Genomic DNA, 72,089 nt, shown 5'->3' with positions numbered 1-72,089 from the left:
CTGCAGCTTCTGACAGATCGCATTGCGGCACTGGAGCTGCGCATGGATTCACTCTGGAGCATCCGCGATGCTGAGGATATCGTGAATAGCACATTTAGTGAGTTGGTCACACCGCAGGCAAGGGTTACAAAGGCAGAGAGGGAATGGGTGACCAGCAGGAAGAGCAGTGGAAGGAAGCTAGTACAGGGGTCCCCTGTGGCCAACCCCTGCAAAACAGATACACCGTTTTGGGTACTGTTGCGGGGGATGATTCATCAGGGGAGGACAGCAGCAGACAAGTTCATGGCACCATGAGTGGCTCTGCCGCACAGGACAGCAGCAAAAATAGTGGAAGAGCTATAGTGGTAGGGGATTCTATTGTAAAGGGAATAGATAGGTGTTTCTGCGGTCACAACCGAGACTCCAGGATGGTATGTTGCCTCTCTGGTGCAAGGGTCAAGGATGTCTCGGAGCAGCTGCAGGAAATTTTGGAGGGGGAGGGTCAACAGCCAGTTGTCGTGGTGCATATAGGTACCAACGATATAGGTAAAAAACAGGATGAGGTCCTACAAGCTGAATTTAGGGAGCTAGGAGTTAAATTAAAAAGTAGGAGCTCAAAGGTAGTAATCTCAGGATTGCTACCAGTGCCACGTGTTAGTCAGAGTAGAAATAGCAGGATAGCTAAGATGAATGTGTGTCTTGAGGAGTGGTGCAGGAGGGAGGGATTCAAATTACTGGGACATTGGAACCGGTTCTGGGAGAGGTGGGACCAGTACAAATTGGACGGTCTGTACCTGGGTAGGACCGGAACCAATGTCCTGGGGGGAGTGTTTGCTAGTGCTGTTGGGGAGGGGTTAAACTAATATGGCAGGGGGATGGGAATCTATGCAGGGAGACAGAGGTAAGTAAAATGGGGGCAGAAACAAAAGATAGAAAGAAGAAAAGTAAAAGTGGAGGGCAGAGAAACCCAATGCAAAAATCAAATAGGGCCACATTACAACAAAATTCTAAAGGGACAAAGTGTGTTAAAAAGACAAGCCTGAAGGCTCAGTGCCTTAATGCAAGGAGTATTTGTAATAAGGTGGACGAATTAACTGCGCGGGCAGCTATTAATGAATATGATATAATTGGGATTACGGAGACATGGCTCCAGGGTGACCAAGGCTGGGGACTCAACATCCAGGGGTATTCAACATTCAGGAAGGATAGACAGAAAGGAAACGGAGGTGGGGTAGCGTTGCTGGTTAAAGCAGAAATTAACGCAATAGTAAGGAAGAACATTAGCTTGGATGATGTGGAATCTGTATGGGTAGAGCTGTGGAATACCAATGAGCAGAAAATGATAGTGGGAGTTGTGTACAGACCACCAAACAGTGGTCGTGAAATTGGGGACAGCATCAAACAGCAGTTATCGTGGCCGACTTTAATCTACATATAGATTGGCTAACCAAACTGGTAGCAATACGGTGGAGGAGGAGTTCCTGAAGTGTAATAGGGATGGTTTTCTCGACCAATATGTCGAGGAACCAACTAGAGGGCTGGCCATCCTAGACTGGCTGATGTGTAATGAGAAAGGACTAATTAGCAATCTTGTTGTGCGAGGCCCCTTGGGGAAGAGTGACCATAATATGGTAGAATTCTTTATTAGGATGGAGAGTGACACAGTTAATTCAGAGACTAGGCTCCTGAATTTAAGAAAAGGTAACTTTGATGGTATGAGATATGAATTGGCTAGAATAGACTGGTGAATGATACTTAAAGGTGGATAGGCAATGGTAGACATTTAAATATCACATGGATGAATTCAACAATTGTACATCCCTGTCTGGAGGAAAAATAAAACGGGGAAGGTGGCTCAACCGTGGCTAACAAGGGAAATTAGGGATAGTGTTAGATCCAAGGAAGAGGCATATAAATTGGCCAGAAAAAGCAGCAAACCTGAGGACTGGGAGAAATTTAGAAGTCAGCAGAGGTGGACAAAGTGTTTAATTAGGAGGGGGAAAATAGAATATGAGAGGAAGCTTGCTGGAAACATAAAAACTGACTGCAAAAGCTTGTATAGATATGTGAAGAGAAAGAGATTAGTGAAGACAAACGTAGGTCCCTTGCAGTCAGAATCAGGTGAATTTATAATGGGGAACAGAGAAATGGCAGACCAATTGAACAAATACTTTGGTTCTGTCTTCACTAAGGAAGACACGAGTAACTGTCTGGAAATAGTAGGGGCAGAGGATCTAGCGAGAAGGAAGAACTGAAGGAAATCTTTATTAATCATGAAATTGTGTTGGGGAAATTGATGGGATTGAAGACCGATAAATCTCCAGGGCCTGATAGTCTGCATCCCAGAGTACTTAAGGAAGTGGCCCTAGAAATAGTAGATGCATGGTGATCATTTTCCAAAAGTTTATCCACTCTGGATCAGTTCTTATGGACTGGAGGGTAGCTAATCTAACACCACTTTTTAAAAGAGGAGGGAGAGAGAAAACGGGGAATTATAGACCGGTTAGCCTGACATCGATAGTGGGGAAGATGTTGGAATCAATTATTAAAGATGAAATAGCAGTGCATTTGGAAAGCAGTGACAGGATTGGTCCAAGTCAGCATGGATTTATGAAAGGGAAATCATGCTTGACAAATCTTCTAGAATTTTTTGAGGATGTAACTAGTAGAATGGACAAGGGAGAACCAGTGAATGTGGTGTATTTGGACTTTCAAAAAGCTTTTGACAAGGTCCCACACAAAAGATTGTTGTGCAAAATTAAAGCACATGGTATTGCGGGTAATGTATTGACGTGGATAGAGAACTGGTTGGCAGACAGAAAGCAGAGAGTCGGGATTAGCGGATCCTTTTCAGAATGGCAGGCAGTGACTAGTGGGGTGCTGCAGGGCTCAGTGCTGGAACCCCAGCTATTTACAATACACATCAATGATTTAGATGAAGGAATTGAGTGTAATAGCTCCACGTTTGCAGATGACACTAAACTGGGGGACGGTGTGAGCTGTGAGGAGGATGCTAAGAGGCTGCAGGGTGGCTTGGACAGGTTAGGTGAGTGGGCAAATGCATGGCAGATGCAGTATAATGTGGATAAATGTGAGGTTATCCACTTTGGTAGCAAAAACCTGAAGGCAGAATATTATCTGAATGGCAGCAGATTAGGAAAAGGGGAGGTGCAACGAGACCTAGGTGTCATGGTTCATCAGTCATTGAAAGTTGGCATGCAGATACAGCAGGCGGTGAAGAAGGCAAATGGTATGTTGGCCTTCATAGCTAGGGGATTTGAGTATAGGAGCAGGGAGGTCTTACTGCAGTTGTACAGGGCCTTGGTGAGGCCTCACCTGGAATATTGTGTTCAGTTTTGGTCTCCTAATCTGAGGAAGGTCATTCTTGGTATTGAGGGAGTGCAGCGAAGGTTCACCAGAATGATTCCCGGGATGGCAGGACTGACATATGAGGAGAGACTGGATCGACTGGGCCTGTATTCACTGGAGTTTAGAAGGATGAGAGAGGATCTCATAGAAACATATAAAATTCTGATGGCACTGGACAGGTTAGATGCAGGAAGAAGATGCAGGAAGAATGTTCCTGATGTTGGGGAAATCCAGAACCAGGGGTCACAGTCTAAGGATAAGGGGTAAGCCATTTAGGACTGAGATGAGGAGAAACTTCTTCACTCAGAGAGTTGTTAACCTGTGGAATTCTCTAACGCAGAGAGTTGTTGATGCCAGTTCATTAGATATATTCAAGAGGGAGTTAGATATGGCCCTTATGGCCAAAGGGATCAAGGGGTATGGAGAGAAAGCAGGAAAGGGTTACTGAGGTGAATGATCAGCCATGATCTTATTGAATGGTGGTGCAGGCTCGAAGGGCCGAATGGTCTACTCCTGCACCTATTTTCTATGTTTCTATGTTACAATGATTTTCATGAGGCCATCATGAATTAGATAACACTTTCATCAATCATCTATCATATATTATTGTTTGGACCTGAATGGATGTGGCATCTATTGACTTTACATCACGCAATGTTGTATACTTTACTCACATGGCATCACATCAGGTTGTGCTACTGCTTGTGTGGCCGACCCAAGGGTGGCTCCCCACTAGTGCCAACACCCGCTCATCGATATCTGTCAGCTTGCTGAAGACTGGTGGCCAGCCTCCCGTGCGCCGCTACCCAGCCCGATTCTTTGAAAGCTTCTTCTGCAAAAGGTAATAACAGCACAACATGGCATGAGACCATTGCATAAGATCATTGCTAGGTACTGTCACAGAGACTGATACAACACATAACTGACAGATGTAATCATTATTTTTATGATAATTATCATTATTAACTTAAAGACGTTTCCCGTAAACACAGGTTTTGAGTAAAACATTCCCGGTATAAGTGCAAGACATCACATCTGAATGTAATTCCTGATTACACTTACAATTCAAATTATATAAGTATATAAGTGAATATAAATAAATGTAATACATACTCTAGCAGATCCGACAATTGTCATTCCAGCGCTTGCGGCACTGGTTGCCCTCACGCACCTCGTGCGTCACCGACGAGACCACCTCGTCCCAAACTTTCTGGTAAACCTTTGGGGTAGGCTTCCCACGCCCACCCCAGGTCAATTGATCCCAGCGTGACTCCACCTCCTGCAGGAGGGAGGCATTTGCCTCGTTGGAAAATCTCCGAGCTCGTTTTTGTCCTCCCACTTCGAGTTCCTCTCCTACTTCACTGCTCTCACCAGCATTGTGCTGTCTCCCCTCCTCCATGCCTTCCATGTAAATAATATTTTTTTCCCCAAAATCTCCGTGCAAACTAAGTAATTTGTGCTCTCAATTCTTTTTGCTGCTGCTAAGTCTCTTTCCTACCTCCCACAACAGCTAATCCAGCAGACAACACACCCACACACGCTTTCACTTCCTCTCTGCTCCCTCTCTCTCTCTCTCCTCTTCTGCAGATGTATTGATGACCCCTGACCTCCTGAAACGTGGGAAACGACTGTTGCCATGGCGTTGCTATGGACGCTGACATTTTATGGCAGAAGGGCATAAAAATTATCACTGACGCCCATTTCACATCGTTCCCGGTAATGCCCATTTTATAAAGTGGAAAGTTGGGGTTTTGAAAATGGGCGATACTCCAGTAATTTCAATACCCATAATAAATGCCAACGCTGGAAATAACGCTCATTTTGGGCAATCTGCATAATAATGGAAAGTCTAGCCCTATCGACCTGCACACAATAGATGATCGGGTTGATGCCCTAATCCGAACCTTACAGGGATGAGGATAAGGAAGGTGTACAGGCATAACTGGGTAATGGCGCGGAAAGGGAATTGTTACAAGTGGCCCACACATTGCGAGACCACGCCAGAACCATAAATTTGATAAACAGAGCGGAAAGAAACGTGAGCAGGAGAATAAAACAGAAATAGTTTGCGCAGGGTACTCAGTCATATACAACATAACCTAGAGCAATTTCAAAATGGAAAGGTGCTGGATTGGATAACACTTGATGTATTTATCACCTTGACTTTGGACAAAAACATGACTCATGCATGTGAGGTGCGGAGAAACAGTCATGTTTGGTCCCAAAGATCAGATGTGTAACCGGACATTTAAACATAATACGTTTTGTACTATCAATACCACAGTATGATGTAACAAAGGGAGATTCCCAATACCAAACAGACAATATAGGAAAAATAAGAAATCAAACTTGCGTGCGTTACCAGATAGATGATTAAAGAGAACAACAGTATGAAGAGTTTTAACATAGATGATTGCTATAAAAATAATCAAGTTGTTTTTATGTCGAGATCCACCACGAATGACCAAGGGCGCCTGTAGATATGGCCGAATTGATGGATGCACATTAAGTATCACAACCCTGGCGTGGATTACGAAACAACCGTTATTCCACGAGGAAATGGGGAATGGTGTGTGAACACCATGGCAACTAAAATGACAGTTACGAATAAGAGAGGGGTTACCTCCTGCGCCATCATGAATACTGACTTCTGCTTTACCCCGCTTGATGAATCACATCTAAATGGATGTATCATACACCCTGAAGTGAAAGAAAAAACTATAAAAGGGGCAATGATAGACACTATCCGAGAAGGGCATGAGAAGGCCATCGGGCCGCAAGGAGAACTGATACCCGAACTAAATGAAGAACAAACTCGACTAGAGCAGGATATTCGGAGGCAAAGGCTGAAGTATCTAGTCCTGATGGAAGAAACAGACAAACTGCAAAAGGACACTGAGGAGATGTTGGCTAGTCAGCCTTGGTACATGACGTTTTGGAATGCTAGACTCAATGTGCAAATGCATCCATGGATACGGATAATATCACACATACTAGTTGTGGTACAAGGTGTCATATTGGTAATCTTGCTGTTGTTAGCCTGTCAGAAATGTAACCAACATAAGAGGCAGGCCATAGCACGAGCAATAGTTAAAACACTGAATAAGGGGAATATAGACAGTCCGGTAGAAAGGACTTATCTTGTATAACCTTGATGTCAAAGTCCTGCAGTTCGGGAAGTAGTGCTACCCATGAGAAAGGACAACCGTGGGGGCTCACCCATGAGGAATTAATTGGGAAATGGCCAGTCTTGGGCATATAGCCAAGGGCCCTAAGGGAGGATATTGTAAGGAGGTAAAAGTACACGTGAGTAAAAAGCATACTTAAGTAAAAAGCACACTTAAGTAAAAAGTATACTTAACAACCAAATAAGGCATGCATGAAATCAGATTAAAAGGCATACATGAAATCAGGGTAAAAGGCATAGCTCATGCTTGTGTGTTTATCTTTAAAAATTGCAGACCAAGCTGGAAAAGCCAGAGCAAGGTTAAAACTGTAGAACAGCACATTCCAATAGATTGAGCTTGGCTCCACGTGCTATGGGAGATGGAGAGGTTGCGAAACCACTCAGCAGCCAGTCTGATAAAGGTTAATGAATCAATGTAGCTCCGCTGATAAGCTTTAGGCCAACCGGTGGCCATAGAAGGTTTTGCAGGAGGGTCGCAGACCTTGGAAACTGTATAACTGTGTGTAAAACCATCAATCATAGAAGGTCCGGTCTTGGGCGGCTAGGACTGAGATGCTTCCCCTGCATATGTTTGAATAAAGATCGAAAAAATGAATCCAAGATTTTGTCTGATTAATTCCGTGGTCCTTATTTCAGGGAATCCATCTTGAAGAAGAGAATTCTTCTTTTTACCACAACTCCCCACCTCCCCACGAGGCTGCTGGAATAAGCAACCGGGAGGATCAAATTAATCTAATTTACCAGAGTCCTTCCCAGAGTAGACGGTGCCAGTCCCATCCTGTTTGCCACACTAAGAGGACTCCTGCTGGGAGGGGTCCTGTGTTAGTTTATTTCATGGGAGGGTTCTTTTATTAAGCCGTGGTAACTTAGCATGGCAGGGCTTATTGGATCAGCCAGGGTTTTACTATTTTGCATAATTTATGAGTGTTGTTGTTAATCTTATTCGACACAATATGGTTGAGCCCGAAAAACGTGTGTCCGAGTCTGATCTGTCCATATAATCCCTATCGTCCAGAACTTGTAGTAGGAGGTGCGGTTTCGGTACACTCTAGAAAACCACCTACAGGGCCCACTGGTGCGGCCGCCATGTATTTATTTTTGCCGGCCGACTTCCTGATCGGCCGGCAAGATAGTGCCCACGGATTCAGTTGAGCCACCAACAGCAGCCTGGCTCCACCTCTTGTGTGCCAGGCTGCTGGCCCAGCTGAAACCCTCCCTGGTGGCCCAGTGGCCTTTAACAGAGGGGAGAGGGCGTGGTGATGTGCATGCGCTGTGATGTCACCACTACTCCACTGCTGATTGACAGTGGCGGAGTCCCGGTCCCGACCCAAATTCAGACCCTCAGCCTGCCTTCCTGTTGATCTCATAGGTGCGCCAGCTTTCTTGCGCAAATGAATTTCGGCCCCTTTACCTGCTTTTACCGCAGGAATCCATGATGAGGCTGTATGATTGATTTTCAGGACTTTGAACAGAAGTTGCTCATAGTGGGGGCAGGAAGGGGCAAGAGGGGGTGCCAGGCTGCCCATTGGCGACCCAGCCGAACCCGTGGGCGCTATCTTGCCACCCGATCGGGAAGTCAGCCGGCAAAAATAAATACATGGCGGCCATGGCAGTGGGCCTTCCCCTTGAAAGGCCGCCGTGCTTCCGGCCTGCACACATTCTGGATAAGGTGCACCGACACAGAAAGCTGTCGGGGGCACCGTGTGGCGGGGGAAGAATTTCGGGTGAGGAAAATTGTTCTGATGATGCACTTGCAGCGGTCATCAGCATTGGGGTGGAATCGGGTCCAGGCCGAAAAATCACCGACCTGAATTTGGGTCGGATCTGTCAGTTGACCACAAAGTGGCAGCCATAGGATTCTGACACATGACCGCCGCAAACGGTCAGTAATGGGTCTTTCTGAGACCCTGAATTTTAGCCCCCTTAAATCAGCTCCAAGCTCTGAAAATGTCTTCAGGAACCTGATGCTCTTCTGATGTTAGATGGGAAGTTTAATGAAGGAAAGTAACCACGTACAGACAGGCATCTCAATCAAGCCGTTAAAATACAGCTTGTAAATTGCATCTACACAGTAAATACTATTTGGCATTTAATTGGTAATTTTGTTCAGAGAAGCAACAAGAATGCTAGTGTAGGAAATGCAAGAATTCTACTAATGCCGTTACGGTTGCTCTTCTGAGGTTGAAATTGAGATGTGCTCTTGTGGTAAAACAGAAAGATCTGTATACTATATCAAACATGCTATACTTCATTCGAGAGTCTTTGAGGCTAGAACTTAGTGCCCAAGTTTCCCTTAAGAAAAAAAATGGCACTCATTTACCTGAACGCCTGTTTTTTTCGGGCCCTCAGTGCTGAAAATAAAAATGCAGAATTTTCTCACCACATGCTCACCCTCTGGCACCGTACCTGATCTGAACTCACAGGGCGGAGCCGCCAATGTGCGATGAAACCGCACAGCGCATGCGCTGGAAAAAGAAACAGGCACCAAATCACGCGTGCGCACTGCGCACAAAAAAAATAACCATTTGCACATGTGCAGTGGAAAGTATAAAAAAAACAGCACATGTGGGGTCTGTGTGGATCACCATTGAGAATCCATTGGTGGTAGAAGTGGATTTGCTTCGTTCATGAGATGGCTGCAATGGAAGGCCGCAAAGAAGGCGAAAGGTCCAGGGATGGAGACGGGGAAACCGGAAGGGCGAAGAGATTTCTCGTGGATGAAATTGAGCCCCTGGTAGACTTAATCGAGAATAGATGGGGAATTCTTGAGAACAAGGGGTGCATCGGTAAAAATAAGCTTAAATCATCTGCAATCGCAAAAGTTTGGGACCAGGTCGCAGTCGAATTTACTGGAATGTCCATGACCCCGAGGACCGGTGCGCAGCTGAAAAAGAAGTGTCAGGACCTCAGACAAGCAGTGACTGTAAGTAATATGTAAAACTTACATTTATTTGGGCTTTTAAATATATGTATATTTATGCACTGCAATAACATCTGTAAATGTGATCCATGTGCGTGTGTGTGTTCAGAAGGACCCTCTCTTAAAAAGTCCCATTTTCATCTTTGCAGAAAATGGTGTCAAAGATCAACCGAGAACGGTCACAAACTGGAGGAGGCCCGCCAAGTAGGCTGCAACTAATAGCCCTGGAGCAGAGGATAGCGTCAATGATTAAATGCCACAGGAGAAGACCAGCAATCAATGCGGAAGCTGGGCCCAGTTTTCCATTCGAGGGTAAGCCCTGAAAATTGCAGAGTCTGGGTTGGATAACTGTTACGTACTGCATGTGCTTCCTATGCTTCTCCTTCCTCAATATTGCTAACCAAGCATCTATCTTTTGTTTCGCAGATGTTGAGCATCAGGAGGAGACAAAAGGTGCACCTGAAGTTGAAGGAAAGTGTCATGTATGTAACCTTTATGTAACAACACTGCAATACTGTATATACGTAATAAACGCACACCTTGACCACAGGGGGTGAACTTGTGGGAGACACTCCTCACCTGGTCAAACAGGTATGTAAAGGGAGGTCCCAAGCATGGTCATCACTTCTTGGTCCTGTGAATAAAGGTTCAGGTCATGGAGTGACCTTGTCCATAGAATGTGCCTCGTGTGAATTTGTGATATTATGTAAGGACTTTACATTGGCGACGAGAAACGGGAATCAACAACCCACGAGATGAACGGTACTGTGTTGGTGAGGACTGGGACGATCTCATTGAGAGGTTCCAGCAGAGTTTTGTCATGAAGGACTGGCTGGCAGCGGCCGACAAGCGAAGGGCTCATCTGCTGACCAGCTGTGGACCTAAGACTTACGCGCTCATGAAAGACCTGCTAGCACCCGAGAAGCCAGCAGACAAAACCTTTGAAGAGTTCAGCAAACTAATCGGTGAGCACCTCAAACCGGCGAGCAACATACACATGGCCCGACACAGATTCTATACCCACCGATGTTGGGAAGGACAGAGCATACCGGATTTCATTGCGGACTTCCGGCGCTTGGCCAGCCTCTGTAAGTTCACAGACGCCTGCAGGGGGGAGATGCTAAGGGATTTCTTTATGGGAGGCTTCGGTCATGCTGGGATTTTCAGAAAGCTAATTGAGACCAAGGACTTGACTTTGGAAGCGGCGGCGTTGATGGCTCAGACTTTTATGGCGGGGGAGGAGGAAACCAAGATAATATACGCGCGCAATTCTGCCTCTTACGTGGCGATGGATCAGGGAGTCAATATCATAAACACGACACAGAGCCCCACAGGCAGGCAAGGGCAGTTTGACACACTCCAGGCAGCAATAGACCCAAGAGTAAGTCTCCAACAGAGACAATGGCAGGCTGAACAGACATTTACGCCCCCCCAGTGGACAATGCGGCCCGGGATGGGGCCATTGACACCCACTAATAGGGTGTTCAAGAGCAGTCAAAGGGACAATCAGCGAGGAATGCCTTGTAACAACTCTTTTGTTCACAACAATGGGAATCTCAGTTCATGCTGGAGGTGTGGGGGCAGACATGCTGCCAGGACTTGCAGGTTTCAACAGTTCATCTGCAGAAATTGTAACCTCAGTGGCCATTTAGCCAGAATGTGCAGAAAGCCTGTAACCAGGCTAATATACAAGGCGGATGAATCAGATGAGGGGTCTGCGAGGCAGGATGACGCTTGGGGTAAATCAATGGACGCTGAAGTTCAGCGGGTTCACGTGGCAAACATTCACAGCTCATATATCAAAACGCCACCTGTGATGATGAAAGTTCTATTAAACGGACGGCATCCCTGCATGCATGGAGCTGGACATGGGGGCGAGCCAGTCACTCATGAGTGTTCAACAATTCGAAAAGTGTGGCCACTCAAAGCCAGCAGACCCAAACTGGAACGCATTGAGACGCAATTACGGACGTACACCAAAGAAATCATTCCAGTGCTCGGCAGTGCAATGTTGGCGGTCACACACAATGGATTGGTGAACCGGCTGCTGCTCTGGATTGTCCCAGGCAATGGTCTGGCACTGTTGGGGAGGAGCTGGTTAGCTAAGATGAACTGGAAATGGGGGGATGTGCACGCCATGTTATCTGTGGAGCGAAGTTCATGCTCACAAGTCCTACAGCAATTTGAGTCACTATTTCAACCTGGCGTCGGGACATTCAAAGATACCAAAGTAGTGATACGCATCACGCCGGACGCCAGACCAGTGCACCACAAAGCCAGAGCTGTGCCGTATGTGATGCAGGAGAAAATTGAGAGCAAGTTGGACCGGTTGCTGAGAGAGGGCATCATCTTGCCCGTAGAATTCAGCGAATGGGCGAGCCCCATCGTTCCCGTCCTAAAAACGGATGGCTCGGTCAGGATCTGTGGCGACTACAAGACCACTATCAACCGGTGTCCCTACAAGACCAATACCTGCTCCCGAGAGCGGAGGACCTTTTTGCCATGCTGCCAGGTGGCCAGCTGTTCACCAAGTTGGACCTCACTTCAGCCTACATGACCCAAGAACTGGCCGATGAATCTAAACTACTGACCACCATCACCACACACAAGGGACTGTTTGTTTACAATAGGTGTCCGTTTGGCATTCGGTCAGCAGTCGCGATTTTTCAAAGAAATTTGGAAAGCCTGCTCAAATCCAGTCCCGGAATGATCAAATTTCAGGACGACATCCTCATCACCGGTCGTGACACCGAGGAACACCTCCACAACCTGGAGGAGGTGCTAGGCCGACTGGACCGGGTAGGCCTGCGACTCATGAAGTCTAAGTGTGTGTTTTTGGCCCCCGAGGTCAAGTTTCTGGGCAGGAGGGTTGCTGCAGATGGGATTCGGCCTACCGAATCCAAAATGGAGGCGATTCGACAAGCACCCAGGCCCTGCAACACATCGGAGTTGCGTGCATTTCTGGGACTCTTGAACTATTTCGGGAACTTTCTGCCGAACTTAAGCACATTGTTGGAGCCGCTACACGTGCTCCTGTGTAAGGGTTGCGATTGGTTTTGGGGGGACTGTCAGTAACGGGCTTTCAATCGGGCGCGGAACCTACTTTATTCAAATAAGTTGTTGACCCTGTACGAGCCCCGTAAGAAATTGGTTCTGACATGTGATGCAGCGTCCTATGGGGTTGGGTGCGTGTTGCAGCAGGGTAACGCTGAGGGCCAACTACAACCTGTGGCTTATGCCTCCAGGTCGCTCTCTCAAGCTTAACTGGTATATGGGATGGTTGAGAAGAAAGTGATACGTCCTTACTACACAGTATAAATGCACACGAGGCCCATGCTTGAGAGAAGGTCAGTCTGTGATCTGTCCTTTATTCCATAGCACTCAAGTGATGAAGGTGGGTGGAGCTTCCCCTTTTATACCTGAAGGTCCAGGTTAGGAGTGTCTCCCAAAAGTTCACCACCTAGTGGTCATTGTTCTCACAATGTTGAACTTGTCAGTTTATATATGGGCTACAATGACAGTTGAATACATGACATCACCTCCCCCCACAAAGTCTTATAGGGATCACAGTCTGAGTCTCTCTGGTGGTTTACGCTTTCTTGTAGAGCGCCTGAGTTGGGGCTCCGGTTGTTGGGCACTGGCCTGAGTGTCTGCTGTTTGCAGTGCCTCAGGCCTGTCCGGACTGCCGACAGTGACTGGGCTCTCCTCCCTTTGGTTCGGATGTTCGGTCACCTGTGGTGGAGTGAACTCTATATCATGTTTTTCCTCTGCTTCTTCTATGGGGTTGCTGAACCTCCTTTTTGTTTGATCCACGTGTTTGCGGCAGATTTGTCCATTGGTAAGTTTAACTACCAGAATCCTATTCCCCTCTTTTGCAATCACGGTGCTTGCGAGCCATTTGGGCCCTGCAGCGTAGTTGAGGACAAAGACAGGGTCATTTACATCAATACATCGCGCCCTCACATTCCTGTCATGGTAATGATATTGTGACTGGCGCCTGCTCTCGACAATTTCTTTCATAGTGGGGTGTATAAAGGATAACCTGATTTTGAGCGTCCTTTTCATTAGCAGCTCTGCGGGTGGAACCCCTGTGAGCGAGTGTGGTCGGGATCTATTGGCCAACAGGAGGCGTGATAAGCGGCTTTGTAGGGAACCCCCTTGGATTCTGAGCATCCCCTGTTTGATTATCTGCAATGCTCGTTCCGCCTGGCCGTTTGAGGCCGGCTTGAACGGTGCCATTCTGACATGGTTAATTCCATTGCCTGCCATGAAGTCCTGGAATTCAGTGCTTGTGAAGCACGGGCCATTGTCGCTGACCAAGATATCCGGTCGACCGTGGGCGGCGAACATTGCCCATCGACTTTCTACCGTGGTAGAGGATGTGCTTGAATTTAAAATGGCACACTCAATCCATTTGGAGTAGGCGTCTACTACAACCAAAAACATTTTTTCCATGCGTAGTCCACATGGATGCATGGCCAAGGCTTGGTGGGCCAGGACCAGGGGCTAAGGGGGGCTTCCCTGGGCGCATTGACCAGCTGGGCACACGTGTTGCACCTGCGAACACAAAGTTCCAGATCTGCGTCTATCCCTGGCCACCAAACATGTGACCTGGCAATTGCCTTCATCATGGCAATGCCCGGGTGCTCATTGTGGAGTTCTCTGATGAACACCTCTCTGCCCATCTGGAGCATGACTACGCGGTTTCCCCACAGTAGACAATTGGCTTGAATCGAGAGTTCATCCCTGCGCCCGTGAAATGGTTTAAATTCCTCAGGGCATGCCCTGTAAGTGGCTGCCCAGTCCCCATTCAGGACACATTTCTTGACTAAAGACAATAGCGGGTCTCTATTTGTCCAGACTTTAATCTGATGGGCTGTCACGTGTGAGCCTTCGCTTCCGAAATCTTCAACAGCCATGACCATCTCAGCAGTATGCTCGGTAGCCCCCTCAGTGGTGGCTAGTGGGAACCTGCTGAGTGCATCGGCGCAGTTTTCGGTGCCCGGTCTGTGTCGAATTGTGTAGTCATAGGCGGCTAACGTGAGTGCCCACCTCTGTATGTGGGCCGATGCATTTGCATTTATGGCCTTGTTGTCGACCAAAAGGAACGTTAGGGGTTTGTGATCTGTCTCCAGCTCAAACTTCCTGCCAAACAGGTACTGGTGCATTTTCTTTACAGCATATACACTTGCGAGCGCTTCCTTTTCTACCATCCCGTAGCCCCTTTCTTCCTGGGACAGATTTCTGGAGGCATAACTACCGGCTGTAACTGACCCTTGGCATTGACATGCTGCAACACACACCCGACACCATAGGACGACGCATCGCATGTTAACACAAGTTTCTTACATGGGTCATATAGCGTTACCAGATTGTTGGAACATAACAAATTGCATGCTCTATTAAAAGCCCTTTTCTGGCTGTCCCTCAGACCTATTCATGACCTTTGCGCAAGAGCACGTGTAGTGGCTCTAGCAGCGTGCTCAATTTGGGAAGAAAGTTGCCAAAATAGTTCAGGAGCCCCAGGAACGAACGCAGATCCGTTGTGTTACGGGGTCTGGGTGCTCTCTGGATCGCTTCTGTCTTGGACGCAGTAGGGCTGATCCCGTCTGCTGCTACCCTCATCACCAGGAATTCTACCTCTGGAGCTAGGAAGACGCACTTCGCCTTTCTCAGTCGCAGCCCTACCCGGTCCAGTCTGCGTAGCACCTCCTCCAGGTTGTGGAGGTGTTCTTCAGTATCGCAACCTGTGATGAGGATGTCGTCTTGAAAAACCACCGTCCTTGGAATCGACTTGAGGAGGCATACCATATTTCGTTGGAAGATCGCGGCGGAGCGAATCCCGAACGGACATCTGTTGTACTCAAACAACCCCTTGTGTGTCGTGATGGTGGTCAGTTTCTTTGACTCACTTGCCAGCTCCTGGGTCATGTAAGTTGAGGTCAGGTCCAATTTTGAAAAAAGTTTGCCACCGGATAAAGTCGCAACGAGGCCCTCCGCTCTCGGTAGCGGGTACTGGTCTTGGAGTGACATCCGATCGATGGTGGCCTTGTAATCACCACATATCTTGACCAACCCATCTGCCTTGAGCACCAGCACAATCGGGCTCGCCCAGTCACTGAATTCGACTGGCGAGCTGATGCCTTCCCTCAGCAGGCGGTCCAATTCGCCTTCTATCTTTTCCCGCATCACGTACGGCACCACTCTGGCCTTGTGGTGTACTGGCCTGGCATCTGGGTTTATGTGAATCACTACCTTGGCCCCCATGAAAGTGCCAATACCAGGTTGAAACAGTGAGTTAAATTTGTCCAGGATCTGTGGGCATGATACTCGCTCCACAGAGGAAATTGCATTGACATCGCCCCATTTCCAGTTCATGACAGCAAGCCAACTCCTCTCCAGTAGTGCGGGACCGTGCCCCGGGACAATTCAGAGTGGCAACCTGTTCTCCGATCCTTTGTGGGTCATGACTACTGTGGCACTGCCTAGCACCGGAATGATCTCCTTTGTGTAAGTCCGTAGCTGTGCGTCAATCGGCAATAATTTTGGCCTCCTGGCCTTGGACGCCCACAACTTTTCGAACTGTTTGATACTCATCAGGGACTGGCTGGCCCCCGTATCTAGTTCCATTGATACTGGGATGCCATTGAGGAGCACTTTCATCATTATCAGTGGCATCCTGGTGTATGAAATGTATACGTGCTCCACATGAACTCGCTGAACTTCAGCTTCCAGCGATTTCCCCCAGCGTTCATTTCTGCAATTTCTGCAGGTATTTTGCTCACCTCTGCAAACTCTGGCTGAGTGTGTGCCTCCACATCTCCAACATGAGCTGTTGTTGGTAACAAAAGGCCCCTTGCCATTCGATCGTCTCTGACTGCCTCTGTGACTGTCCTTAAGTGCGCCATTAACAGGTGTTGATGGCCCCGTTACTGGCCGCATTGTCACTTGCAATGGCATGAATCGCCGTTCGGCTAGCCGTTGTCTCTGTCAAACTCCCCCTCTGGGCTCGACCACATGTTGGGGCATGTCCAATTGCCCTTGTCTGCCTGGAGAACTGCGTGCTGCTTTAACAATGTTCATTCTCTGTCCCACCCATTCCTTAACACAGTACCTCTCATCTGTTCTGCTAGTGGCCACGCTCGTGTGGTTTAAATCCCAGTTTCTCGTCGCCATTGATACATCCTTACTACACAGTATAAATGCACACGAGGCCCATGCTTGAGAGAAGGTCAGTCTGTGACCTGTCCTTTATTCCATAGCACTCAAGTGATGAAGGTGGGTGGAGCTTCCCCTTTTATACCTGAAGGTCCAGGTTAGGAGTGTCTCCCAAAAGTTCACCACCTAGTGGTCATTGTTCTCACAGTGTACAACTTGTCAGTTGATACATGGGTTACAATGCTGGTTGAATACATGACAGAAAGTGCTCGCATGTGTCTCTGGGGTGAAAAAGATGCATCAGTAACTTTTTGGCAGGAGGTTCGAATTAGAAACGGACCACAAGCCGTTAACGTCCCTGCTGTCAGACATCAAGGCTGTCATTGCCAATGCGTCAGCTCGCATACAGCGACAGGCTCTCATGCTCGCTGCATATGACTACATCATCCGGCACCGGCCCGGCACTGAAAATTGTGCTGACGCGCTCAGCAGGCTTCCACTGGCCACCACTGAGGGGGCAGTGGAGCAAAGCGTTGAGATGTTCATGGCTGTCGATGCCTTTGACAGCAGAGGCTCCCCCATCACAGCCCGCCAGATCAAAATCTGGACCAAAAGAGATCCCCTCCTATCCTTGATTAAGAAATGTGTCCTGACTGGGGATTGGGCGCCCGCACACGGAGCATGCCCTGAGGAGGTCAGACTGTTTCACAGACGGATGGATGAGCTCTCCATCCAAGCCGACGGCCTACTATGGGGCAGCCGGGTAGTCATGCCCCAGAGGGGCAGGAAAGCATTCATCAGGGAACTCCACAGCGAGCACCCAGGCATTGTGCTGATGAAAGCCATTGCCCGGTTACATGTGTGGTGGCCGGGAATTGATTCAGACCTGGAACACAGTGTTCACAGGTGCACGACATGTGCCCAGCTACGTAATGCCCCTAGGGAGGCCCCGCTCAGCCCGTGGCCCTGGCCCACCAGGCCCTGGTCACGTAGACTACGCGGGCCCGTTCATGGGAAAAATGTTTCTCATTGTGGTTGATGCATACTCGAAATGGATCGAGTGCATCATTTTGAATTCGTGCACGACATCCACCACCGTGGAGAGTCTGCGCGTGGTCTTTGTGACCCATGGCTTGCCGGACATCCTTGTTAGCGATAATGGCCCATGTTTCACAAGCTACGAATTCCGGGAGTTCATGTCGGGTAATGGCATTAACCATGTCAGGACAGCACCGTTCAAGCCGGCCTCCAATGGCCAGGTGGAACATGCGGTCCAAATCATAAAACAAGGCATGCTCCGGATTCAAGGACCCTCCCTTCAATGCCGCCTATCACGCCTCCTGCTGGCCTATAGGTCCCGACCGCACTTGCTCACTGGGGTCCCACCCGCGGAGCTACTCATGAAACGAATACTCAAAACTCGGCTGTCCCTCATTCATCCAGTCCTGTCCGACATTGTTGAGGGCAAGCGCCAGTCCCAAAATGAGTACCATGACCAAAATTCAAGGGGGAGATGTATAGAAATTGATGACCCCGTATTTGTTCTCAATCACGCTTTGGGGCCCAAATGGCTTGAGGGTACAGTAATAGACAAAGAGGGGAATAGGGTTATAGTGGTTAAACTTAACAATAGGCAGATATGCCGCAAGCATCTGGACCAAGTAAAATAAAGGTTCAGCATGGACACTGAGGAACCTGAGGAAGATCATGAGGTGGTATTCACACCACTGCCAGTGAACGAGCAACAAGGACATTCAGCAGCATGCACAGTCCCTGCGGTCAGCCTGGACAGGCCGGAATCACCTCAGGTGACAGACACGCATACCAAGGCTCAACAACCAGAGCCCCAACTGCAGCGCTCCACGAGAGAGTGCAGACCACCCGAGAGACTTAACCTATGATCCCAATAAGATGTTGAGGGGGAGGTGATGTCATGTATGTAACTTTTATGTAACAATACTGCAATACTGTATATACGTAAGAAATGCATACCTTGACCACAGGGGGTGAACTTGTGGGAGACACTCCTCACCTGGTCATCCAGGTATATAAAGGGAGGTCCCATGCAGGGTCATCACTTCTTGGTCCTGTGAATAAAGGTTCAGGTCATGGAATGACCTTGTCCATAGAATGTGCCTCGTGTGGATTTGTGGTATTGTGTATGGACTTTACAGAAAGAATGTTTAAGAAAACAGCACGCCAGATATTTCAATTCAAGACAATGATGGGCAGCAAGAAGTCATAGACGACATGATGGTTACCCTGGATTTGGAGGTGCTGAACCCCTCGAGGATTCCAAGCCCTTTCATGAGTGAATCAAGCGAGAGGACTTTTCCAGGTGTAACGTCTGAGGTTGCGGGTACAAGTGTGTCTCAGCAAGCCACACCTGCGAGACATCGTAGGAGGGCGAACTCCAGACCTGATCCAGAAACACTGGATTCAGAGAACATAGGACATCTTGTGGGGATGAGCGGGGAAAAAATCAAACAATCTCGATTGCTCCTGGAAACCGGTGGTGGGGTGAGCGCAGAATTGGGGGGATTGTCATTACAGGATGAAAGACTTTCGGGAAGGTTGAATGAGGTAGTATCGGCAATAGGGGGGCTCACCCAGGCTGTCCTTAATGTGAGGAGCTCTTTCCACTCTACACCAAATTCAAGGGTTGATCCTGAGGATGTGGTTGACTAGGAAGAGGAACCCAGGCATTCCGCTATGACATATTTTGGCTCTGTCCCTGTTGTAGCCCAGCAGCAAGAAACGCCGCGCCGGAAAAGAAACAGACTACACCTGGGGGTATGGGGGGGCAAGGAAGCAGAAGTCTGCAATGACGGGCACGGGCAGGGGTAGCGCATCTACTGGGGCAGGATTGGCGCACAGTGCTAATGAAGAGGATAGATGTCTTGTTTGCTTTTTGGTTGCTTCAGTTGATTGTTCTTTGTAAAGTATGCCATGGTTTAGTTTGCCATGGTTTTGAATAAAGTTTTTTAAATTATGAAGGTTTAAAGATAAGTAATGTTAAGTTAATTACAACTGTGCTGTGCAAATGTTTAATACACATTTTAATTTTGGACTTTTAACCTGACTCCTGCACTTCATTTTTTAATGCTGTACTAATAAATATTACAGGAGAACTGGACTGAAAATGTAAAATGGCCTCACCCCTTGCAACCTATTGGCTTAAATGATACCGGGGCAGGTTCCAGTACTGAGGTGTTCATGGATCCTGCCTTGTTCTGGGTCACTGATACATGCAACGATATGAGTGCATATATCAGTGACCCTCATCCAGTCTGGATCCATGAACAACTTAGTATTATTATTCACCTAAGCACTCCAACACTCCAAAACTCCATTAAAACATACAAGATTTGTGGTGGGAATATTTAATAAACATAATATAATGTCAACCTAAGCACTCTAATACTCCATTAAAACATAAAAGATTTGTGATGGGAACATTTAATATAAATTATGTATTTTCCACCTAAGCACTCTAATACTCCATAAAAGATTTGTGGTGGGATTATTTTTTTAATTCAATGTAATGTTTCACCTTGATTAGAAATCACTGCTGCTTCCCTATAAGCATGGGGTGTCTTGCACTGTCCTTTGTGTGCAAACCTTCGGCCTGGGCTAGCAGTGGGCCGCGTGGGTGGAGGACTTTTGACCGGGGTCTAGCAGCGGCTGCAGTCGAGGAGAATCGGGAGAAGGCTGTACTGGATGGCAAAAGACTCCACTTTGTCTGCTGCTTTTTCAAACTTAGAGATTTTTTAAAGGTTTCTCTGCACCTTTTGGACGATTTTGGGCAGTGAGAACATCCCTGGAAAAAGGTAAAGATTTTTTCTTTTTTTGCCAGCATTCATTTATCATCGCAGGAGCATCAGTATTGGTAAGTTTATATTTATTCTTAATTTTATACCTGCATCTAGTTAGTATTCGCTTTTTAAATTAAATTTTACCTCAAACTTTATTTGTAAGAGACAGGGAGTCCCTTCGGCCGGGGATAGGAGCAGGCCAGCGCGGATTCTCTAACTGCAGGTAAGGGGTTTTCCTATGGTGCTTCTCGGGTCTCTGCGCCGGTTTAAAAAATTTTGTTCGTGGGGAAAGTTTCCCTTATGCACAGAAATGGCACACAACCTTCTTTTACAGGTACACCAGCGCCAGAATGTAGTAGACGCCGGCGCCTTGACGTTGGGGAATCTTTGAACTGAGATTCGGAGCCAAAAAAAACGGCGCCCAGTGATGTGCAAAATTGAGGCCTTAATTTTAGAATATGAAAAACTTTGTTCACTAACGTTCTCTGCCATGATGGACATTAATAAAATAGCCTACAAAACACAGTGATGTGCGATTACTGAAGTTTATGTGGTACATTTAGGGCAACGGAATATCATCATAGAGATTGCAGAAACTGACAGTATTGAAGGTTTTCACAAATGTTATTTTATTTGTTTAAATGAGTACTTTCCTCCATTAAACTTCCTATCTCACAACATAAGGAAATATGGAGGGAATTGAATTAACATGAATTCCGACAATAATGAAAGAAAATTTTCAACGAAAGTTGTCAACTTTTCGACCAACATAATTATGGAACAGAAATAATTGAATCTTTAGCACTCTCCTCTGCATGGGTCATTCATCGTAAGTTGCTGCTTCTTCCATGTAATTTCTATGTCATTGGAATAGATAACTGCCAGTATTGATTTTTGAGTCATCTGCACCAGTAACAAAATTAGTGCTTATGGGATTGGGAGTAATATACTAGTATGGCTTGAGAATTGGTTAAGACAGAAAACAGAGAGTAGGAATAAACGGGTCATTTTCTGGTTGGCAAGCTCTAACTAGTGGGGTGATGCAAAGATTGGTGCTTGGGCTCCAGCTATTCACAATCTATATAGAAACATAGAAAATAGGTGCAGGAGCAGGCCATTCAGCCCTTCTAGCCTGCACCGCCATTCAATGAGTTCATGGCTGAACATGAAACTTCAATACCCCCTTCCTGCTTTCTCGCCATAACCCTTGATCCCCTGAGTAGTAAGGACTTCATCTAACTCCCTTTTGAATATATTTAGTGAATTGGCCTCAACTACTTTCTGTGGTAGAGAATTCCACAGGTTCACCACTCTCTGGGTGAAGAAGTTTCTCCTCATCTCGGTCCTAAATGGCTTACCCCTTATCCTCAGACTGTGACCCCTGGTTCTGGACTTCCCCAACATTGGGAACATTCTTCCTGCATCTAACCTGTCTAAACCCGTCAGAATTTTAAACGTTTCCATGAGGTCCCCTCTCATTCTTCTGAACTCCAGTGAATACAAGCCCAGTTGATCCAGTCTTTCTTGATAGGTCAGTCCCGCCATCCCGGGAATCAGTCTGGTGAATCTTCGCTGCACTCCCTCAATAGCAAGAATGTCCTTCCTCAAGTTAGGAGACCAAAACTGTACACAATACTCCAGGTGTGGCCTCACCAAGGCCCTGTACAACTGTAGCAACACCTCCCTGCCCCTGTATTCAAATCCCCTCGCTATGAAGGCCAACATGCCATTTGCTTTCTTAACCGCCTGCTGTACCTGCATGCTTACCTTCAATGACTGATGTACCATGACACCCAGGTCTCGTTGCACCTTCCCTTTTCCTAATCTGTCACCATTCAGATAATAGTCTGTCTCTCTGTTTTTACCACCAAAGTGGATAACCTCACATTTATCCACATTATACTTCATCTGCCATGCATTTGCCCACTCACCTAACCGATCCAAGTCACTCTGCAGCCTAATAGCATCCTCCTCGCAGCTCACACTGCCACCCAACTTAGTGTCATCCGCAAATTTGGAGATACTGCATTTAATCCCCTCGTCTAAATCATTAATGTATAATGTAAACAGCTGGGGCCCCAGCACAGAACCTTGCGGCACCCCACTAGTCACTGCCTGCCATTCTGAAAAGTACCCGTTTACTCCTACTCTTTGCTTCCTGTCTGACAACCAGTTCTCAATCCACGTCAACACACTATCCCCAATCCCATGTGCTTTAACTTTGCACATTAATCTCTTGTGTGGGACCTTGTCGAAAGCCTTCTGAAAGTCCAAATATACCACATCAACTGGTTCTCCTTTGTCCACTTTACTGGAAACATCCTCAAAAAATTCCAGAAGATTTGTCAAGCATGATTTCCCTTTCACAAATCCGTGCTGACTTGGACCTATCATGTCACCATTTTCCAGATGCACTGCTATGACATCATTAATAATTGATTCCATCATTTTACCCACTACTGAGGTCAGGCTGACCGGTCTATAATTCCCTGTTTTCTCTCTCCCTCCTTTTTTAAAAAGTGGGGTTACATTGGCTACCCTCCACTCCATAGGAACTGATCCAGAGTCAATGGAATGTTGGAAAATGACTGTCAATGCATCCGCTATTTCCAAGGCCACCTCTTTAAGTACTCTGGGATGCAGTCCATCAGGCCCTGGGGATTTATCAGCCTTCAATTCCATCAATTTCCCCAACACAATTTCCCGACTAATAAAGATTTCCCTCAGTTCCCCCTCCTTACTAGACCCTCTGACCCCTTTTATATCCGGAAGGTTGTTTGTATCCTCCTTAGTGAATACCGAACCAAAGTACTTGTTCAATTGGTCTGCCATTTCTTTGTTCCCCGTTATGACTTCCCCTGATTCTGACTGCAGGGGACCTACGTTTGTCTTTACTAACCTTTTTCTCTTTACACACCTATAGAAACCTTTGCAATCCGCCTTAATGTTCCCTGCAAGCTTCTTCTCGTACTCCATTTTCCCTGCCCTAATCAAACCCTTTGTCCTCCTCTGCTGAGTTCTAAATTTCTCCCAGTCCCCAGGTTCGCTGCTATTTCTGGCCAATTTGTATGCCACTTCCTTGGCTTTAATACTATCCCTGATTTCCCTAGATAGCCACGGTTGAGCCACCTTCCCTTTTTTATTTTTACGCCAGACAGGAATGTACAATTGTTGTAATTCATCCATGCGGTCTCTAAATGTCTGCCATTGCCCATCCACAGTCAACCCCCCAAGTATCATTCGCCAATCTATCCTAGCCAATTCACGCCTCATACCTTCAAAGTTACCCTTCTTTAAGTTCTGGACCATGGTCTCTGAATTTACTGTTTCATTCTCCATCCTAATGCAGAATTCCACCATATTATGGTCACTCTTCCCCAAGGGGCCTCGCACAATGAGATTGCTAATTAATCCTCTCTCATTACACAACACCCAGTCTAAGATGGCCTCCCCCCTAGTTGGTTCCTCAACATATTGGTCTAGAAAACCATCCCTTATGCACTCCAGGAAATCCTCCTCCACCGTATTGCTTCCAGTTTGGCTAGCCCAATCTATGTGTATATTAAAATCACCCATTATAACTGCTACAGCTTTATTGCATGCACCCCTAATTTCCTGTTTGATGCCCTCCCCAACATCCCTATTACTGTGTGGAGGTCTGTACACAACTCCTACTAAAGTTTTTTGCCCTTTGGTGTTCTGCAGCTCTACCCATATAGATTCCACATCATCCAAGCTAATGTCTTTCCTAACTATTGCATTAATCTCTTTAACCAGCAATGCTATCCCACCTCCTTTTCCTTTTATTCTATCCTTCCTGAATGTTGAATACCCCTGAATGTTGAGTTCCCAGCCCTGATCATCCTGGAGCCACGTCTCCGTAATCCCAATCACATCATATTTGTTAACATCTATTTGCACAATTAATTCATCCACCTTATTGCGGATACTCCTTGCATTAAGACACAAAGCCATCAGGCTTGTTTTTTTAACACCCTTTTGTCCTTTTAGAATTTTGCTGTACAGTGGCCCTTTTTGTTCTTTGCCTTGGGTTTCTCTGCCCTCCACTTTTCCTCATCTCCTTTCTGTCTTTTGCTTTTGCCTCCTTTTTGTTTCCCTCTGTCTCCCTGCATTGGTTCCCATCCCCCTGCCATATTAGTTTAAATCCTCCCCAACAGCACTAGCAAACACTCCCCCTAGGACGTTGGTTCCGGTCCTGCCCAGGCGCAGACCGTCCGGTTTGTACTGGTCCCACCTCCCCCAGAACCGGTCCCAATGCCCCAGGAATTTGAATCCCTCCCTGCTGCACCACTGCTCAAGCCACGTATTCATCTGCGCTATCCTGCGATTCCTACTCTGACTATCACGTGGCACTGGTAGCAATCCCGTGATTACTACTTTTGAGGTCCTACTTTTTAATTTAGCTCCTAGCTCCTTAAATTCGTTTTGTAGGACCTCATCCCTTTTTTTACCTATGTCGTTGGTACCAATGTGCACCACGACAACTGGCTGTTCTCCCTCCCATTTCAGAATGTCCTGCACCCGCTCCGAGACATCCTTGACCCTTGCACCAGGGAGGCAACATACCATCCTGGAGTCTCGGTCGCGGCCGCAGAAACGCCTATCTATTCCCCTCACCATTGAATCCCCTATCACTATTGCTGTCCCACTCTTTTTCTTGCCCTCCTGTGCAGCAGAGCCAGCCACGGTGCCATGAACTTGGCTGCTGCTGCCCTCCCCTGATGAGTCATTCCCCTCAACAGTACTCAAAACGGTGTATCTGTTTTGCAGGGGGATGACCGCAGGGGACCCCTGCACTACCTTCCTTGCACTACTCTTCCTGCTGGTCTTCCATTCCCTATCTGGCTGTGGACCCTTTCCCTGCGGTAAGACCAACTCACTACACGTGATACTCACGTCATTCTCAGCATCGTGGATGCTCCAGAGTGAATCCACCCTCAGCTCCAATTCCGTAACGCGGACCGTCAGGAGCTTGAGGTGGACACACTTCCCGCACACGTAGTCGTCAGGGACACCAGAAGTGTCCCTGAGTTCCCACATGGTACAGGAGGAGCATAACACCTGACCAACATTTAGATGAGAGGACTAAATGTAATATATCCAAGTTAGCTAATGATACAAAGCTAGTTGGGAATGTAAGTTGTGAGGAGGATGCAAAGAGTCTTCAGGGGGATATAGACAGGCTAAGTGAGTGGGCAAGAACATGGCAAATGGAATATAATGTGGAGAAATGTGAAGTTATCCACTTTGGTAGGAAAAATAGAAAAGTAGAGTATTTTTTAAATGGTGAGAGATTGGGAAATGGTGTTCAGAGGGATCGGGATGTCCTTGTACATGAATCATTTAAACTTAACATGCAAGTACAGCAAGCAATTAAGAAAGCAAATGGTATGTTGGCCTTCATTACAAGAGCATTTGAGTATAAGAGTAAAGATGTCTTACTGCAATTATACAGGGCGCTGGTGAGACTGCACCTGGAGTATTGTATGCAGTTTTGGTCTGCTTACCTAAGGAAGGATATACTTGCCATTGAGGGAGTGCAATGAAGGTTCACCAGACTGATTCCTGGGATGGGGGCATTGTCCTATGAGAAGAGATTGAGTAGACTAGGCCTATATTCTCTAGAATTTAGAAGAATGAGAGGTGATCTCATTGAAACATACAAAATACTTACAGGGCTTGATAGGGTAGAAGCAGAGAGGATGTTTCCACTGGCTGAGGAGTCTAGAACCAAGGGTTACAGTCTCAGAATTAGGGGTCGGCCATTTAGGACTGAGATGAGGAGAAATTTCTTCACTCAGAGGGTGGTGAATCTTTGGCATTCTCTACCTCCAGAGGGCTGTGGAGGCTCAGTATATTCAAAATCGAGATTGATAGATTTTTGGATATTAAGGGAATCAAGGGATATGGGGATAGTGCAGGAAAGTGGAGCTGAAGTAGATGATCAGCCATGATCTCATTGAATGGCGGAGCAGGCTCGGGGGGCTGACTGGCCTACGCCTGCTCCTAATTCTTATGTTCTTAGTAATGTAGTTACAAGGTGGGTGATTTTGTATTCTTGCACAGATTTCATGTCATAACCTCAATAAGGCCTTAGAATTGCAAGCAAATATATTTCAATAAATCAAAAGAAAAGTACTGCATATTCTGACTTGCTGAGTATTTCCATCATTTTCTGTTTCCTATATTTAAATAAATGCCTGCTGCAATTTACTGACTTTTACATCAGGATCATAGTTTCCTTCATAAAGTCCCTTTTGAATGGATTCAAGGGAAATGTTTTTTGTTGTTGCAGTGTGTGCAATATATTTTTTACAATGTTTTTATTAGAGATTTTTTCAATATTTTATATTTTTTTTATTGATTTTTATAAATTTGTGGAATTATGTTTTGGGAGCAATATTTATTGACCGATTATGATAAATTTGGTCCCATAGTCTTGAGAAAGTGACATGTAAGTGCATCATTTACTAGACTTCAGTAGCATGTGGGGGAAAAAAAGAGTTCTTCCATATCGACTTGTGTGGGAACTCAGGGGGGAAACAAGCTGCAGGTAGTCAAATGATCCAGAGTGGTTTTGTTGTGGTCCAAATAACAGTATTTCATGGTTGGAGTGGATATCTAAGCCTCACAAGGACATACCTGCCGCTATACCATCAATTTAAGGGGTGCAGATGTATGATTTCCTGCCCTCTCCCTACCAGCGAGCTCTCACGGTAAGCCACAATTTGGGCCATTAAAATTAGGCTGGTCGGTTTGAGACTCATGCAATCCTGTGGAATGCTAATCACGTGCTCCTCCTGCTGGATATGTCTGCATAGCCTAAAAGTTGGCGGTGCTGTGTTTGGAGTATTTATTTAGTAATGTAGCAGCAGGGATTGTGGATGCATTGGTTGTAATTTACGAAAATTCCCTGGATTCTGGGGAGGTCCCAGCAGATTAGAAAACTGTAAATGTAATGCCCCTATTTAAAAAAGGAGGCAGACAAAAAGCAGGAAACTATAGAAGAGTTAGCCTAACGTCTGTGGTTGGGAAAATGTTGGAGTCCATTATTTAAGCAGGACATTTGGAAAAGCAAAATTCAGTCCGGCAGTGTCAACCAGTGAAGGGGAAGTCATGTTTGACAAATTTGCTAGAATTCTTTGAGGATGTAATGAACAGAGTGGATAAAGGGGAACCAGTGGATGTGTGTATTTGGACTTTCAGAAGGCATTTGATAAGGTGCCACATAAAAGGTTACTGCACAAGATAAAAATTCACGGGTTGGGGATAATATATTAGCATGGATAGAGGATAATATATTAGCATGGATAGAGGATTGGCTAACTAACAGAAAACAGAGAGTCGAGATAAATGGTTCATTCTCTGGTTGGCAACCAGTAACTAGTGGGATGCTGCAGGGATCAGTGCTGGGACCCCAAATATTTACAATCTATATTAATGACTTGGAACAAGGGACTGAGTGTAACGTAGCCAAGTTTGCTAATGATACAAAGATGGAAGGAAAAGCAATGTGTGAGGAGGACACAAAAAAATCTGCAAAAGGACATAGACAGGCTAAGTGAGTGGGCAAAAATTTGGCAGACGGAATATAATGTCGGAGAGTGTGAGGTTATGCACTTTGACAGAAAAAAATCAAAGAGCAAGTTATTATTTAAATGGAGAAAGATTGCAAAGTGCTGCAGTACAGCAGGATCTGGGAGTACTTGTGCATGAAACACAAAAGGATAGTATGCAGGTACAGCAAGTGATCAGGAAGGCCACTGGTATTTTGGCCTTTATTGCAAAGGGAATGGAGTATAAAAGTAGGGAAGTCTTCCTACAGCTATATAAGATATGGGTGAGGCCACACCTGGAATACTGTGTACAGTTTTGGTTTCCATATTTATGAAAGGATATATTTGCTTTGGAGGCAGTTCAGAGAAGGTTCACTAGGTTGATTCCGGGGATGAGGGGATTGACTTATGAGGAAAGGTTGAGCAGGCTGGGCCTCTACTCATTGGAATTCAGAAGATTGAGAGATGATCTTATCGAAATGTATAAGATTATGAGGGGGCTTGACAAGGTGGATGCAGAGAGGATGTTTCCACTGATGGGGGAGACTAGAACGAGAGGGCATGATCTTAGAATAAGGGGCAACCATTTAAAACTGAGATGAGGAGAAATTTCTTCTCTCAGAAGGTTGTAAAATCTGTGGAATTCACTGCCTCAGAGAGCTGTGGAAGCTGGAACATTGAATAAATTTAAGACAGAAATAGACTTGTTTCTTCAACGATAAGGAGATAAAGGGTTATGGGGAGCGGGTAGGGAAGTGGAGCTGAGTCCATGACCAGATCAGCCATGATATTATTGAATGGCAGAGCAGGCTCTAGGGGCCGTATTGCCTACTCCTGTTCCTATTTCTTACGTTCTTACGTTCTAATGGTCAGAGGTTTTTGACAGCTTGTAGCCACCATATCTTATCTTTCCATTTCCCGCCACTAGGTGGCGCTTTTTGCCGATTACAGTCGAGAGCCAGAAAGACAGGGAGAGGGAGAGAAGCCACACGATCTGTCTCTATTTTAGCTAGAAGTATCTTTGACTTTTGTTAATCAGAAACGAGACTTCTCTGTTTGCGAACATTCCTAGAAGTACAGTTATGTAAGTAACTTCTCCTTATCCAATCATTCTGGAATTATTGTATTTTATCTGATGTAAGTAAGAGATAATTAACTTCTCTTCATTCTGCTTTGTAAATAGTTCCTGTTGTATTACAAGAATTCTAGATCTGTCTTTATTTCTTGCCAACAGTTCACACTACATTTATTAATCAATTTGAATTCTGAAGCTCTGACCTTTAGCCATATTTCTTGATATAGTGTTGAAGCTAACCGGAGAATGAGAGTTATTGCTCGCCGTATGCTGCACTCTGACAGAACCAGTACAAGTAATTTTGATGTTTATCGCTTATTTTTAAGATACAAATTTTTTGTTTGTTTTTAAAGGACAGGGTAAGTATAGGGGAAGTATTTTCAATAGTCAGTTCTAGCTATCAGGTAATGAGCTCCTGGAGGTAGAAACTTAAAAGATGGCAGGTTTACAACATAAATAAAACTTGCATTTATATAGCACCTTTCATGACATTAGGAAGTGTCAAAGTGCTTTGCAGCCAATTAAGTACTTTTTGAAGTGTAGTCACTGTTGTAATGGTGGAAGTGCAGCAGCCAATTTGTGCACTGCAAGATCCCACAAAGAACAATGTGATAATGACCACATTATCTGATTTAGTGGTATTGGTTGAGGGATAAATGTTGGCCAGGGCATCGGTGTTAACTCCCCTGCAATTCTTCAAAATAGTGCCATGGGATCTTTTATGTCCACCTGAGAGAGTGGACAAGGTTTTGGCTTAATGTCTCCTCTGAAAGACATTAAAATAAACAGAACACCAAAGCCTAAATTCTCCTTTTGGTAGAACATTTTGGGGGTCAGTTTCTGGCATTTTCAGTGCCTGTGATTGGAAACTTGCCACTTGTGGACAGGAATGAGCTTGCTGCTGCTGCTGTCAGTGTTGCAAGAAGTTTGATGACCTAATTAGATCAAGCAAGTTAAGATAAGTCAGTCACGCCAATCAAGACTGCACTGTGCTAAGCATGTCTGCCACTTACAGCCACCTTCCTCTCACCACTGAAGCACTTTTAGAGCATACTATTAATATCCAGCAGTTGCCATGGACACTTTTATATTCCCAGCCTTCACCTGCAAGTGTTCTTTCAACCACTGCCTTAGATGCATGGAACCTACTAAAAATGTGACATGGCATGTAATTGCTTGTTTCACACATTTGTCAGCATCACCATTATGATCTGTCTGCTGATACCTGGGTTTGAATTTCATGGCAACCAGACATTTCAATTGCATCTTTCTAAAGGCCAGCTCAGAACAACAGACCGAATTTAACTACACGAGGTGGAAACCCCAACCTCCACCCTGTCGCACTCTAAGAGGAGCACAGTTTGAAGTTCCTGAGGAGGCAGCTAATAAAGTCAAAAACAGGGAAGTCAGAGGGACAGTGACAACTGCAGGGTCATCAAGGTATTATGCTTTTCTTCCTTCTCATGCTGGAGGTTTACAGCATAGCTGGAGGTCTTTTGGCCTGTCGTGTCTGTGCTGGTTCTCTACTGGAGTGATCCAAAATGTTAGCAAGGTATGTTAAATATAAACTAGTTTTACTTCCAAAATACTACTTGCTACTTATTATAATTTATCTGGATCAATGCTGATTTCTTTGCACATATATCTTTAACAACAAACTATCCAGGATTCTCTTGCACTGCCATTTCACAGTAATACTCAAGGCTTACTTTTGTGCTTGTCTTTAAGTCATGGAAGTTCTTCTGAACCTCCAGTCAGGCTTGCTGAACAGTTGGCACTATGGTGACTCTTTGAGTGACCTATTGCCACACTTGCTGTCTTCTTTGCATATTTGATGCTGCACCAAAACCTGCTCTTATTTCTGCATTTCCAATACATACAAAAGCTCATTGGTAAATTTGATTATACTCAATCATTGTTGAACCATTTTTAAGAAGACAATGTGTCATCTACAGTTAGGTAGACTAGGATTTTCTCTGCTAATGTTCAGTTTCTATTACAGTTGTGAACTCCACAGTTGGATTAATGGACCTTTTAACATCTATATTAACAACTTGGAAGAAGGGACTAAGTGTAACGTAGCCAAGTTTGCTGACGATACAAAGATGGGAGGAAAAGCAATGTGTGAGGAGGACACAAAAAATCTGCAAAAGGACATAGACAGGCTAAATGAGTGGGCAAAAATTTGGCAGATGGAGTATAATGTTGGAAAGTGTGAGGTCATGCACTTTGGCAGAAAAAATCAAAGAGCAAGTTATTATTTAAATGGAGAAAGATTGCAAAGTGCCATAGTACAGCGGGACCTGGGTGTACTTGTGCATGAAACACAAAAGGATAGTATGCAGGTACAGCAAGTGATCAGTAAGGCCAATGGTATCTTGGCCTTTATTGCAAAGAGGATGGAGTATAAAAGTAGGGAAGTCTTGCTACAGTTATTTAAGGTATTGGTGAGGCCACACCTGAAATACTGCATGCAGTTTTGATTTCCATATTTACGGAAGGATATACTTGCTGTGGAGGCAGTTCAGAGAAGGTTTACTCGGTTGATTCGGGGGATGAGAGGGTTGACTTATGAGGAAAGGTTGAGTAGGTTGGGCCTCTACTAATTGGAATTCAGAAAAATGAGAGGTGATCTTATCGAAATGTATAAGATTATGAGGGGGCTTGACAAGGTGGATGCAGAGAGGATGTTTCCACTGATGGGGGAGACTAGAACTAGAGGGCATGATCTTAGAATAAGGGGCAACCATTTAAAACAGAGATGAGGAGAAATTTCTTCTCTCAGAAGGTTGTAAAACTCTGGAATTCGCTGCCTCAGAGAGCTGTGGAAGCTGGGACATTGAATAAATTTAAGACAGAAATAGACAGTTTCTTAAACGATAAGGGGATAAGGGGTTATGGGGAGTGGGTGGGGAAGTGGAGCTGAGTCCATGATCAGATCAGCCATGATCTTATTGAATTGCGGAGCAGGCTCGAGGGGTCGTATGGCGTACTCCTGTTTCTATTTCTTATGTTCTTATGTATGCTTGAGTAGCATCAAGGGAACATTATTGTAGATGCGCCATGGCTGGCTGCTATTTTGTCACAACTAATAAAATCATGTTCTCTGAAGTCACGTTTTTAAGTCATATGTTTTTGGAATTTCATTAACGATTTATGAATTACAATATAAATTGGGCATTTCTCCCTTTCTTTTGAAAAAATATGAATAGCTGCTCCACAGTGTCTTACTTCCAGTTACAGTTGCACATCAATAGCATTGAATTTAATTTCCAGTATGTCATTTCCCAGCTCTGAAGAATTCATACATTTTTCATAATGTTTGTTAGACAGCCTTACTTCCAATTACCGTGCCTGACCATTCTAATAACACAGAGGAATACTTGATGCAGAACTAAATACAGACTGTGTGGTTATAATAAACCTGGTTACTACAAACCTTCCATTATATCAATGACTCCTTGATCTAAGCTGAAGTTCCCTTATAATCAGTGGAAGAGCTGAAACATAAATCAGAACTACTTTGATGTTACTCAACAATTTGAAATATTGGCCCTGAAATTCTGGCATCCCGGGTCTGTACAGAGTGTGTACGGACCCGGGAAGGCATCGCAAAAGCCAGTTTTCAGCGCACAATGCGCATGCGCTGAAAACCGACTTTTCCGATCTGTCAAGCTGGGGCTTGATAGATCACACGCATCTCGGCAGCCAGCACATTCGTATGGGCAAGATTGCAGGGTTTATCCATATCTTGCCCACCAGATGCCCTGAAAACTCTTGCGCCTGATAAAAGCAGGCACATAGCCTACTTTTACAGGTGTAAGAGTTTTAAAACACACTTAAAACATAACAAATAAAACCTAAAAAACACATTTTATTTTTAAAAACCCTGCCACTATGTTAACTTTATTTTAAAGCATAATTAAAAAACTTTTTAAAAATCGGAAAACATTTCTTTTTAATAATACATAAATAACTTTAATTTAAATTTATTTTAAATATGTAGTGTATTTTTTCTATTTTTTGTTAATGTTTTGTGTGTTTGGGGGGGTTTCTCATTCCAAATAATGGGAACTCCAACCTATGGAGTTCCCATTATTATGATTGAGAACATACTTTATCTTGATTGGCTGCCCAGAGCCATGTGACCGCAGGGAGAGCGAGGAGGAGGAGCAGCGTCGAGTCAGGAGGCCTACAAGAGGCGCATCAGTCACAGTCGGGGAGTGGGAGAGCGAGGAGGAGGAGCAGCGTCGAGTCAGCAGGCCTACAAGAGGCGCATCAGTCACAGTTAGGGAGTGGGAGAGCGAGGAGGAGGAGCAGCGTCGAGTCAGGAGGCCTACAAGAGGCGCATCAGTCACAGTCAGGGAGTGGGAGAGCGAGGAGGAGGAGCAGCGACGAGTCGGGAGGCCGACAAGAGGCGCATCAGTCACAGTCGGGGAGTGGGAGAGCGAGGAGGAGGAGGAGCAGCGACGAGTCGGGAGGCCTACAAGAGGCGCATCAGTCACAGTCGGGGAGTGGGAGAGCGAGGAGGAGGAGGAGCAGCGACGAGTCGGGAGGCCGACAAGAGGCGCATCAGTCACAGTCGGGGAGTGGGAGAGCGAGGAGGAGGAGGAGCAGCGACGAGTCAGGAGGCCTACAAGAGGCGCATCAGTCACAGTCGGGGAGTGGGAGAGCGAGGAGGAGGAGCAGCGACGAGTCGGGAGGCCTACAAGAGGCCCATCAGTCACAGTCGGGGAGTGGGAGAGCGAGGAGGAGGAGCAGGGACGAGTCGGGAGGCCTACAAGAGGCCAGCCAGTGCAGCTGCAGTGGGGAGGCAAAAAAGTAGAAAGATATCGAAAGATGACGTCACAGCCAAGGGGGTAAGTGATTGGCTGGTGATTGGTAAGTCGTTTTTCTTTTTCTTTTCTATATCAGTAAGTAACCTTTAGCATTGTTTTTACCAATTTAAGTTTATCTAAGGGTAAATCATGGCAGGACAGCTCACACATGTGTTATGCTCCTCCTGTACTATGTGGGAAGTCAGGGACGCTTCCGGTGTCCCTGACGACTATGTGTGCGGGAAGTGCATCTGCCTGCAGCTCATGAGAGACCGCATTGCGGCACTGGAGATGTGGGTAGATGAACTCTGGAGCATCCACGATGCTGAGAATGATGTGAATAGTACGTTTAGTGAGTTGGTCTTACCACAGGTAAAGGGTACACAGCCAGATCGGGAATAGATGACCAACAGGAAAAGCAGTGCAAGGAAGGTAGTGCAGGGGTCCCCTGCGGTCATCGCCCTGCCAAACAGATACACTGCTTTGGGTACTGTTGAGGGGGATGACTCATCAGGGGAGGTCTGCAGCAGTCAAGTTCATGGCACCGTGGCTGGCTTTGCACAGGAGGGCAGGAAAAAGAGTGGGAGAGCGATAATGATAGGGGATTCGATTGTAAGGGGAATAGATAGGCGTTTCTGCGGCCGCAACGGAGACTCCAGGATAGTATGTTGCCTTCCTGGTGCAAGGGTCTAGGATGTCTCGGAGCGGGTGCAGGGCATTCTGAAAAGGAAGGGCGAATAGCCAGTTGTCATGGTGCATATAGGTACCAACAATATAGGTAAAAAACGGGATGAGGTACGTCAAGACGAATTTAGGGAGCTAGGAGCTAAATTTAAAAAGTAGGACCTCAATAGTAGTAATCTCAGGATTGCTACCAGTCAGAGTGGGAATTGCAGGATAGCTCAGATGAATACGTGGCTTGAGGAGTGGGATTCAAATTCCTGGGACATTGGAACCGGTTCTGGGGAGGTGGGACCAGTACAAACCAGACGGTCTGCACCTGGGCAGGACCGGAATCAATGTCCTAGGGGGAGGGTTTGCTTGTGCTGTTGGGGAGGAATTAAACTAATATGGCAGGGGGATGGGAACCTATGCAGGGAGACAGAGGGCAATAGAATGGGGGCAGAAGCAAAAGATAGAAAGAAGAAAAGTAAAAGTAGAGGGCAGAGAAACCTAAGGCAAAAAGCAAAAAGGGCCACATTACACCAACATTCTAAAAGGGCAAAGTGTGTTAGAAAGACAAGCCTGAAGGCTCTGTGCCTCAATGTGAGGAGTATTCGGAATAAGGTGGACAAATTAACTGCGCAGATAGCAGTTAACGGGTATGATGTAATTGGCATCACGGAGACATGGCTGCAGGGTGACCAAGGCTGGGAACTCAACATCCAGGGGTATTCAACATTTAGGAAGGACAGACAGAAAGGAAAAGGAGGCAGGGTGGCATTGCTGGTTAAAGAGGAAATTAATGCAATAGTAAGAAAGGACATTTGCTTGGATGATGTGGAATCGGTATGGGTGGAGCTACAAAATACCAAAGGGCAGAAAATGCTAATGAAAGTTGTGTACAGACCACCAAACAGTAGTAGTAAGGTTGGGGACAGCATCAAATAAGAAATTAGGGATGCATGCAATAAAGGTACAGCAGTTATCATGGGTGACTTTAATCAACATATTGATTGGGCTAACCAAACTCATAGCAATGCGGTGGAGGAGGATTTCCTGGAGTGTATTAGGGATGGTTTTTCTAGATTGATATGTCGAGGAACCAACTAGGGAGCTGGCCATCCTAGACTGGGTGATGTGCAATGAGAAAGAACTAATTAGCAATCTTGTTGTGCGAGGCCCCTTGGGGAAGAGTGACCATAACATGGTAGAATTCTTTATTAAGGTGGAGAGTGACACAGTTAATTCAGAAACTAGGGTCCTGAACTTAAGGAAAGGTAACTTTGATGGTTTGAGGCATGAATTGGCTAGAATAGACTGGCAAATGATACTTAAAGGGTTGACGGTGGATAGGCAATGGCAAACATTTAAAGATCACATGGATGAACTTCAGTAATTGTACATCCCTGTCTGGAGTAAAAATAAAACGGGGAAAGTGGCTCAACCGTGGCTAACAAGGGAAATTAAGGATAGTGTTAAATCCAAGGAAGAGGCATATAAATTGGCCAGAAAAAGCAACAAATCTGAGGACTGGGAGAAATTTAGATTTCAGCAGAGGAGGACAAAGGGTTCAATTAAGAGGTGGAAAATAGAGTATGAGAAGAAGCTTGCTGGGAGCATAAAAACTGACTGCAAAAGCTTCTATAGATATGTGAAGAGAAAAAGATTAGTGAAGACAAACATAGGTCCCTTGCAGTCGGATTCAGGTGAATTTATAATGGGGAACAAAGAAATAGCAGACCAATTGAACAAATAGTTTGGTCTGTCTTCACGAAGGAAGACACAAATAACCTTCTGGAAGTACTAGGGGACCGAGTGTCTCGTAAGAAGGAGGAACTGAAGGTTATCCTTATTGGGCGGGAAATTGTGTTCGGTAAATTGATGGGATTGAAGGCCGATAAATCCCCAGGACCTGATAGTCTGCATCCCAGAGTACTTAAGTCAGTGGCCCTAGAAATAGTGGATGCATTGGTGATCATTTTCCAACAGTCTATCAACTCTGGATCAGTTCCTATGGACTGGAGGGTAGCTAATGTAACACCACTATTTTAAAAAGGAGGGAGAGAGAAAGCCGGTAATTATAGACCGGTTAGCCTGACATCAGTAGTGGGGAAAATGTTGGAATCAATTATTAAGAATGAAATATCAGTGCATTTGGAAAGCAGTGACAGCATTGGTCCAAGTCAGCATGGATTTATGAAGGGGAAATCATGCTTGACAAATCTGGAATTTTTTGAGAATGTAACTAGTAGAGTAGACAAGGGAGAACCAGTGGATGTGGTGTATTTGGACTTTCAAAAGGTTTTTGACAAGGTCCCACAAAAGAGATTGGTGTGCAAAATCAAAGCACATGGTATTGGGGGTAATATACTGACATGGATAGAGAACTGGTTGGCAGACAGGAAGCAGGGAGACGGGAGAAACGGGTCCTTTTCAGAATGGCAGGCAGTGAGTAATGGAGTGCCGCAGGGCTCAGTGCTGGAACCCCAGCTCTTTACAATATACATCAATGATTTGGATGAAGGAATTGAGTGTAATATCTCCAAGTTTGCAGATGACACCAAACTGGGTGGCAGTGTGAGCTGTGAGGGGGAAGCTAGGAGGCTGCAGGGTGACTTGGACAGGTTAGGTGAGTGGGCAAATGCATGGCAGATGCAGTATAATGTGGATAAATGTGAGGTTATCCACTTTGGGGGCAAAAAAGTGAAGACAGAATATTATCTGAATGGCGACAGATTAGGAAAAGGGGAGGTGCAACGAGACCTGGGTGTCATGGTTCATCAGTCATTGAAAGTTGGCATACAAGTACAGCAGGCGGTGAAGAAGGCAAATGTTATGTTGGCCTTCATAGCTAGTGGATTTGAGTATAGGAGCAGGGAGGTCTTACTGCAGCTGTCCAGGACCTTGGTGAGGCCTCACCTGGAATATTGTGTTCAGTTTTGGTCTCGTAATCTGAGGAAGGACATTCTTGCTATTGAGGGAGTGCAGCGAAGGTTCACCAGACTGATTCCCGGGATGGCAGGACTGACATATGAGGAGAGATTGGATCAACTGGGCCTTTATACATTGGAGTTTAGAAGGATGAGAGGGGATTTCATAGAAACATATAAGATTCTGACAGGACGGGACAGGTTAGATGCGGGTAGAATGTTCCCGATGTTGGGAAAGTCCAGAACCAAGGGACACAGTCTTAGGATAAGGGGAAAGCCATTTCGGGCTGAGATGAGGAGAAACTTCTTCACTCAAAGAGTTGTTAAGCTGTGGAATTCCCTACCGCAGAGAGTTGTTGATGCCAGTTCATTGGGTATATTCAAGAGGGAGTTAGATATGGCCCTTATGGCTAATGGGATCAAGGGGTATGGAGAGAAAGCAGGAAAGGGGTACTGAGGGAATTATCAGCCATGATCTTATTGGTGCAGGCTTGAAGGGTCGAATGGCCTACTCCTGCACCTATTTTCTATGTTTCTATGTTTCCAGCCCTGCGCACGTCCTGACATGCACACGCTGCGATGCGCAGTCAGTGGAGGCCTCAAGACTGGGAACTCGCGAGGGCGCAGCAGGAACAGGTAGGTGCGCATCTTTTTTGTAGAATCCAGTCGAACGCCTGTAGGAAGGATAAACCAGGATTTCTGGTCCAATATACCACTCAGGAGCAGAATGCATCTGCAATAATGTATTAAATCATCTGTTAATCATCTTACTAGGCACCTAAATGCTATAAATAATCTCTAGTGCATCAATCCAACAATAAACTGCACAAATTTGGGCACTGATGACAGGATGGAGATGATCCTGGAAGGCTTGCTCCACAGATTAGGCCCTCGCAAATCAATATAGATGATGTTGGAGAATGGTGAAGTTCCCACTCTGGGTCAGGATGGAAACCCATCATTATACAGAGAGTCTGGCAGTCATGGGAAGCAATTATACTTGAGATAAACGTTAAACCTGTACACTTGGGAGTACGTATGGAAGGAGTCTGAATCGAGGAAAAGTGTCAATGTGCGCAATGGGGATCCATGTCAATCACCTTACCCTGCCATATATAGATATGACTTCCAATTATCTTCCATTGATAGTAATGGCTATTCAAGGAGATGTGCTATCCAACTGGTGGATACCCTGCTGTACACACTGGTGGTGAAATCTCCAGATGTGTTGAGGAATAGAGAGATTTAGGGGTCCATGTACAGAAATCACTAAGAACTAGGTATGCTACAGTTGTATAAAGCTCTAGTTAGATCTAGAGTTCAGTTCTGGGCACTGCACCTTAGGAAGGATATATTGGCCTGGGAGTGGGTGCAGCGCTAATTCACCAAAGTGATACAGGGTTAAAAGGGTTAAATTATGAGGACAGATTGCATAGACTAGGCTTGTATAGAAGATTAAAGGGTGATCTAATTAAGACTTTCCACATTGAAAAATAGCTCCATTTTTTGGTGCTATTTGCGAATAATGGATGATTTTTTTAATGCTGAAATAGCGCCAAAAAAATAAGACCTAAGTTTCACCAAAAGTTTTTTCAATTTTGGCATAGCCTTAAAATACCACTGTTTTTAAGGGTGGAGCTAAATTTTTTCGCCTTAAAAATAACGGCAGTTCTGCACATGCCCAACACAGCATATACTTGAGGCTCTAAATTTAAAATGCAGGCGGAGAGATTACACTGACCAAAATATTCCTTATTCTCTGCTTTGATGCTGGTGAATGGATATTTGGACACCTTTTAGTGAAAGTTGTTCTGTATATGTATCTGTATAATAATCTGTATAATAAACATGGCCTGACCACAGAGTTTTGAGTTCAATCTCTCTCTCTCATTTCATTCTCTCTCTCTCTCTCTCTCTCTCTCTCTCTCTCTCTCTCATAAGCATGGCCCCTAAACCACTTTAACAAATCTGCCTCGGTTGGAAATGAGACTGAAATGTCTGTGTAGTTTCATGTTCTTAGGCTGCTGCTCTTTATTTCCCTGCTGCCAGTGGTGTTGTTGCCTCCCAGGTCGGATACTGAGACCAGTTACAGCCAGTATGTCTGCTTTGGGGATGAGGGCAGGGAAATTGCTGCAGTGCAGTGTGGCTGACAGTGAAGGATGAAGAATAAAATAAAATTACCAAAAAGTTTACATTTCTGACATTGCTGCTTCGTAGTCAAAGTAGTCCTCTAACTTTTAAAACCTCAAATGTTCAGCGCATTTTTAAGCAGTTTTGAAATAAAATATAGGTTTTGTTCCCTCCCAAAGCTTTAACTTTTAGTTCCGTTTCCCAAGATGGCGTCATTATCGCCGATTTCGATCGGACTCGACCAGGTAAGGCAAGCTTTTTAAGTGGTATTTAGCACTGTCCTTAAAAATATCCATATTGGGGAAACTCGCAAAAATGGCGTTATTGTTGTGTTTGACCCTGAGTGATGTCACAAAAACGGTTCTCAAAAAAATCGGCCCTTTTTTTTAATGATGGCGTGACACCACTGGCCAAACTAGCAAAATGGCCCTAAATTTACTTTTCTCCAAAAAAAAACTTTTAGGTTCTTACGGTGGTAAATTTCGGGCCCTAAGTCTATTTCAGAAGTATTATACTGACACTAAAAAGGAAAATTGCCTAGGTACAATGAAATTTAAGCAGATGGCAACACTCCAGATTTGTATGATGATAATATCGTGATTTTTACAATCCTAGTCCCTTTGGGACAATCCCGTATTTCTCAGGTATTCACTCCCAACTTAAGTTTGAGATAGCCAAATCCTAAAGACGCTAACTGAGTCAAAAGGTCTGGTCTATCTCTCCCTAAAGGAAATGAACAACCCGAGAATGTTACCGTCCTCCAGATAGCACTTTTTAGCAAGTTTTAGCCAAATTGTAATGTCCCGGATATTGTAAGGGTCTGGGGATCTCTCCTCAGTAATGTACCTCTTCAGCAAAAGAGTGTACGGAGATGTGCTTCACGAATTATTGACACAGAAGACTATGAGAAACAATTCTAAAATATATAGAGATTTATTAAAGAACCGATCTGCAATTTACAGTTGGTGAGTCAGTCAATCGCAACATTAACAGTTCTAAAAAAGGTGAAAAATGCAATCTTATTTCCAGTAGAGAATCTTATTTTTAAATCTAAACTTCGTTACAGTATTGCAGTTCTTAAAATTGTTTCATCAGGATATCCATCAATTATCAAGATGGCAGGTACTTTCAATCCCCGAGAAGTGGAAGGCCATAGAGCAGGCACGATGCCTTCTGCCTAGCTCTGATAGCCGAGGGATGCTTATGTCCATTTAAGCGAATCTAAATCTCTCATTTGAACTTTCAATATTTGTATCTTTTTTGGTTGTTTTTCACAAGCAACTCTTGTTGATCACGTTAATTATCACTAGTTATTTTTAACGAACATTTGCATTACTAACCACTGCATCAAGAAATGGGCCTAGAACCTCCACTTTTGTGCTTATCGCCCAAAAATGCGCGTTATTTGTGGCGTGGGCGGTAAAAAAGGGTTTTCAAATCGACGGCTTCTCGCCCATTCTCAAAGCACCTAGTCTCCATTTATGAAAATGGCCGTTACCACGAGCAATATGAAATGGGCGGTAGCATTACATTTTTTTGAACTTCTGCTGTAAAGTGTGGCGGTCCTTAGCAATCGGCATGGCAACGCTCGATTCCTGCGATTCAGGAGGTCAAGGGCCAACTTAAGTGTATCTAAGGGTTAAGTCATGGCAGGGGAGCAAGGTCATGTGGGAACTCAGGGACACTTCCGGTGTCCCTGACGACTACGTGTGCGGGAAGTGTATCCACCTTCAGCTCCTGACGGTCCGCGTTGCGGAATTGGAGCTGAGGGTGCATTCACTCTGGAGCATCCACGATGCTGAGAATGACATGAGTAGCACGTGTAGCGAGTTGGTCTTACCGCAAGTGAAGGGTCCACAGCCAGATAGGGAATGGAAGACCAGCATGAAGAGCAGTGCAAGGAAGGTAGTGCAGGGGTCCCCTGCGGTCATCCCCCGTAAAACAGATACACCGCTTTGAGTACTGTTGAGGGGGGATGACTCATCAGGGGAGGGCAGCAGCAGCCAAGTTCATAGCACCACAGCTCGCTCTGCTGCACAGGAGGGCAAGAAAAAGAGTGGGAGAGCGATAGTGATAGGGGATTCAATTGTAAGGGGAATAGACAGGCATTTCTGCGGCCGCAACCGAGATTCCAGGATGGTATGTTGCCTCCCTGGTGCAAGGGTCAAGGATGTCTCGGAGCGGATGCAGGACATTCTGAAAAGGGGGGTGAACAGCCAGTTGTCGTGGTGCACATTGGTACCAACGATATAGGTTTAAAAAAAGGGATGAGGTCCCAGGAGATGAATTTAAGGAGCTAGGAGCTAAATTAAATTGTAGGACCTCAAAAGTAGTAACTCGGGATTGCTACTAGTGCCATGTGCTAGTCAGAGTTGGAATCGCAGGATAGCTCGGATGAATACATGGCTTGAGCAGTGGTGCAGCAGGGAGGGATTCAAATTCCTGGGGCATTGAAACCGGTTCTGGGGGAGGTGGGACCAGTACAAACCGGACAGTCTGCACCTGGGCAGGACCGGAACCAATGTCCTAGGGGGAGTGTTTGCTAGTGCTGTTGGGGAGGTGTTAAACTAATATGGCAGGGGGATGGGAACCAATGCAAGAAGATAGAGGGAAACAAAATGGAGACAGAAGCAAAAGACAGAAAGGAGATGAGTAAAAGTGGAGGGCAGAGAAACCCAAGGCAAAAAACAAAAAGGGCCACTGTACAGCAAACTTCTAAAGGGTCAAAGTGTAATAAAAAGGCAAGCATGAAAGCTCGGTGCCTCAATGCGAGGAGTATTCGGAACCCAGGAGAGGGCTCTGAGCTAGTTAGAGTGGGTGAGAGCTCAGATGAACAGGACCCCAAGAAAGAATGCAAAAGGCAGGAGGCAACAGAGCAGAGTAGCACTGAGGTAAGTGAAAACCACAAGGTGATAGGAAGGGACAATATGTATCAATATAAAGGGGCTGCAGGAGGGGTCAAAACTAAGAATCATGGTTTAAAAACTAGTATTAAAACACTCCACCTAAATGCATGCAGCATTCAAAATAAAGTAAATGAGTTGACGGCACAAATCATTACAAATGGGTGTGATTCGGTGGCCATTACAGAAACATGGTTGCAGGGTGGCCAAGACTAGGAATTGAACTAGGGGTATCTGAAATTTGGAAAGATAGACAAGAAGGGAAAGGAGGTGGGGTAGCTCTCTTAATAAAGGATGATATCCGGGCAGTTGTGAGAGATGATATTGGCTCTAATGAACAAAATGTTGAATCATTGTGGGTGGAGATTAGATATAGTAAGGGGAAAAAGTCACTGGTGGGCGTAGTTTATAGGCCCCCAAATAATAACTTCACGGTGGGGCGGACAATAATCAAGGAAATAATGGAGGCATGTGAAAAAGGAATGGCAGTAATCATGGGGGATTTTAACCTACATATCGACTGGTCAAATCAAATCGCACGGGGTCGCCTTGAGAAGGAATTCATAGAATGCAGACGGGATTGTTCTTAGAACAGTATGTTACAGAACCTACAAGGGAGCAAGCTATCTTAGATCTGGTCTTGTAGTAAAAGATCCTCTCGGAATGAGTGATCACAGTATGGTTGAATTTGTAATACAGATTGAGGGTGAGGAAGTAGTGTCTCAAACGAGCTTACTATCCTTAAACAGAGGGGACTACAGTGGGATGAGGGCAGAGTTGGCTAAAGTAGATTGGAAACACAGACCAAACGGTGGCACAATTGAGAAACAGTGGAGGACTTTTAAGGAGCTCTTTCATAGTGCTCAACAAAAATATATTCCAGTGAAAAAGAAGGGCGGAAAGAGAAGGGATAACCAGCCGTGGATAACCAAGGAAATAAAGGAGAGTATCGAATTAAAAACCAATGCGTATAAGGTGGCCAAGGTTAGTGGGGAAACTAGAAGATTGGGAAAATTTTAAACGACAGCAAAGAATGACTAAGAAACAATAAAGAAAGGAAAGATAGATTACGAAAGTAAACTTGCGCAAAACATAAAAACAGATAGTAAAAGCTTTTACCGATATATAAAACGGAAGAGAGTGACTAAAGTAAATGTTGGTCCCTTAGAAGATGAGAAGGGGGATTTAATCATGGGAAATGTGGAAATGGCTGAGACCTTAAACAATTATTTTGCTTCGGTCTTCACAGTGGAAGACACAAAAACCATGCCAAAAATTGCTGGTCACGGGAATGTGGGAAGGGAGGACCTTGAGACAATTACTATCACTAGTGGGGTAGTGCTGGACAGGCTAATGGGACTCAAGGTAGACAAGTCCCCTGGTCCTGATGAAATGCATCCCAGTGTATTAAAAGAGATGGCGGAAGTTGTAGCAGATGCATTTGTTATAATCTACCAAAATTCTCTGGACTCTGGGGAGGTACCAGCGGATTGGAAAGCAGCTAATGTAACGCCTCTGTTTAAAAAAGGGGGCAGACAAAAGGCAGGTAAATATAGGCCGGTTAGTTTAACATCTGTAGTGAGGAAAATACTTGAAGCTATCATTAAGGAAGAAATAGTGTGACATCTAGATAGGAATAGTGCAATCAAGCAGACGCAACATGGATTCATGAAGGGGAAATCATGTTTAACTAATTTACTGGAATTCTTTGAGGATATAACGAGCATGGCAGATAGAGGTGTACCGATGGATGTGGTGTATTTAGATTTCCAAAAGGTATTCGATAAGATGCCACACAAAAGGTTACTGCAGAAGATAAAGGTACGCGGAGTCAGAGGAAATGTATTAGCATGGATCGAGAATTGGCTGGCGAACAGAAAGCAGAGAGTCGGGATAAATGGGTCCTTTTCGGGTTGGAAATCGGTGGTTAGTGGTGTGCCACAGGGATTGGTGCTGGGACCACAATTGTTTACAATATACATAGATGACCTGGAAGAGGGGACAGAGTGTAGTGCAACAAAATTTGCAGATGACACAAAGATTAGTGGGAAAGCAGGTTGTGTCGAGGACACAGAGAGGCTGCAAATAGATTTAGATAGGTTAAGCGAATGGGCTAAGGTTTGGCAGATGGAATACAATGTCGGAAAGTGTGAGGTCATCCACCTTGGGGGGAAAAAAAAAACAGTAAAAGGGAATATTATTTGAATGGGGAGAAATTACAACATACTGTGATGCAGAGGGACCTGGGGGTCCTTGTGCATGAAACTCTTTTGGAGTTTACCTGAAAAAACATAAACATTAAACCGTGCCACCCGCCCTGGATGACACACCAGACATTTACAAGGCCCTTTTTTTTCTTGTGTTTTTTTTTGTGTTTTTCTTTTTTGTTTGTTTTTTTTTGACGGGGTTGGGCCGAGCGCGGTGAACAGCTTGTCTGGCGCACTAAGGGGACCCGCCTCTAGGTGTTTCGCCTTCTTCTGCGCCTTCTTTCCGGCCGGACGCTCTCCCTCCCCCCCACCGGAGGCCGTGAAAACAAAGGCCCCCGACGACGCACCCACAGCTCCCGGCATGCAGACGCTACTAGGGGGAGGGGTGGCGGCGGCGCCAGCCTTGTCCGCCCTCGGTGGTTTGGCGACTTTGGAGGCGGGGCAGTTCTTGCGAACGTGCCCCACCTACCTGCAGGCATGGCACCGCATGCCGTCCGACGTCCAAAAGACGCGGTAGGCAGTCCCCTCGTGCACCACATTAAAATTGCCCTCTGTCGTCTCTTCCCGCGCCAGCCGGACAAAGAGCTGGCGGCGGAAGGAGAACACATGGCGCAGGCTGTTCTCCCTGAGGCCAAGCGGTATGGGGTTGATCCCCGACCTTACCTCCCCCAGTTGGAATGACCCTCTGCGCGGTGGCCTCGAGAGGGTCCACCAGCAGGAACGCCCCGCCCACCGTGAGCCCCTTTTCAATGGCCAGGGACACCGCCCGCTCCGACCCCAGGAAGAACACGGCCTTCCCAGACATCTTGGAGGCTGCGACAATGGCCGAGGGGCTAACTACCCCAGCCATCGCCCACACGCACTCCTCAATGCTCATTGTGGGGTGAGTGTAGCTCTTGACCCCGTGTTTCGTAGTTATAAGTCTGAATGGTGGCAGGGCAGCAGGTGGCGCAGGAGGTGCCGTGGATGTGGATGCCGCCTGCGCATAAGTCCTAGCTGGCCCTGCCACCGGCGTAGATGGGGTCGCCATCACGGGGTCCCTTTAAGGGCTACACCCACCCCAATGTCACAGGCCTTAATGGTCTTTAAATGGCCTCGTTTAATAGACTGAGCAGAGGAGCTCTTAACGAGGCACACCTCTCCCCTAGTTGACAATTGGGGAGGGGCCTTGCTCCCTCTGCTCAGTTGTCTTAATTGTTTTATATTTTTCCAATCAATTTGGGAGGAAAAGGGCTCTCAGAGAGAGAGGGGAGAGACAGAGAGTAACAGAGAAAGAGAGAGGGGGGTGGGAAGGGGGGAAACTGCGAGAGCAGGTCTCCCCTCGCAGCTGTGGGTGGGTGCAATCCCCAGATGACAAACAAAAATAGTCTTTGGGGTGGTCTTCGGGTGAAGGGAGAAGATGGCTTCACCTGGTGCAGCTGGAGCCACACAGGCACACACTCCCAACGATGTTTAATTAGGGTGGATTAATTGTTTCTTCAGCCTGGTAGCTCCAGCTATCCCAGGCTAGGCAATGGGGGAGGGGTGCTTCAAAGGTGTGTGGGGCCTAGTTGTAAGCAAGGCCCCCACACACACTTCCACACACACACACCCCCCGCGATGTTCCGGCCCCCGACTGGTCTTCTTTCCTCCCCCCACCGATACAGCAAAGTCTTTTAGGGACTGCACCAATACACCCACCTGTAGAATGGTAGAGTCTCCCTCCTTCCACACTGGATGTTGTTGTTGGTCTTTCCCTCTCTCTCCAACTCTTTGTAGAAATGGTGAAGTTGTTCAAGTTTTCTGCTTTTTCCTCCTCTCCCTCTGGGTGAAAGTTGGTGGTGAAGCCCCTTCCTTCCTTCCTTCTCTTCCTGGGCTGATTCACAGGCCCAGCCAGGAGCAAAAGCAGCAGCTCTTTTTCTCACTGCTCACAGCTCCAACTGTTTAGGCCACGCCTCCACTGCTCCACAATTGGCCCAGGTGCAGCAGCTAATCAGGAAGGCGAATGGAATGGTGACCTTCATTGCGAGAGGGATGGAGTATAAAAGCAGGGAGGTCCTGCTGCAACTGTACAGGGTATTGGTGAGGCCGTACCTGGAGTACTGCGTGCAGTTTTGGTCACCTTAAGGAAGGATATACTAGCTTTGGAGGGGGTACAGAGACGATTCACGAGGCTGATTCAGGAGATGAGGGGGTTACCTTATGATGATAGATTGAGTAGACTGGGTGTTTGCTCATTGGAGTTCAGAAGGATGAGGGGTGATCTTTTCGAAACATTTAAAATAATGAAAGGAATAGAGACAAGATGGAGGGAGAGAGGTTGTTTCCACTGGTCGGGGAGACTAGAACTAGGGGGCACAGCCTCAAAATATGGGGGAGCCAATTTAAAACCGAGTTGAGAAGGAATTTCTTCTCCCAGAGGGTTGTGAATCTGTGGGATTCTCTGCCCAAGGAAGCAGTTGAGGCTAGCTCATTGAATGTATTCAAATCACAGATAGATAGATTTTTAACCATTAAGGGAATTAAGGATTATGGGGAGCGGGCAGGTAAGTGGAGCTGAGTCCACGGCCAGATCAGCCATAATCTTGTTGAATGGCGGAGCAGGTTCAAGGGGCTAGATGGCCTACTCCTGTTCCTAATTCTTATGTTCTTATATCATGACATGCGCAGAAGAGGAAACAGAGAGAGAGGGAGCTCAGAGGTACTGAAGGCGTGTCTGGGTGTAGTGTGGCTGCTTTGGGAGGAAGGAGGGAGACTTTAGAGCTTCACAGCAAGTAGACAAACACAAATTAGCTGTTACCAGCCACATATTTGCCTGAATTTGGCCTGTAATGGAGAGAGAGGAAGAGGCATCACAGCACTCTGTAGAGACTGATGCTGGAGAGAGCAGTGAGATGGGAGAGGAGCACATTGGAGGGAGCAAAAGAACCAGGAGGTTCTCGGATGAGGCAAATGCTTCCCTCCTGCAGGAGGTTGAGTCACACTGGGGTGATTTGACACAGGGAGGGTGTGGAAAGCCCACCCCAAAGGCCTACCAGAAGATATGGGCCGAGATAGCAGAGGTGATCTCGTCGGTGATCAGTGATGTTTGTGAGGGCAACCAATGCCGCAAACGATGGAACGACCATGTGTGATCTGCAAGAGTAAGTATTACATTGATTTCCATGTACTTATATATTTATATAATTTGATTTGTAATATTCATCAGTGACTATCATCAGATGTGAGGTCTTTCACTTTAACCAGGAATGTTTTACTCAAAGCCTGCGGTCACGGTGTACGTCTTTAGGTAAACAATGATAATTTTCATAATAATCATGATTACATCTGTCGGTTATGTGTTGTATCAGTCTCTGTGACAGTACCTTGCAATGATATCATGCAATGATCTCCTGCCATGTCATCCTGTCACCTTTTACAGAAGAAGCTATCGACGATGAGGTCCGTGCAGAGATGAATGGGTGGGGGGGCCACCAGTCCCCAGTGACATCAGAGATGGAGGAACAAGTGCTCGCACTCGTGGGGAAGCACCCCCGGACAGCCCCGGACGTATCTGCAGACCCTGAAGTGATGCCACGTGAGTGAAGCTTACACCATTGCATGATATGAAGTCAATAGATGCCACACCCACTCATATCTGAACAATCATATATGGTAGATGATTTCTAAAATTGTCATAGAAATAATGCTGGCCTAATTAAAATCATTGCAATGCACAATGTGTTGATGGTCATGAAATGTGATGTCTGTGATGATTTTGAGAGCGGTAGTGCTTTTGTTGTGCATATGCTGTGTGTAGCGCTGGACTCACCTTGTGACCCTAGCACTCACTTCTCCTCTAATAACCTCATTTGTGTTTTGCAGCTCAGCCAGCAGCACGTCCCAAGGCAAGACCACAGAGGCCAGAAGGTGGGGGCGCGGGGCCGGACTCACCGGACGATCCTACATCTGGTGCTGAGGAGCTCCGATTCTCGCCCGTCAATCCGCTGGGTCTGTTCTCTACGGATGAGAGCGCGGACTTTGAGGAACCTGCATTCCCACGCTCCAGAAGCCATTCCACCCCAAGGCCATCCAGTGGTCCTCCAGTCATTCCCGCCTCCACTCTGGAGGTATCAGTCCCAAGCACCTTGCCACAGGGCACCCCATTTGTCCCCAGGATGGCGCTGATCCCACGGAGGTCTCGTGGATGCGGCAGGTCTGTTTCACGAGTGCCATATGACAGCGCAGAGATGGTACAGTTGTCCAGAAGGACTGTAGACATTGGTGACCAGCTCATCGAAGCATTGGGGGGCATATCCCGACAGCTGGCCACCATGACCGAATACATTCCGCGGATGGCGGAGGTCCTGGATGCGATAGCCAGGAACACTGCTGGTACAGGCCTCCCAGTGGTCCCCGAGCGTGGCACTCCACCTCTAGGTTCCGCACCATCACTGCGAAAGACCAATGAGAGCAAGGACCAAGATCCTGCTTCTGCATCAGAGAATGTTGTCCCCTCGGCATCCCCCACTCCCGTATCGGTGCAATGACCGCATCTGCTTTCTTCCCCCCCAATGAGGCACCGCCTGAGGAGCTCCTCGGCCAGGCGCCGTGGAGCGAGGAGGGGAAGGGGTAGAGGTGGGGAGAAGAAGGGGAGGGGGGAAAGGAAAGTGAGGTGCATATCCGCAGGTCATGGCTGTGCTATATCTCCATCTGGGTGTATGCAATTTGTTGCTATGTATGGGGGCTGGGATCTCCCTCCTGCTTTGCCTTTGTATTCTATGTTGGTGGACATGTTGAACATTTGATTGATGTCAATGGTGGAAAAAGTGGGGTTTGGGCAGGGGATAGTTGTTATTGCCTGTGATACTTATGATTTCAGGCCAATGTTGGTATAAAAATGCTTTTATTGAACATAACCTTGTTGCGCATTGTCTCAGATAGCTGCACCATTCCTTAACTGGTGATTCCTTAACATGAAAGGGTTAAATACAATTTAACATCAATCAACATAAACTTTAACTGGCACCAAGATGATGGGCACCATTGATGTCTGAACTGTATACACACAGCAGTGTGTCAGTGTTGTCACTCAAATCAACGCTCTTTCAGGCAAATCCTTCTGATATCAGCTCCTCACGTAAGAGTCTTGCAGCTATGTAGCCACCATGGGCCCTTTCCTGTGGTCTGGAGGGGGTCGTGGGCATGGTTGCATAGCCAGCCTGATTGTCTGACCCTAGGTCAGCCTCCAGCCCCTCGTCGTCCTCTTCCTCTCTTTCCTGAGGTGGAGCATCAGTGCCTTCTGGCAATTCTTGGCCACTCCTGATAGCCAGGTTATGCAACATCGAGCACACGACCACGAATTTACCTACTTGCTCAGGGTTTATTGTAGCTCCCCTCCTGAGTGGTCAAGACATCTGAAGTGCTGCTTCATCACAGTTAGTGTTTGGTGGCCCCATTGCATTGAAAATATAATAGGAATTGATCAGAAGCAATGATTTCCTGACGAAAATACACCCAGAGTAAAGCCCCAATAGTCCAGAGTCTGAAAATATGTCTGTTGAGATGTTCACTTCACCTGAGAAGAACTCCAGAGTCAATGCAAACTCCCCTGAAGTTGAGGCAGTCTTTTGAATGAAGCGACCTGCGATTTTAAAAATGCCAGCCACACCGCTGTCATTCGTTCAGAACAGTTCCACTGGCGAATGATACTTAAAGGATTGACGGTGGATCGGCAATGGCAGACATTTAAAGATCACATGGATGAACTTCAACAATTGTACATCCCTGTCTGGTATAAAAATAAAACTGGGCGGATGGCTCAACGATGGCTACAAGGGAAATTAGGAATACTGTTAAATCGAAGGAAGAGGCATATAAATTGGCCAGAAAAAGCAGAAAACCTGAGGACTGGGAGAAATTTAGAATTCAGCAGAGGAGGACAAAAGGTTTAATTAGGAGGGGGGAAATAGAGTATGAGAGTACGCTTGCAGGAAACATAAAATCTGACTGCAAAAGCTTCTATAGATATGTGAAGAGAAAAAGATTAGTGAAGACAAATGTAGGTCCCTTGCAGTCAGAATCAGGTGAATTTATAATGGGGAACAAAAAAACAGCAGACCAATTGAACAAATACTTTGGTTCTGTTTTCACTAAGGAAGACACAAATAACCTTTCGGAAATACTCGGGGACCGAGGGTCTAGCGAGAAGGAGGAACTGAAGGAAATCCTTATTAGTCAGGAAATTGTGTTGGGGAAATTGATGGGACTGAAGGCCGCTAAATTCCCAGGGCCTGATAGTCTGCATTTCAGAGTACTTAAGAAGTGGCCCTAGAAATAGTGGATGCATTGGTGGTCATTTTCCAACATTCTATAGACTATGGACCAGTTCCTATGGATTGGAGGGTAGCTAATGTAACCCCACTTTTTAAAAAAGGAGGGAGAGAGAAAACAGGGAATTATAGACTGGTTAGCCTGACATCAGTAGTGGGGAAAATGTTGGAATCGATTGTTAAAAATGTAATAGCAGTGCATTTGGAAAGCAGTGACAGGATCGGTCCAAGTCAGCATGGATTTATGAAAGGGAAATTAAGCTTGACAAATCTTCGAGAATTTTTTGAGGATGTAACTAGCAGAGTGGGCAAGGGAGTACCAGTGGGTGTGGTGTATTTGGACTTTCAAAAGGCTTTTGACAAGGTCCCACACAAGAGATTAGTATGCAAAATTAAAGCACATGGTATTGCGGGTAATGTATTGATGTGGATAGAGAACTGGTTGGCAGACAGGAAGCAAAGAGTAGGAATAAACGGGTCCTTTTCAGAATGGCAGGCAGTGACTAGTGGGGTACCGCAAGGTTCAGTGTTGGGACCCCAGATATTTACAATATACATTAATGATTTAGACGAAGAAATTGAATGTAATATCCCCAAGTTTGCAGATGACACTAAGCTGGGTGGCAGTGTGAGCTGTGAGGAGGATGCTAAGAGGCTGCAGAGTGACTGGGACAGGTTAGGTGAGTGGGCAAATGCATGGTAGATGCAGTATAATGTAGATAAATGTGAGGTTATCCACTTTGGTGGCAAAGACAGGAAGGCAGAATATTATCTGAATGATGACAGATGAGGAAAAGGGGAGGTGCAACGAGACCTGGGTGTCATGGTACATCAGTCATTGAAAGTTGGCATGCAGGTACAGCAGGTGGTGAAGAAGGCAAATGGCATGTTGTCCTTCATAGTGAGAGGATTTGAGTATAGGAGCAGAGAGGTCTTACTACAGTTGTACAGGGCCTTGGTGAGGCCACACCTTGAATATTGTGTACAGTTTTGGTCTCCTAATCTGAGGAAGGACATTCTTGTTATTGAGGGAGTGCAGTGAAGGTTCACCAGACTGATTCCCGGGATGGCGGGACTGACATATCAAGAAAGACTGGATCAACTAGGTTTATATTCACTGGAAATTAGAAGAATGAGAGGGGATCTCATAGAAACGTATAAAATTCTGACGGGATTGGACAGGTTAGATGCAGGAAGAATGTTCCCGATGTTGGGGAATTCCAGAACCAGGGGTCACAGTCTAAGGATAAGGGGTAAGCCATTTAGGACCGAGATGAGGAGAAACTTCTTCACTCAGAGAATTGTTAACCTGTGGAATTCTCTACCACAGAAAGTTGTTGAGGCCAATTCGTTAGATATATTCAAAAGGGAGTTAGATGTGGCCCTTATGGCTAAAGGGATCAAGGGTTATGGAGAGAAAGCAGGAATGGAGTACTATATTTGCAAAAATGATCAGCCATGATCATATTGAATGGTGGTGCAGGCTCGATGGGCTGAATTGCCTACTCCTGCACCTATTTTCTATGTTTCTATGTTTCTGGGCGTTTTTTTGGTCAAGCGATATTGTGGGTGATATGTGTGCAATGTAGTGAAAGTGACGGTGGGCGATCTCGTGGGTGTTAGTTTCGCCAAATGTGCTCTTTACGACAAAAAAATGGGCGGGCGGTATTATTGAATCTCGGCATTAATTCCATGCAGAAAGTAATGCTGGGCGATATTATGGGCGTTGATTTCGCCCTTTCTGATGATTCTGCCCATAAAAAGTGGGTGGGCGGTAATATTTTTTCCCAGCGTTAAACACATGGGGAAAGTAACGCTCGCCGATAAGTTTCCTAAAAATGCCCGTCAGTTTCCATTTTGCGCCAAAATGGGCGATATATGGGCGTTATATGTAATTTCTGCTGTAAAATGGGCATTAAGTGGGCGTTAAACATGCAAAAAAAGTGGAGGTTCTAGCCCATGGCATTTGTAAGTTTACCATCTATATTCAAAGGGCAGATGCCATTTGTTTGTGCAATGGGCACTTGAGTGTTTGTTACTAGATGTGTTATTTTTTAAGAAGTTATACAATATCCATAGTCTCAAGAATTTGGTCTTATTTATGCAATAGGTACTTGACATTTAGCTAATTCAACTGGACCAACTGCAGTGTCCACATATGTCCATTGTTCAATTTACCATCTATAGTCAAGAGGGCAGATGCCATTTGTTTATGATGACAATCCAGATTAGGCCATTCAGCTGACTGCTTATTTCAACAATTGCCTTGTTTTAAGAAGTTAATAAAGTTACTTATCGAGGGTCATCCCTTGAAGATTAGAATTGCTTCATGGCTAGGATTTCCAAATCCAGCTTGTTTTAAAAAAAAGTTATAAAGTAGAATTTTTAAAGGAGTGGGCTAGAAATTGGCCAGGATTATGCCCATTTTAGCGCCATTTTTTCACGGTAAAAGTTTGCTTTTAAGCGCTAAAAAATTTTTACGTCATTTTGCAATATTAGCCAGCGATTTACTGCCACTGGTTTAAAAAAAAATACCGTCCACCTTTTTTTGGACCATTTTTGTAATGTCTCTCGGCATCAAATGCTCCAATACCACCGTTTTTGAAAAATTGGCCAATACCGTCATTTTTAAATACCGCAAAAAAACTCCCCAAAAATGCAAGTCTTACCAGGTAGGATTCACAACGAAACTGGCGCTAACGGTGCCATTTTGAAAAATGGAGCTACAGTTCAGTGAATGAAAGCATTTGGAGGGAAGGCTGCATTTTACACTTTGATCGTTTTGTGAGTTTACACTTCGTTTTTAAAAGACATTTAAGAACATTAAAAAGAATGGGACCTATGCCATCTCTGCCATTATTGCTGGTTGCTTTTGCTATCGAGCAGAGACCTGGAAGAAGGCTTATTCAACAGCATTATCAGCGTAATCAAAGAGTTCACAGACTTGTCGGGAGGAGGCCTTACCCCCCCACCAGTTTTCAGGAAGCAGCGCTCATACCTGTATCTGTCTGAGGCACAGTGCGTTACAAGGCTGTGCTTTCGAAAAGAGGTTGTCACAGAGATATGCCAGCTCATAAAGGCAGACATACAGCCTACAAGCGTGGAGGATTTCACTGCTGCACTTGCCGTCTATGCCTTCGGCTCCTTTCAGGCATCAGCAGGGGACATATGCTCCATCTCGCAGTTTGCTACACATCGCTGCATTTGTCTGGTGACTACTGCACAGTATGCACGCAGGAAGGACTTCATAACCTTACCAATGACCATGGAGGCACAGAATGAGAGGGCTTTAGGCTTTGCATGAATTGCTGGCTTCCTGAAGGTACAGACTGCCATTGACTGTACGCACATCGCCAAGCGAGGACCTTTTGAGGATCCAGTGGTTTACCAAAACCTAAAGGGATTCCACTCGCTGAACATACAGATTGTCTTTGACCACACTCAGTGCATCAGGGCAGTAAAGGCACAATTTCCAGTGAGCATCCATGATGCTTTCATCTTGTGTGAGAGCACTGTCTCACAGCTGTTTGAGCGTCAGCCAGAAGGTCAGAGCTGGATGCTGGGGGACAAAGGTTACGGGTCACCACCTGGCTCATGACCCCGCTCCGCAACCCTCAGACAGAAGCCGAGCATTGCTACAATAACAGCCATATAGCCACATGCAACATTGTCAAAAAGGCAATTGGAGTGCTGGAGCAGCGCTTCCGATGCCTGGACCTATCTGGAGGCTCCCTGCAATACTACCCTGAGCAGGTCTCTGAGTTCATTGTGATGTACTGCATGCTACACAACTTAGCCATCATGAATGGACAGGATTTGCCACTGTGGATTGCAAAACCATCTCAGAAGAGGCTGGGGGGGTTGGGTGTGGGGAGGAGGATGAGGAACACATGCCACCACTACCACCCCCACGACGACAGGGGCGGAGGCCTCATGGAGCGTTCTCCACTGCAAAAGCATTACATCAGCAGCTGATAATGGAACGCTTTGCATTAAGGCTGAACGGCACGTTTCATCATTGCCCACTTTATCCCACCATGTTGACTATTTCGCCGTCATTCTGCAAATGAGACACTGCACAAGTTTGGTTTAGGTGAAAAAATAAATTTAAATTTATTAAACATTTGTACAGTTGTATATTAATGAAACTTTGTAAATGTTAACTTAGTAATTTAAATAACATTTTTGAATGTTAAAACTTTTGAAATGTAATCTTTACTTAAATAACAGCAAAACACCAAAACAACCTCTGCAACAAACATCTTTCAGCTGCAGCCACCTTTAACCCCCCCCCCCCCTCCAATTTGAAACCCCCTGCCTCGTCCATTGTTGCCCTTGCCCTTGCCCTTGCCGGTGGTCCCAAGATATTTATTAGCAGCGCGGACAGGGCGCTGCTGTTGTTGGGGGACAGACGTAGGAGACGCCAATGGAAGCCCCGGAGAAGCTGGGGCTGTGGAAGGCCCGGCTTCTGAGTTGTGAGCCTGTTGCTTAGCCTCACCACTCACTGGTGCTATCGGTCTGGGTGGCATGACACTGGGGACTGGAGTGCCATGAGTCGCAGCCATCAATTTCTGCTGGGCATTGACAGCCTCGGTGGTCTCGCCTGTTGAAGCTATTAGCTGCGACATGCCCTCTCTAATGTCCGCAGATAGTGCTGCAATGTTTCCCGAAATCCCACCCATGACCTCGAGGAGCTGTCGGCTGAGCTGGATGCTCTCACCAGACATTCTCACCAAATCAATTTCCCTGTTTGCCTGCCTTTCGGCAGAGCGGCTTTGCCGACTCAGCCTCCGCACAGACTGCAGACGGGCTTCTGCCCTGGGCGTGCTTTGCTGCAACCCACTGGGACCCCGAATCTCCGATGCTGGATAACCAGGGAATGTCCCGGTTTCCTCCTCCGATGGACTGTGGGCTGCAGCTGAAGTTGTTAATGCCTATGTGGGCTCCCCGACACCCACCCCCCGCCATGACACTTTTTTTCCTCCTCCTGCGCCTCCTCCTGTGGAGGTTCCTCAGCAGGGCTGAGGTTAGTGTCCTCAACCATGGCATCCATCGAGCTGGGGGGCAGCATTTGATGACTCGGAATGCACATCTGCAAAATAGAAAACAACAGATGCCACTGGTTAGCAGCAGGGGAAGGGGCAGGGTGACATCAATAGGCTCACATAGCGCAGGCTCATTTGAAGGACCACAACTACTTCATTACATGTCGACGACTGACAGTACATTGCATTAATTGAACCCTAGCCCCCAGATCAGTACATCACATAAACTGAAGCCTAGCCCACAGACAGTACATCGCATAAACCAAAGCCTAGCCCGCAGACACTACATAACATTGAGCCAACCCGGACCGTGGATTTTGCAGGACTTACCCTCACTCTCCAACATGAGCTCAGCACCCCCATGGGTAGTCGATCTCTGTGACGCACTCAGCAGACCTGCCACGCAACTTTCAAGGTGGGTGAGTGGGACTAGCTTTGCCGGAAGGCCGCCTGTTTTCCACTGCTCTCGGCGGTTGTGGGACAACTTTCCCTGCAAAGATGACAATAAAAATCTTTAACAGGGTGCCCTTCTGCTCTTGTGGCACATCAGATAGTCATCAAAGCACTTATACCATAATGTGCGCATTTAATACAGTGCTCTGTTTAATGGTCCTGGCAGTTGCATGTGGTTCATCAGGAAAACATTGAAGTGCAGAAACATCTTTTAAGACATCAAAATGCAGTCTTTATAATTTGTGACTATCACTCTTGGCAAATAAAGTGCAATACTAAGCTTAGCAATACCAACATGTGTTACATTTACAATTTAAGTAATTGGAGTGCATAAATAAAAATATTACTTACTCTGACGACGCTGCAATGGTCATTCCACCTCTTCCTGCACTGGACATGGTCCCTCTGGATAGAGTCCACTGAGAAAACCTGCTCATCCACACTTTTCCAGACTTATTTTATAGCTGATGGGTGTAGTTTTCCACAACCCTTCCTCGAGACCTCCCCCCATCTGCTTTCTACAGCAGTGATAAAGGCCTCATTTGCATCTTGAGTGAATTTCCTGGCCCTCTTCCTTGTTGAATCACCCGGCATTTTAAATTTTTGAATTGTGATGAACTGTGTTGAACTCTGCTGATGTTCAATCCCCTCTCAAAAATGGCTGATTCAGCCCTGGGTGTACTGCGCATGCACAGAAGCAACCTGCACGAGACCTGGAAGGTACCAGAAGGATCGGAAGAAAAAATCGGGGTGGGGGGGGCGAAAAAATTATTTTGCGCATGTGCAGAACGGATGTTTATTTTATCACTGAAAAATTAAGTTTCGGCAAACAAAAGTTTTTGAAAACGACACAATTTTACCTCTAGCGATCATCAAAAAGAGTTTGGCCAATTTTGTGCGTTTATTTTTTGACACTATTTCGGCGTTTAAAAAAGATGTTAAACGCAATTAGTGCCAAAAAAAACAGTGCTAGCGACTTTTGGCCAATTTCTAACCCACAGTGTCTTATTTTTAACGAAGTTATAAGGTAGAAATCCTTCACAATAATCACATACATCCACTGTGACAATAATTTTCACTTTCAACTGGTTCTAAGCAATGTTTGTACACTGCCACGAAAACACAGTATGGAATGTTATTGCAAGAACAATATGCATTACAATTCATATGTGATTATGCTGGGCTTTTTTTCAGATAACCACAGACCAGGAGGAAGAAGCTAGTGCTGTGAAACTATAATACAAACCTCAACATGGTGCATCATTTGAAGCAAGTGTCAGCGTAGAAAAGTACTTTGGGAGGTGTCAATTAGCGAGTTAGGAAGGGGCAGAGATTATGGACGAAACATAGAAATTTACAGCGCAGAAGGAGGCTATTTCAGCCCATCATGTCTGTGCCAGCCGACAAAGAGCCACATGGCCCTCGATTAGCAGCCCTGAAGCTGAAGGTTGCATATAAACCTATGAACAATGAACAATGGTGAACAGGTAAAGAGCATCCGGCCCAACCAGCCCACCCAACACAACTTCAATACCCCATGTATCACAACATTTAAAACTCCACCCCACCCGGAGCCATGCGATCTTCTGGGTGAGGCAAAAAAAACAGATGAAGACCCAGGCCAATTGGGGGAAAACTTCCAGGAAAATTCCTCTCCGACCCATCCAGGTAATTGAAACTAGTCCAGGAGATCACTCTGGCCGTATTAGATTCCATGATGTACTTACCATCGTGTCTGCGCCAGCCAACAAGAGGTTCTCCAGTCTATTCCCACTTACCAGCTCTAGGTCCGTAACCCTGCAGGTTACGGCACTTCAAGTGCACATCCAAGCACCTTCCAAATGTGATGAGGGTTTCTGCCTCCACCACCCTTCCAGGTAGCGAGTTCCAGATCCCCACAACCCTCTGTCTGAAGAAGCTTCCCCTCAAATCCCCTCTAAATCTTCCACCACCCACTTTAAACCTTTGCCCCCTTGTAATTCACCCCTCCACCAAGGGAAATAGGCGCTTGCTATCCACTATATCCAGGCCCCTCAAAGTTTTATACACTTCAGTGAGGTCTCCCCTCAGCCTCCTCTGTTCCAATGAGAACAAACCCAGCCCATCCACTCTTTCCTCATAGCTAAGATTCTCCATTCGAGGCAGCATCCTCGTAAATCTCCTCTGCACCCTCTCCAGTGCAATCACGTCTCTCCTAGCCACAGGGATCAGTGCTGGGATCCCAACTATTTACAATCTATATTAACAATTTGGAAGAAGGGACTGAGTGTAACGTAGCCAAGTTTGCTGACATAGAAACATAGAAAATAGGTGCAGGAGCAGGCCATTCAGCCCTTCTAGCCTGCACCGCCATTCAATGAGTTCATGGCTGAACATGAAACTTCAGTACCCACTTCCTGCTTTCACGCCAGACCCCTTGATCCCCCGAGTAGTAAGGACTTCATCTAACTCCCTTTTGAATATATTTAGTGAATTGGCCTCAACTACTTTCTGTGGCAGAGAATTCCACAGGTTCACCACTCTCTGGGTGAAGAAGTTTCTCCTCATCTCGGTCCTAAATGGCTTACCCCTTATCCTCAGACTGTGACCCCTGGTTCTGGACTTCCTCAACATTGGGAACATTCTTCCTGCATCCAACCTGTCCAAACCCGTCAGAATTTTAAACATTTCTATGAGGTCCCCTCTCACTCTTCTGAACTCCAGTGAATACAAGCACAGTTGATCCAGTCTTTCTTGATAGATCAGTCTCCCCATCCCAGGAATCAGTCTGGTGAATCTTCGCTGCACTCCCTCAATAGCAAGAATGTCCTTCCTCAAGTTAGGAGACCAAAACTGTACACAATACTCCAGGTGTGGCCTCACCAATGCCCTGTACAACTGTAGCAACACCTCCCTGCCCCTGTACTCAAATCCCCTCGCTATGAAGGCCAACATGCCATTTGCTTTCTTAACCGCCCGCTGTACCTGCATGCCAACCTTCAATGACTGATGTACCATGACACCCAGGTCTCGTTGCACCTTCCCTTTTCCTAATCTGTCACCATTCAGATAATAGTCTGTCTCTCTGTTTTTACCACCAAAGTGGATAACCTCACATTTATCCACATTATACTTCATCTGTCATGCATTTGCCCACTCACCAAACCTATCCAAGTCACTCTGCAGCCTCATAGCATCCTCCTCGCAGTTCACACTGCCACCCAACTTAGTGTCATCCGCAAATTTGGAGATACTACATTTAATCCCCTCGTCTAAATCATTAATGTATAATGTAAACAGCTGGAGCCCCAGCACAGAACCTTGCGGCACCCCACTAGTCACTGCCTGCCATTCTGAAAAGTACCCGTTTACTCCTACTCTTTGTTTCCTGTCTGACAACCAGTTCTCAATCCACGTCAGCACACTACCCCCAATCCCATGTGCTTTAACTTTGCACATTAATCTCCTGTGTGGGACCTTGTCGAAAGCCTTCTGAAAGTCCAAATATACCACATCAACTGGTTCTCCTTTGTCCACTTTACTGGAAACATCCTCAAAAAATTCCAGAAGATTTGTCAAGCATGATCTCCCTTTCACAAATCCATGCTGACTTGGACCTATCATGTCACCTCTTTCCAAATGCGCTGCTATGACATCCTTAATAATTGATTCCATCATTTTACCCACTACTGAGGTCAGGCTGACCGGTCTATAATTCCCTGCTTTCTCTCTCCCTCCTTTTTTTAAAAGTGGGGTTACATTGGCTACCCTCCACTCGATAGGAACTGATCCAGAGTCAATGGAATGTTGGAAAATGATTGTCAATGCATCCGCTATTTCCAAGGCCACCTCCTTAAGTATTCTGGGATGCAGTCCATTAGGCCCTGGAGATTTATCGGCCTTCAATCCCATCAATTTCCCCAACACAATTTCCCGACTAATAAAGATTTCCCTCAGTTCCTCCTCCTTACTAGATCCTCTGACCCCTTTTATGACCGGAAGGTTGTTTGTGTCCTCCTTAGTGAATACTGAACCAAAGTACTTGTTCAATTGGTCTGCCATTTCTTTGTTCCCCGTTATGACTTCCCCTGATTCTGACTGCAGGGGACCTACGTTTGTCTTTACTAACCTTTTTCTCTTTATATACCTATAGAAACTTTTGCAATCCGCCTTAATGTTCCCTGCAAGCTTCTTCTCGTACTCCATTTTCCCTGCCCTAATCAAACCCTTTGTCCTCCTCTGCTGAGTTCTAAATTTCTCCCAGTCCCCAGGTTCGCTGCTATTTCTGGCCAATTTGTATGCCACTTCCTTGGCTTTAATACTATCCTTGATTTCCCTAGATAGCCACGGTTGAGCCACCTTCCCTTTTTTATTTTTACGCCAGACATGAATGTACAATTGTTGTAATTCATCCATGCGGTCTCTAAATGTCTGCCATTGCCCATCCATAGTCAACCCCTTAAATATCATTCGCCAATCTTTCTTAGCCAACTCACGCCTCATACCTTCAAAGTTATCCCTCTTTAAGTTCTGGACCATGGTCTCTGAATTAACTGTTTCATTCTCCATCCTAATGCAGAATTCCACCATATTATGGTCACTCTTCCCCAAGGGGCCTCGCACAATGAGATTGCTAATTAATCCTCTCTCATTACACAACACCCAGTCTAAGATGGCCTCCCCCCTAGTTGGTTCCTCGACATATTGGTCTAGAAAACCATCCCTTATGCACTCCAGGAAATCCTCCTCCACCGTATTGCTTCCAGTTTGGCTAGCCCAATCTATGTGCATATTAAAGTCACCCATTATAACTGCTGCACCTTTATTGCATGCACTCCCAATTTCCTGTTTGATGCATCTCCCCAACATCACTACTACTGTTTGGAGGTCTGTACACAACTCCCACTAACGTTTTTTGCCCTTTAGTGTTCTGCAAATCTACCCATATAGATTCCACATCATCCAAGCTAATGTCTTTCCTAACTATTGCATTAATCTCCTCTTTAACCAGCAATGCTACCCCACCTCCTTTTCCTTTTATTCTATCCTTCCTGAATGTTGAATACCCCTGGATGTTGAGTTCCCAGCCCTGATCATCCTGGAGCCACGTCTCCGTAAACCCAATCACATCATATTTGTTAACATCTAATTGCACAGTTAATTCATCCACTTTATTGTGGATACTCCTTGCATTAAGACACAAAGCCTTCAGGCTTGCTCTTTTAACACCCTTTGTCCTTTTAGAATTTTGCTGTACAGTTGCCCTTTTTGTTCTTTGCCTTGGGTTTCTCTGCCCTCCACTTTTCCTCATCTCCTTTCTATCTTTTGCTTTTGCCTCATTTTTGTCTCCCTCTGTCTCCCTGCATAGGTTCCCAGCCCCCTGCAATATTAGTTTAACTCCTCCCCTACAGCACTAGCAAACACTCCCCCTTGGACATTGGTTCCGGTCCTGCCCAGGTGCAGACCGTCCGGTTTGTACTGGTCCCACCTCCCCCAGAACCGGATCCAATGCCCCAGGAATTTGAATCCCTCCCTGCTGCACCACTGCTCAAGCCACGTATTCATCTGCGCTATCCTGCGATTCCTACTCTGACTAGCACGTGACACTGGTAGCAATCCCGAGATTACTACTTTTGAGGTCCTACTTTTTAATTTAGCTACTAGCTCCTTAAATTCTTTTAGTAGGACCTCATCCCTTTTTTTACCCATGTCGTTGGTACCAATGTGCACCACGACAACTGGCTGTTCTCCCTCCCATTTCAGAATGTCCTGCACCCGCTCCGAGACATCCTTGACCCTTGTACCAGGGAGGCAACATACCATCCTGGAGTCTCGGTCGCGGCCGCAGAAACGCCTATCTATTCCCCTCACCATCGAATCCTCTATCACTATCGCGCTCCCAATCTTTTTCCTGCCCTCCTGTGCAGCAGAGCCTGCCACGGTGCCATGAACTTGGCTGCTGCTGCCCTCCCCTGATGAGTCATCCCCCCCAACAGTACTCAAAGCAGTGTACCTGTTTTGCAGGGGGATGAACACAGGGGACCCCTGCACTATCTTTCTTGCACTGCTCTTCCTGCTGGTCTTCCATTCCCTATCTGGCTGTGGACCCTTCTCCTGCGGTAAGACCAACTCACTACACGTGATACTCACGTCATTCTCAGCATCGTGGATGCTCCAGAGTGAATCCACCCTCAGCTCCAATTCCGCAACACGGACCGTCAAGAGCTCGAGGCGGATACATTTCCCACACACATAGCGCCCAGGGACACCGGAAGTGTCCCCGAGTTCCCACATGGTACAGGAGGAGCATATCACATGACCGAGCTCTCCTGCCATGTCTTAACCCTTAGATACCCTTAAATTGCTAAAGTTCACTTACTGATGTAAAAAATAAAAAGAAAAGCTACTCACCAATCAAAGCTGCTGACGATACAAAGATGGGAGGAAAAGCAATGTGTGAGAAGGACACAAAAAACCTGCAACAGGACATAGACAGGCTAAGTGAGTGGGCAAAAATTTGGCAGTTGGAGTATAATGTTGGAAAGTATGAGGTCATGCACTTTGGCAGAAAAATATCAAAGAGCAAGTTATTATTTAAATGGAGAAAGATTGCAAAGTGGTGCAGTACAGCGGGACCTGGAGGTATTTGTGCATGAAACACAAAATGATAGTATGCAGGTACAGCAAGTGACCAGGAATGCAAATGGTATCTTGGTCTTTATTGCAAAGGGGATGGAGTATAAAAGCAGGGAAGTCTTGCTACAGCCATACAAGGTATTGGTGAGGCCACACCTGGAACACTGCGTGCAGTTTTGGTTTCCATATTTACGAAAGGATATACTTGCTTTGGAGGCAGTTCAGAGAAGGTTCACTAGGTTGATTCTGGAAATGATGGGGTTAACTTATGAGGAAAGGTTGAGTAGGTTGGGCCTCTACTCATTGGAGTTCAGAAGAATGAGAGATGATCTTATCGAAACGTATAAGATTATGAGGGGGCTTGACAAGGTGGATGTAGAGAGGATGTTTCCACTGATGGGAGAGACTAGAACTAGAGGGCATGATCTTAGAATAAGGGGCCGCCCATTTAAAACTGAGATGAGGAGAAATTTCTTCTTTCAGAGGGTTGTAAATCTGTGGAATTCGCTGCCTCAGAGAGCTGTGGAAGCTGGGACATTGAATAAAGTTAAGACAGAAATAGACAGTTTCTTGAGTGATAAAGGAATAAGGGGTTATGGGGAGCGGGCGAGGAAGTGGAGCTGAGTCCATGATCCAATCAGCCATGATCTTATTGAATGGCGGAGCAGGCTCAAGGGGCTGTATGGCCGACTCCTGTTCCTATTTCTTATGTTCTTATAATATGGCAACCAGAACTGCACGCTTTATTCCAGCTGTGGCCTAACCAGTGTATTATACAATTTAAGCATAACCTCCCTGCTCTTGTATTCTATGCCTTGGCCAATAAATGCAAGCATTCCACATACCTTCTTAACCACCGTATCCATCTGGCCTGCTACTTTCAGGGATCTGTGAGCAAGCATTCCAAGATCCCTTTGTTCATCTACACTTCTAAGTGGCCTACCATTTAATGTGTATACCCTTTCCTTATTAGCCCTCCCCAAGTGCATTACCTCACACTTCTCCAAATTAAATTCCATTTGCCACTGTTCTGCCCACCTGACCAATACATTAATATCCTCCTGCAATCCATGACTTTCCTCTTCATTATTAACCACACAACCAATTTTAGTGTCATCTGCAAACTTTTCAATCATACCCCCTATATCCAAATCTAGATCATTGATGTATAGCATAAAAAGCAAGGGTCCCAGTACTGAGCCCTATGGAACCCCACTGGAAACATCCTTCCAGTCACAAAAACATCCATTAACCATTACCCTTTGCTTCCTACCACTAAGCCAATTTTGGATCCAACTTGCCACTTTGCCTTGGATCGCATGGGCTTTTACCTTCATGACCAGTCTGCCATGTGGGACCTTATCAAAATCTTTGCTAAAGTCCATATACACTACATCATACACACTACCCTCATCGGCCCTCCTGGTTATCTCCTCAAAAAATTCAATCAGGTTAGTCAAATACGATCTTCCCTTAACAAATCCGTGCTGACTGTCCCTGGTTAATCCTTGCCTTTCTAAATGTAGATTTATCCTGTCCGTCAGGATCTTTTCCAATAATTTTCCCACCACTGAGGTTAGGCTGACAGATCTGTAAGGCCTATTCCTTTCTTCCTTCTTAAAGAAGGGTACCACATTAGCAGTCCTCCAGTCCTCCGGCACCATGCCTAAATCCAAAGAGGATTGGAAAATTATGGTCGAAGCCTCTGCTATTTCCTCTCTTGCTTCGCTCAACAGCCCGGGATGCATTTCAATCTAGGCCTGGGGACTTATCCACTTTCAAAGCTGCCAAACCACCCAATACCTCCGCTCTCACTATGTCTATTTCGTCCAGAATTTCACATTCCTCCTCGATAGCAGAATCTACATTGCCCCTTTACTTTATGAAAACAGACGCAAAGTATTCATTAAGAATCATACCCATATCTTCCGTCTCCACACGCAGATTACCCTCATGGTCTCAAATAGACCTTACCCTTTCTTTAGTTATCTTCTTGCTCTTTGGATTTTCCTTGATTTTACTTGCCAAGAATTTTTCATGCTCTCTCTTAGCATTCCTAATATCCTTTTTAATTTCACCTCTGAACTTCCTATATTCCTCCAGAGATTCTAAAGTATTTAGTCATTGATATAAGCTTCCCTTTTTTTCTTTATCCACCCCTGGAAGTCCCTATACATCCAGGGGGCTCTAGAATTGTTATTCCTACCCTTTTTCTTTAAGAGCACATGTTTGGCCTGAGCCCTCTGGATCTCCTCATGAATGCTTCCCACTGTTCTGACACTGATTTACTTTCAAGTTGCTGTTTCCAGTCCACTGTGGCCAAATCATTTCTCAACTTAGCTGAACGAAGAAGGGCTGATTATTGCTGAGTGATTCTGACCTCACAGGGTTGTCAATGAAAAGGAAGCTCAGCATGAACTAATGACAAGTCACTTGCTTCATTGCACAAAATGAATGGCAGCTGGTCTGGGTGGAACTGTAGATTCAATGGCCCATAATTTGCAATCGGGATGACGGCGAACTGACAGCATTTGTGATCATTTCGCCTTTGAAACTGACCGCAACTTCGGGATTTGTCGCAGGCACATGCGGAAATCCCGAAGTTGCGGTCTGTCATTGACATCTCTGAAACAGGCTGTGCTATGCCCCTCCCCCCACAGAGTCGGCAATCTGTGTAATCATCCAAATCATTGAAACTCACAAAAACTTCGGCTCTTCTGCAGTAGGTACGCTGTTAATTTCCCCGCTACAAGTTAGACCCAAAGGAATTAGGTGTAACTGGATTTTTTGATAGCATATTGATTGCTAAACAAATGTTAAGGGCTTGGAAAACTAATTTTAATGTTGTGCAGTGTGAAATTTGTCTATTTTAATAAAAAATTAAGATTTTTAAGAAACTTAAAAAAGTTTCAATTTTTCTTTTAAAGTTTGTCCATCTTTATTTCAGGTTTGCCTTTTCCCCATGTGAGAGCCCCAGTCTTTGTTTTGCTCTCTCTAACGACTTTAAAAAGTTAGAATTTTAAGGGCTTATCGACTTCCTTGTTCACTGTCTATGTGAATTTTGCGTTTTGATTGCCTCTTAGACAGTCTGTTGATGTCACAGCAGTTTACATAAGGGGATCTTCATGAGCATCCATTGATTTGAATTGAAAACCCAAAATTCTCGCCACAGGGATTGCAAGATCCTTGTGCGAAGTGTATTTCGGGGCCAGCAGCGAACACCTTTGTGTTGCTGCTGTCTGCAAATTATGGGCCAATCATTCAATTGAACTACCGGTATGTTGTAAAGTAAGGAATCTCTAGACTCCAGAATCATCATCATAGGCTGTCCCTCTGAATCGAGGAAGACTTGCTTCCACTAAAAATGAGTCCTTAGGTGGCTGAACAGTCCAATACAAGAACCACAGTCCCTGTCACAGGTGGGACAGGTTTGCTGCACACTCTTTCCGCTGCCTGCGCTTGATTTCTGCATGCTTTCGGGGATGAGACTCAAGGTGCTCAGCGCCCTCCCGGATGCACTTCCTCCACTTAGGGCGATCTTTGGCCAGGGACTCCCAGGTGTCAGTGGGGATGTTACACTTATCAGGGAGGCTTTGAGGGTGTCCTTGTAATGCTTCCTTTGCCCACCTTTGGCTCGTTTGCCATAAAGGAGTTCCGGGTAGAGCGCCTGCTTTGGGAGTCTCACGTTTGGCATGCGAACAATGTGGCCTGCCCAGCGGAGCTGATCAAGTTTTAATGGCCTGGTCGAGGACGCTAACGTTGGTGCGTCTGTCCTCCCAGGGGATGTGTAGGATCTTGCAGAGACATCGTTGGTGGTATTTCTCCAGAGACTTGAGGTGTCTACTGTACATGGTCCATGTCTCAGAGTAATACAGGACGGCGGGTATTACTACGGCCCTGTCGACCATGAGCTTGGTGGCAGATTTGAGGGCCTGGTCTTCAAACACTCTTTTCCTCAGGCAGCCAAAGGCTGTACTGGCACACTGGAGGCGGTGTTGAATCTCGTCGCCAATGTCTGCTCTTGTTGATAAGAGGCTCCCGAGGTATGGGAAATGGTCCACGTTGTCCAGGGCCACGCCGTGGATCTTGATGACTGGGAGGCAGTGCTGCGCAGCGAGGACAGGCTGGTGGAGGACCTTTGTCTTACGGATGTTTAGTGTAAGGCCCATGTTTTCATATGTCTCAGTAAATACATTGACTGAATACGACGCTGAATCTCTAGTCTCCAGACTGCCATTAAGCAGCATACAGCATCAGTGACTTTTTCTTCAAGCACACAGATAGCAAGTATAGATGGAGCCCCTTTCAGGAATGTTCCAACTAATGAAGCCGAGGCTTTGATGTCCACATTTCAAGTTATGATAAAGGCCAGTTTTGATGTGTTTCAAGCCCAATCATCGTAGCCATGAGGGAGAGATTCATCGACGTTGTGGGAGTGCCAATAGTCTCTGCTTAAAAAATCATAGTTGCCATCAGGACTCCAACATGCACATAAAAACACAGAAACAGATGGCTGCCTTTCAAGTTGCCATCTGGCCCTTGCTGTGTCTGAGCAAGTACAGGAGAAGATTATCAAACATGCATGTCCCCAGAGCTGTAATAGGACTGAATAACCCAAGCACACAGACAGAAGCATCTGAAACCTCAACAGGTAGAAGCACACATCCAGAAATCACAAGCATGTCCTCAGGAAACTCTTAATAAACCTGCACAATACTTCTTCCAATTAAAACATCACTTCGGAGTCATGCCTGAGAAGCAACACAAGGTGCTAGTGCACATAGCACAAGGGGATAACATGGAAGCATGTCATGTTAAACATTTTCACCCTTACATAAAAAGCAGCTGCTCAACACTAGAGATTACAGTCATTATTTAATTTTATTATTTTATATTTATTTACAGAAAACACTTAAATTAGATGCAAAACAATGCCAAAAAGGCACTTATTCTGTGACAATATGCATAACGAAGAACAGCCAGGCAATTGTATTTTAAATGAATTTCAAATGTTCTAATTTTTTCCCAAAAAGCCATGTGCAGGCCTCTGATGAAATAAATGATGCTTGCTGTGTGGCAGAATAGTCATTTTTCCAATCCTCCTCTTCCTGGGGCCTGTTTTGTTTCAATTCCTTTCAATAAGCATCAATATGCTTACTTGATGTATTGCAGCATTCAACATACGCCAGTTATTCTGACAGCTCACTAGGTCATACTGAAAGACACCATAAGGATGGCCCAAACATTGGAAATACATTTTTTTAAACGGGCTGATTCTTTTGTTGGTGATTTTTGGTTTTCTCTACACACTGTGCGGGACTGTGCAACATCCTGAATGCTTCCGGTCAGTCTGGGTAGTTGTCCAAAACACAGTGCTTTCTCTGGTGAAAGTGCTTTTATATTTACAGTGTGTCACGTTTACACAGACAGGTTCCATTACAAATATCGACATAGGAATATACAAGAGAAAAGTTGACAGGAAGTGTATACAAACATAAAAAGAGAAAATGCTGGAACTACTCAGCAGGTCAAGCAACATCTGTGGCAAGAGAAACAGAGTTAACGTTTCAGGTCAGGAAAGGGGAAGAAAGAACAAAAGCAAAGGTCTATGATAAGGTGAAAGGTAGGAGTGATTAAATGACAAAAAGGGCGGGAAGCAAAAGGGGGTGATAATGGGACAAGTAAAGACACAAAAGATGGGTCTATAGGAGCTGTGAATGGCAACAGGGCAGAGAGGTCAGAGTGGGAGTGGAATGGAGAATGAAAATGGCAAGCCACCGGAAACTCAGGGTCACGCTTGTGGACTGAATGGAGACTGCATTGTGAGATACAAACATAGTATACTAAATTGAAAGAAGTACAATTAAATTGCTGAAGTAAACAATGAGGAGGATAGTAACAGACTTCAGGAGGACATAGACAGACTGGTGAAATGGGATGACACATGGCAGATGAAATATAATGCAGAGAAGTGTGAAATGATACATTTTGGTAGGAGGAATGAGGAGAGGCAATATGAACTAAATGAACAAATATTCAAGGGGATGCAGGAGCAGAGAGACCTGGAGTGTATGTACACAAATCATTGAAGGCGGCATGAAAAGTTGAGAAGGCTGTTAAAAAAGCATATGGGATCCTTGGCTTCATTAATAGAGACATAGCGTACAAAAGCAAGGAAGTTATGTTAAACCTTTATAACACACTGGTTAGGCCTCAGCTGGAGAATTATGTCAATTCTGGGCACCACACTTCAGAAATAATATCAAGACCTTGGAGAGGGTGCAGAAGAGATTTACTAGTGTGGTACCAGGGATGAGGGATTTCAGTTATGTAGAGAGACTGGAGAAGTTGGAATTGTTCTCCTTAAAGCAGAGAAGATTAAGAGAAAATTTGATAGAGGTGTTCAAAAACATGAGGGGTTTTGATAGTGAATAAGGAGATACTGTTTCCAATGGCAGAAGGGTCGGAATTCAGAGGGTACAGGTTTAAAGGTGATTGGCAAAAGAACCAGAGACGACATGAGGAAACATGTTTTTACACAGCAAGTTGTTGTGATCTGGAATACACTCCTGAAAGGGTGGTGTAGATTCAATAGTAACATTCAAAAAGAAATTGGATAAATACTTAAAGGGAAAGGGCTATGGGGAAAGAGCATGGGAGAGGGATTAATTGGTTAGCTCTACTAAATTGGCATGATGGGCCGAGCGACCTCCTGCGTTGTATCACTCTATGATTCTATGATTTACAGCTCCTCTAGACCTATCTTTTGTTTCATTACTTGCCCCATTACCACCCTCTTTTGCCTACACCACCATTCCTTTTGTCATTTAATCTCTCCTATCTTCCACCCTCTCCGATCTTCCCTCTTGTTCTTTCCACCCCTCCCCCTTTCCCTGCCTCTGCATTTCATTAAAAATTGTTACATTTCTAAACTTTTTCCAGTTCTGACGAAAGGTCATGGACCCGAAACAGGTTTGTTTCTCGCTCCACAGATGCTGCCTGACCTGCTGAGTATTTCCAGCATTTTCTCTTTTTATTTCCAATTTCCAGCATTCGCAGTATTTTTGCTTTTGTGTTAGTGCATACAGATGTTTCCACGCCCAATCACAATAGTTAATCGCTCTATTTGCATGCAATTCATTTGTGCTTTGATCAGTGCACGTGACATAAAAGCCCCAGGTTTTCCAGCTTGAAGGACCGCAGTGCAAAACCCAGCCTATGTAACTTGTAATACGTATTTGACCTCTTGTCTCAAAATTCTGTAAGATTGATCCTGTAAACTTTTCAATCTGTTGCTCTTTTCTGTAGCAGTTCTGTTACTCGTGTTATTCTTGAAACAACTGTCGTAACATTGTTCAACATACGAATGATCATTATAAGTTCTGCTTTTGCCCCTGGTGACTTCATATTTCAAACAACTTCAACTTTTTTAGTATCTGGTTTAAAACTACTAGCAGTAATTGTCTGTAGAAAAATATGTTACTCTTGGAAGTCTGCCTTGCATTTTAAATTTTTACTCTGGAATCTCTGAGGTTGTTGCATCTGAGTCCAGTAACACATCGACTTCCTTGGGGACTTCATATGTTCTTTGCTGGAATACTTGCTGCAATGATGAGATTCCATATGGCTTGGGTGCGAATCTCCATCATCCAAACCGGATATTAAATATAGTTTATTTTCTCTCATTAAGAGCTACTTGCCAGAATCTTGACTTTGCATCAAGGATGGAGAAAACTTGTGCATCAGCAGGTTTGTGTATAATGTCTTCAACTGTTACTGTTGAGTAGTGTTCTTCATGATTGCTTTGTTTAATCCTTAGAATTGATGCATTTACAAATCTGATTGGAGTTCTTCTTATCAAGCATTACCATGGAGTGTGCAGTGACTTCAAACTTATCTATAGCTGTGATAGAAGTCCTAAGCCCAGTCACAGTAGCCCTCATGAATGCTATTATACTGGTGTTTCCCCTGCAAGAGGTTGCCTTCAATATGCTGAGGAATCGGATGGAGAGACCCATTACGAAGGTCTTCACTTCAAGATGTTACCTTGGATTAATGGTCGACAACTCGCCTCTGAATCTGAAGGTCATGGGTTCAAGCCTCCCTATAGGACTTGAACATGTAATCTAGGCAGATGCTTAGTGCAGCTTTGAGGGAATGCTACATTGTTCAAGGTGCCATCCTTGGATGAGATGTTGAACCGAGGCTCCGTCTGCTGTTCAGGTGGATGTAAAAGATCCAATAGTGTCTGGCCAATATATATCCCTGATCCAACATCAATGAAGCAGAATAATCGGCCATTTATCTCACTGCAGTGGCCATGCATCCTCACCACCTTAACCTCTGCATGAACTTAACTAGAAGTTGAACCTCCCTTATCCAGGACTCTCTTATCCGGCAGCACCCCTCGTCCGGCACCATTCTCAGTCGCCGGTGGCGCATGCACAGATAATTTTTTTTCATACTCACCAATATTCTCTGCTCTCCTGAAGATGGAGACTCTTTTCTCAGTCTGATTCTGAAGGCACTGATTGCCTAAGTGGCCTTGAGGGTGGGTATTTGGGGGGGTGGGGGGAAGAAAGGTTCAACCTGTAGTACGAATAATTATATTTTGAATTAAATTATAAATAAAAACTTGATAAAAGTTATTTTTTTAATGCACTGAGTCCCATCAACCTGCCTCTCGTGCCCTGGACGGAGTTGGGCCGGCAGGCCGTGTCCTGGGCTGGCCACTCCTCCCCTTCCGGCTGTGGTCGGCGCTCCCTCCGGAGTCGGAACGTGTCCTCGGGCTGGCCGCTCTTCCGCTCCCTGTTGCCGTCGGTGCTCCCTCTGGGATCGAGCCGTGTTCTCGGGCTGGCCACTCTTCCCCTCTGCTTCCTGCTGCCCTCGGCGCTCTGCCAAACAAAAAGAAAATACTTCTTCATTACTTTCAATGAGTCTTGGAGATTGTGGGGGT

At 45.6% G+C, this 72,089-nt stretch overlaps 1 protein-coding gene and 1 long non-coding RNA gene across 2 annotated transcripts; both read left to right on the top strand.

The window, feature by feature from the left end:
• Nucleotides 1-35,023: 35,023 nt before the first annotated feature.
• LOC139263936 (uncharacterized) lies at nt 35,024-71,596 on the top strand. Its single transcript, XR_011593253.1, has 4 exons — nt 35,024-38,126; nt 39,800-39,865; nt 57,713-58,186; nt 70,953-71,596. It is a non-coding gene; the product is annotated as an uncharacterized lncRNA (long non-coding RNA).
• Nucleotides 47,026-49,253, top strand: LOC139263935 (uncharacterized). Its single transcript, XM_070880021.1, has 3 exons — nt 47,026-47,852; nt 48,131-48,286; nt 48,574-49,253. Exons 1-3 carry the CDS (start codon nt 47,813-47,815, stop codon nt 49,236-49,238), a joined length of 861 nt encoding a protein of 286 aa, XP_070736122.1. The 5' UTR covers nt 47,026-47,812; the 3' UTR covers nt 49,239-49,253.
• Nucleotides 71,597-72,089: the final 493 nt, after the last annotated feature.

The sequence above is a fragment of the Pristiophorus japonicus genome, chromosome 5, assembly GCF_044704955.1.
Source record: "Pristiophorus japonicus isolate sPriJap1 chromosome 5, sPriJap1.hap1, whole genome shotgun sequence".
Lineage (NCBI taxonomy): Eukaryota > Metazoa > Chordata > Chondrichthyes > Pristiophoridae > Pristiophorus > Pristiophorus japonicus.
The sequence above is the reverse complement of the archived record's forward strand: the minus strand, read 5'-3'. Positions and strand labels throughout refer to the sequence as shown.

Bases quoted from the DNA above. Each gene is read 5' to 3' on its own strand.
- LOC139263935 (XM_070880021.1), top strand. From the start codon at position 47,813: ATGCCGCAAACGATGGAACGACCATGTGTGATCTGCAAGA. The intron at 47,853-48,130 runs GTAAGTATTACA...CACCTTTTACAG, and splicing joins ACCATGTGTGATCTGCAAGA to AAGAAGCTATCGACGATGAG. The intron at 48,287-48,573 runs GTGAGTGAAGCT...TGTGTTTTGCAG, and splicing joins AGACCCTGAAGTGATGCCAC to CTCAGCCAGCAGCACGTCCC.